Consider the following 72,089-nt stretch of genomic DNA (forward strand, 5'->3'; position numbering starts at 1 on the left):
AACATCTGTTTACACCCATCACTTCTCTAACCATTAAAGTATCTTATTCACTAATCATCATCTATGGTTATATATTAATGAGAAATAATCAATGTCATTACAAAATGTTGTACATTTATGTAAGATGTATGTGGTGCATGTACAAATTCGTGCTAGCATATTTAGGCCAGATTGAATTTTGATTTTTTAAGAGTTTCCTATCTGTGCACATCTGTGTCATATCAAGAGGCTTTATAGGTGTGATCGAGTGTGAATGCTTTTTCATTTTACTGATTTTAAGAAACAGCATTTGATCGTTTCATTTGAGGTTTTCTGCTTTGAGGATTACATATTTGTATTGCTAATTGATCATCTAAATATCTGTATCTCCTTTTCCCTGCCCTACCTATTATTGGTACTTATTTGATTGCAGTTAATAAATACAACTGGAATTGAGTTAAGGCTATTTCCTATTTATAGAAGTGCTAGTTCGATGTAAAGATAGAATGTCTTCATACCTATTGTTCCAAATTGGTTATTGTATTGACATAATATATTTAATAGAGATGGAACGAACTCTAGTGACATGTTTAGCTTCCCACATGCAGGGAATGCAGCTGTGTTTGGATGCTTGTGCAAAGCTTGCGAAGATTATGAGGTCATGTTTAAAAGAAGTTGCTTCGGATTCCCAGGAGTAGAATGACAGTTCTAAATTAACACAGATCGCCTTATGTGCTGTTGTGTTGGAGGAAGGTAGGGAAAGGTGCCTTGAATGCCCTGAAAATTTTGTGCTCATGATCTTGTCAAAGACAAAGTAAATTACTCTGAATTTCGAAATTGACAACCACCAACTTGAGTAAGGTGAATTGGGTTGACCCTCCTATTATTTTTCTGAAAAAAATCCAAAAGATAGTAAAACCCCAAAAAAAAATACAAATGCATGAATTTTTTGCTGGTTAAGTTGGTTTTTTTTTTTACCTTCTAGATCGGATCATTTTGGAAGTCAACAATCCTGATGGAATTTTACATTTCGGACCCCAAAAATGGGGTAAGGAAACAACAGTCATGCTAGTTTTATATCAGGAAAACACGAATTTGGTATTACTGTGTTTAACCAAACTTTGAAATGTTAAATGAATTGTTTAGTTATTAAATTTATTAAGTTGGACCATATAATAAATCCCAAACCGTGTACTAGACCTTAATCTAACCCTATGGTCACTCAAAATGGATCCCCTCATGTCTCTCCAGCAAAGAAAATAAAATTAGAAGCACACAAAAAATAGAGAAAAATAAATGATTTTTTTTTGGATGAACTTAGATATTTTTTTATTATCAAAAGTCAAGAATTAATCCCTTGAAAGAGATTTATTAAAGGAATTGATATCTCTTAACTGAAGTTTTTTCATACACAAATCAAGAATTAAATTCTTAATCACGTTTAAAGGATAAAGTTATTTATCAATTATGTGATATACCATGTCAGTAAAAAATAAATTATATGTTGGAAAAATGAAGAGAAAGTAGAGATAGAGGCAGATCGTGATCATTAAACAGTATAGTGTGAACTTGCTAACGTATGGGTCACAAACTCGTGCGTCCAGATTCTAAATAAAGTTTAAACTTATCCATTAAAAAAAAAGCACTTAACTCATTATGTATTATGAATCCTTGGGTGCCTCTATATCATAGACAGTCTGTACAAGTTGATTTGATATCATCCGGGAGGTACAATCAATCATAGTTCTTCATTTAAAGCTAACACAAGGGTTGTCAAGGCTTTATTTTATATATGCATATATAATTTGCTTTTTTTTTTAATGCCTTGTATATATGCATATAGAATTTAATTGTCTTTTCCTACTCCATCATTTCACACAACAGCGAATTCCAAATCTGCCAAAAAATACACATAATGTAAATTTCCGTCAAACTTTCACAACTATTTGACACAAGAGAACGTGAAAAGAATTGCCGTCTAAGTATAATAATATTATGCAGACACATGTTGAATTTGTTTCTAATTGTCATTTCTAATTATGCGTGAAGAAATACTGTTTATGATAATTAGTTGTTATTCCACCTGACTCAGGCAGATTGACTTAGGAAATAAACTATAAAAAAAAATATAGATTTAATATTAAGAGAAAAATCAAAATGATATTTTATCTAAATTCAAATAGTAATATGTGCAAAATTTGAGTTAAGAAGAAGTTAAACCACTCAATTAAACAACTATCAATTAAACCACATTAGACTTAGATTAAGTCTAAAAATACTCCTAGTCCTATCAATTAAAATGATCATGCTCAAGTCCTAGATTTGAGAAACAAATTAAACCAAATTAACTAACAACCCAATTCTATATTAGGAATAAACATCTTTTATATTAGCTATTAGAAAAGAACTGCCTGATACACGTTGATAATAATCTTTTATGTAATTGGCATGAAGCAAATACGACAATAGATCTTGCTGGCTTGTTGTCGTTTAGCACTTAAGGAAACCCAACATTCCGTAACTAAACCATATTAATTAAAAACATCACAGCAGGCACACCTAATTAATACTCTACTAATAGTATGTGTTTAAGTAGTAAATCTCCTTTATTTACACGAAAATGTTGCACAGTCAAACACATACCACGCTGTTCTTAATTACTTGTGAGTTGTGACTTCTGCAGCCACCAATTTGCTTTATATTTCTGATATATCATAGATAACTGCTTGTGGAGAAAGAAAAAAAAAGTGATATTTTAAACAACATACATGCCTCTGTCCCTTCCAATGGGGCATTTTGTTTGCGGTTGATGCTACTTGCTTGTCATATCAATACCAATATAATGGAATAGGAACTTAACATCTTAACTTCATTGAGTGTCCATGAATAAGAGAAAAAAATTATTAAATAAAATGTAAAACTCATTGAATTTTTTTATTTTCAATAAATTTTAACTAATAAAAAAATATATTCAAAAGAATGTAACCCTAGTGATTAAAATTCGCAGAACTTTATGAGATTTCAAAAATGAAAGCAACCTTCCAGCAGTGCTTCATGGTGCATACTTATATGCAAACTAATAAATTGGTGGATTCCTTTGCCAAATCTGTTTTATCTTTATATTCAGATGTCTGTTTTTATAACAGTATTCTTCATTTTGCTATAAACTTCGGATGATGATGTAGTTAACTCCAATTTGAATATTAATTAATTTTGTCTAAGGCCTCTTCTAGCCTAGACAATTCATCAAAAAATAATAATAATAAGCTTATAGTTTTTTTAGGAAAATTAACTTTTAGTTATCATTCAATCATAACTTAGTATAATAAATTTATTAATTTTTATAATATTTATCCTAAAAATTATTCAAACGATGATTTTTAATTGGTTAAAGTGTAAATGTTTTTACAATACATAGAAATTAACCTCATAACGTAGTAATTTATTTCATTAATTTTTTAGCATTTTATTTTGAGAAAATAAAATACTGTGAAAGGTTTTCCTCATTTCGGAGCATTAAATGTAAAATAAATATATAAAAACATTAAACTTAGTGCGTAGTCAAGTCATACAACATAATTAACTTAAGGCATGAAACAAATTGAGCTTATTAATTATTGGTCTTATCTGATATGAATATTTTTTTTTATAAAGTATTATACGTAAATTTTTACTCAATCAAGTGAAGAAGTATGAGTGGAGAGAAAAAATTGTTTATGTATATATATATATATATACATATATGTTTTTTAAAAGTAAATGTTTTGTGTACCTTCATACAATTTTTATTAATTATACTTATCCTAAAATAATAGAATAAATTCATATTTATAATTTCGCTATTGATTATAAGTACTTATAGAGGAACAATATAAAAAAATGAGAAAAATATATTAAAATATAATGGTTGATTTTAATATCTACTAGAATAAATGTATGGTTGAAAAAAAATGTATTGTATTTTTTTTATTGTTACTATGACATTGACCTAAAGTATCAATTAACATCATTTTTACTATAAATAATCTCTATTAAAAAAAATCTAACAAAATGAAATCTCTCTTTTTAATTATATTTTTTTATTCACAAATTTAATTAAAGATTTGAGGTTAGTATCATTCACACCAAAACATTGGTTAACATGTTTAAAAAAAATCAAAATTTAAAATAAAAATAATTATCATGCATTAAATTTCATAACTGATTATGAAATTATGTCAATGATTAACAAATCAATCAATTATCATATTCCAAATCAAGTTGTATCATCATCATTTTATAATAACAAATTGTTGTAATACTATTGTAATAAATACTAAATTGATAGTATTTTTTAAGGATTAAATTGATAATATTACTTTATATATTATTTGATTTGATTGATTTGATTATCTTTAATAAAACAATAAATTAATAATGATAATTTAATTACTAAATTATATTATATATTATTATCTTTAAAAATCCACCGTAATTAATTAATTGTCAACAATTTTAATCTATCACATCATATATAATCTATAATACATTTATTTTCCTCTTTTTTCACCCGTCATACAGTATATCACTCTATTGAGTGTGCATAAATTATTTTCCTTTGAAGAAATCATATATAATCTATAACACATTTTGGATTACTCAATTCATAACTAGACTACATGAATTCCGAATCATCTATTCCAGAATTATGTTGGTATAGTTTTAGATTGAGTAATTCATAATGCATCTTATGTTCTGGATTAATCAATCCGAAACTTTAATTACTAATATAATTGAGTAATCCGGAATGGATATTGTGTTCTGAATTACACAATCCAGAATTCCTTGGTATAGCACTTTTCCGTTATGATGAGTTGAGGGGCATTTGTGTCAATTTGCGGTGTTTCAACCTTCTTATTATAGGGTGAAGCAAAACGGGAGGTTTAAGAAGCAATAGCCATCAACTACATTGCCCAATGCCTCGATCCAAATTAAAATCTCTCTCATGCCATTACATTTAAGGCCCACTTGAGCGTAGACACTATACTAAAGAGGAAAAAGGTAGCGTAGAGTGAAAGGGATTTGAAATTATCTTTAAACTAATAAAAGTAATGAATAAATATATGATTTTCTGTGTAGACTTCATCCCTCCAAATATCTTGGATTTAATATCTTTTATTCTAAAATTATTCTCATCCTACAAGGACATCTTCCAAGGTGAGAGGTGCATGGTTGGAGGCAAGGCAACCACAGATCTAAACAAGGGTATCATTTTTACAACGGTGGTATTGATCATTGATGTAAAAAATTCTTATTTTATATCAGTTGTATTGCAACCAATGTAAAACTATCTATCTATAAAACTTTCAATCAAACTAATGGATCAAGTTGATGAAAATGGTATAATTATAGTATTTTTAATAATTAGAGAAGTTGAATAAACTTTTTAATAATTAAGAGACTCAATTAAACTTTTACAAATGATGAAAGGGCCAATTATATAATTAAGCTTATTATAAAGACTGTTGAACTCTTGTTATGTGTCGGGCGAAGAGTTCTTCAAGTTTGTTAATTTATTTATTTATCTCCATCTTTCTTACTCTTTCCTTGATTATAAAAATCATTCAACGACATTTTGTTCATTCACGTGTTGGTATTTAGTTGTATGCAGACCCAATATTTTTTTCACCCTTTCTCTTTATTCTCTCTCTTTGTTGTTTCCTAATTTTTAAACACATATTCGGTCTTCAAAAGAAAAAGAAAAAGCATTTGGTGTGAATCCAAAGTCCACATATGTTGTGCATTAATTGATTTTAAAGTTATATGATTCATGTTTAGATGATTTTATTATAAAATAAATTAAAAATAAAATTCAGTATAAATTTTTTTATCCAATACAAAAATTACCTAAAATTATTTCAATTTATAATTAATTTTGGACTATAATTAATTTTAGACTCTTCTTTAACGTGAAAATTTTATCTAAAATCAATTTTTGCATTCAAAATCAATTCTCCAACATAAAATCATATACACACATCTATATGCATCCATACTTATAAATTTAAAATATTTTAGAGTTATGGATATTAAAAAAAATAAAAATAAAGGGGTATTTACAAAATAAAAAAATTATTGATATTACACTTAATGTTATTAAATAAAACTGAGGATGAATTAAAATAAGTAAAGAACCCACTTCTTTTTACCAGATCACTAAACAAAAATATTAATTTAATATAAAACATCACAAAATAAGTGTCACATAATAAAAGGACAGATAAGTATAGAGAAATAAGAGCAGGTAACGACTGTTTCATTTTTATTAATAAGAAGTAGAAACTCAAGTTTATAATATAAAAATCACTATTATAATTAAAATTGAAATTTGTTAAGAAACTTAAAAAAAAAATGGCTAACTTTAAAAGTCATAATCTTTGACCGACTGCCTTTTGTTTGGATGTCTATCGAGCTTAACTAAAGCATCTTCCTTACTTGTGACTGCTTTATATGATTCCCTTCGGATTTTTAAGTTTCCTAGAAAATAGGAACGAACTATATTTCAAAGTGGCAATCATTCATTTTTCTTTGGGATATTCTGTTTGTTGTTTTCTCTCTTTTTCTATTTTGTTGTTTGTGTAGTCTCTTTACGAACTGAAAAACGAATTCATGATGGTGTAAGCCACCTATGATACCTGACTCTGCATACTGCATACATTAGGTCGAATCATGAACATAAATGTGTCCACCAAAAAAGCCATTTGCATATCCCACAATAATATGTTTTGTGCCACGTGAAAATTTGTATTTGTATGAAATTATTATGTGTGAATTCGAATTAATTATTGATTATCAGGCATAAAAAGAAGCTCAGAGAAAGATTGCAAACAAGTTGGAAAAGTTAGCCGCCAGGGCACTATTACTACTACAAATTAAACCCTGATTAATTTGCGGCACTCTACTGTTCTAGGCGCTCTCACAAACCTACTTTATGTGTTATTATAGATTTGAAAAATAAAAAAAGGAGCACATAATAATTCGTTGACCGACTTTTTTGGTTGAATTTTAACCACATGCATATTTCTCATAGTAACATTGCTTGAATTTAATATACTATCTTTATGTTTGAATTTTAACCACATTTCTCATAGGTAGTTTTGATTTTGAAACATCGTATTGTCTACTTATGATTTCAATCAATTTCTATGTAATTGTTAGTAAAGTACTAGAAAATCCTACAGGAAAAATTCACCACAAACCTGTATGATGCGAATCTTTGATGCAAATTCAATTTAAAAATAAGAGACAAGAAAATAATAAATAGGAGATAAGATAAAGATTTAGAAGAAAAGATAAATATAAAAAATCGAAGATATAAAATATTAAAATATATGAATTAAAAGATGATAAAGATAAAAGAATATAGAAGATAAAGAAAGATAAGATAGAGAAAGTAAAAGATAAAATGAATTAATGTGATAATGTTTAGACCTAGCTTGTTTTATTTGCCTAAGATATATTATTTTAAATTTTTCTCTATCAATTTATGGTGAATTTTTCCTACCCACATGTGTTATTATGCTCAATTCAGATCATTCACGATGAAGATGTTATTATCTTTCCTAAATCTCTTTTCAGGGATGGAATCATAAACAACATTATTAAGGATAAAGATATATACAGAGGTAACACAAAGTAACCTTATCCATAGAAAATGCAAGGTTGAGATATCATTTCTCATTTTTGTTAAGGATTATCGTCTCTCGATCGACTAACCCCTTAAAGATGATGCAAGAATGAATGATACATGAAATTAAAATAAGAAAAAAAAATAGGAAAGGAAACACCTGATTGCATTGATAGATATGAAATATTATAATACATCTGTTGACATTTTAGGCCTGTTAGACCCTAACTAAGGGGTTTTTAACTTCTCATTGTCATGAGAAATTTTTACACTTTAGGGGATCGAGGTGGATGGAAGAAGATGATGGATGAATAAAGAGAGAGGATTTTTCCTAAGGGATAGACCTAATGTGTGAATTTTGAGACTCTATCTCTTTCTTCTTTGGCTTGACTCCCTTTTTATGTAGCTACTGCAATGAACTTTGGGCTTGCACAAAAAAATCTTTCTTATTTATATTTTTGATATTTTTTGGATTTTTTTTATCTTAATCCTTCCTTTTCATATACGCAAGCCATAAATAACAAAAATATCAATTCATATCATTTAAGCCAAAAATAACTATTAAATAAATATTTTTGAAACGGTTAACAGTAACACATATTTAAAATGAGTTGTGTAAAACTTTTATTTAAAATGTGTAAAACAAGTAGATAATTATTTCTCAAAACTTTTGTTAAGTGGTGTAATAATTGTGTTCATTACTTTCCAATCATAGTAAATGAAATAAACGAGGTACACAGAATTTCTAAAGAACAAAAATACATCAAGCATTATTTTGGATTACCTACAAAAAAAACTTGTATACAAATATTAATTATATAATATAAAAACTTGAATTATTTCTCATAAACTCCAATGGTTTTTGTTGAACAATATTGTTTTATCTTGAAACAACTCTTGTAAACAATAACATTGATGATGACCTAATTCAAAACATATATTTAATTATACAATATAAAAGCTTGAATTATCTTTAATAATATACTTCTAACTCTATACAGGACTTCTTTTTATGAAGTGACAGGAAATAGGGGTAAGGATTGAGTCTGCCTCTTGCATTCGTTTCTAGCTTCAAATATTTAATTTAATGTACGTAATTATATATTCAAATAATTTTATTTGAAATAATTTAAATCATTAGTAAGGATAAAATTATTATTTTTTTAAATCTTTAACGTAATTATATATTTTTATAATTCAAACTCAAGACTATAATTTGAGTTAAAAGTCAAAAGATCATGTACTAATGCATCTACGTGGTCATCAGTGGTGTATGAAAAGCAAATGTGGGTGAAAAACAACAAGAAAACATGAAATTTTCCCCTAAGGAAAAGGTGGTAGACTTGTCGATGGTTGAAATATGAAGTGGACATCGAAAAGAGGGACAAAAGCTAGGAAAGGAAAACAGATTTGGACCCCTTGGTTCTAGCTAGTCAAGTGATTCCCTTAGCCCTTTCACGGGCCACATGTAAAGTCAAGCTCTAATTAACTTCCTAAGCAATATTAATGTGATTAACTATGGACCCACTTTGACAATTGGCCTGGCTCTAACTCGTTTCATATGAAATTGTGTAGTTTTACTTTTAACTTTTATTCAACCTTTTATGAATGACCTCCAAAAAATAAAATCAACTTTCCAATAGAACTTTTACATTTTCATGTTATCCGCATTAAGCCACTGATTAATATTCATGATCACAATCACATGGGAGGCTATCTGGTAAAGTGAAAAACACTGTAAAAAATTTGTTTTTAGCCTAAATTAATGGCTGATAAAAGTCATCTTGAACACTTATAAAAATAAATTCCATCTTAGTTTACAGTTTTTTCCAACAAATGAGCATTAATATGTAAAAAGTTAATTTATAATAAGAAAAATCTTATAAAAGGAATTTTTAATGCTAACAAAATGTGTTTTTACTAGCGTTTTTTTTTTCTTTCTTTTATCTATATAGAAATTAACGATAAGTGCTAAAAAAAATTATAATAACTTATGCATTATATTCAACAAACTAAATTAGACCCCTCAATGCAAAATGTGTTTTTACTAGTGTTTGTTATAAATTTAAAATTGGCATAATATTTTTATTAACCTGATGACCATTATTTAATTTTTGATAAATATTTTAGTCATAATTTATATTTTTATATATAAAAAAGATACTAATTACCACAAAAATATCATTTAGTACATAATATAGTTTAATTGGTAACCCAAAGTTCAGGAACTTGAGTTCAATTTCACAAAATTAATTTTAAGAAGAGATAAAAAGATTTAAATGTAACTAAACTCTAGAGCAAATATTAGTCTCATAGTTGATCAAAGTTTATAGTGATACTTATAAATCCCACCAAAAAAACAAATGCCCCAATTAATTATTTTAAAAAAATTGAAACAAATGCATGGGAAATTAGAAGAAAAAAAATATTATTTTTGAAAAAAAAAACTAGTTATTTAAAACAAAAAGTTGTAAAGAAGTGCTCTTAAATGAATATGTTTATAAATTATTTAATCAAATAAGTTATAAATATGTTGAAATAACTTGTTAATTACATCCTTGATCATCAAAAAAGGTAAAATTGATAAATAAATCCCCTTTGCAAAACTATAAAATCACTGAATATTATTAAAAGCCGCGTTTACTATCACCTTTCCATCATTTTCAATTTGGGGCATATATAATCTAGTCGGTCAAAAACACGTTCTTCAAGCTTTGACACATAAAATGCAATAATAATGCCATGACTCATGAGGAATTCAGTTGACAAAAAGGATATAGTTTCATAATTAGCAGTTATGGGTGCAATGTTAATGTCGCTGGAATGGAATGGAACACCATGATTGGACCCAGCAACCAACTTAACAAATAGGCTTATTATTGTTACTTTCTATATATCTCATAACTCTTGTCATTTTCATTGGTACCCCATTACTATTAAGCACTTCTTTGTCCAATACACGGGTCATATATATATGAAGTATGAGTTTAATTTAGATCATACTACGCAAAATTAGCAGTATTTAATGACCTGAAAAGAACACATAAATTGAAGGTATAGGCAAATATCAAACTACTCCATCAAATAACGACCCCTTGAGGATGAACAAGCCCCCACACATGTGAGGAGTACATCAAAGTCCAATGCCGGTTATATGTATGCATCTCGGGGACGGTGGTGCTTATTGGTTTGTCACATTTCATCATAGACTTTGTGAGTACTATACACTCATTTCTATATGTTTTAAAGAGAGGATAGATTTAGCGTGTATATAGCCAATTGGTTCTTCGGGGGGGGGGGGGGGGGGGGGAGAAAAATTAAACCTAATAGTGGATGCATTAGTTTACTAGTCAATAACATCATGCAAGGTTATGATTAGTCTAAGGGTTTTGAATGAAATCAATAATTAGTAGTACAATCAAAAGGGTTTAATACACTTTTGAATTGCCATTTTTCAAATTAAGTAAAAGGAAGTTTGACATATATGTTTCATGGCAAAAGGACCTTAGAAATTTATGATTTTCACAAGTACAAAGAGAACGTATATCTTCTACAAGAATATATACTCGAGTTGAATGGGAGGTAAAAAAATTTGTCTTTAATATTATGGATTAATTATTGAAATAACTTTATGTCGATTTATTCATGCATGCGATGGTCTTTAACTTTTTTTATTCTATGAAGTCTTGAGCCTTTTTAGAAGCAACTATCACTACCTACAAGTTTAGCACAACTAATTAATAGATAAGTTATATGTATTAAGCATATTGTCCCTTTAAAAAATACATTTTGTCAAGAGTTTATTTTTAACTATGCACGAGGGAAACTTTGTTGAGAAAAATAATACTTATTTTAATAATCTTTACACTTCGCAAGAAATTTTTTAACTGTCAGTTAAACTGCCACTTTGTTCACAATAGATTTTCATAATTTTGTCTTTCTTTTATGAGTTTGTCGGAACACAAAGCATGATCTCGTCGGCCTAAGAATGATGTACTCAAATGTCATCTTTATAATCTTAAGCACTTTATTACATAATATGAGAATTATACTTTATTTTTTTTAGACAAATATTAATTTTTTAGTTTCTTAATTTTTATTAGTGAGAATATTTAAATCCATGACTATTATACTCCCTTCCTTCTACATTTTTCCATGTTAAAATTTACTTTTTATTCTAAATAAAGAAACCTCAGTGCCCGTCACTTCATCCAATAATGATGACAAACTTTCAAACTTGAATAAGAATATAAACAATTTATCAAGGAATTTATTATAACACTTTCAGAGTTTTAGTAAATTATATAACCTCATTTGTTGGTTTTTAAGTCTCAAAATCAAATTTAATAAATGAAAAGGAGTTAAGATAATTTTATTTTCATAAATAAATTCTCATTATTTGATTTGGTTTAGTTAAAATTTAAAATAATAAGTGTTTTAATAGATAAAATTATAAAATTAAATAAAACTTACAATAATGAACTTAATGGTTTAGTTAATCATTTTGTCTCCATATCCGTGTAAACTTTTTGTTTTGCTCCATATACTTAAAAGGACTACATACATTTTATTGCCTGTAGTTTTTCATGTTTTAATCCTTACGCCTCTATTTTGTTACAGTTTTATACCACTAAAAAACTAATAACTAAAACTAAAATATAAAAAAGTTGCTTGTATATAGACTAAAACGTAGAACTTTTAAATATAGAAACTATAACATATTGTCTATTTTTTTTCTTCATCATGTTATTGATAAAAAAAAAATATCTACTGATTTCATGGATTAGAAAATATGACTCCACCTTTAATGAAATTCTTCTTTTTTTAATTATGGTTTTTCATTTATAAATCCAAACTCCAAAATTTATTTAAAATAATCGAGTTCAATATTTAGGTACTTAGTATTCTCTAACTTGTTGGTACTTAATACTCTCTGTCTAACTATTTGCAGTTGTACTCGATTTTAATTTTGATAACCAATTAGTATTATATATTTTTGTTGCATTTATTTTAATATCTTGATATAGGTCTTTTTATATTATGAAGATTTATGATTTTTTTTTCACTATAGGGTAGGTCCCATTTATTGTTGTATCATTTTGAATTTAATATAATTTACATTTTTCTCAAAAAAAAAATATTTTATCAATCTTGGTCGACAAATAATTTAATGATTATTACAATTATTAAGTGGAAAAGAATCCGTTTGCTTGGTGTTCCCTGGAGAAACAATGGCCGGAATTGAGGAGGAATATATGTTTAAATTTGGACGAAATATGCAGAGACAATTATAAAGCAAAAGGAACTTTTAGGACCCAACAAGAAAATGAAACGCCCCGAATTACGTATTCAACTTGACTTCTCCCACCTCATTCTTTATTTTGATGTTGAAATTGAAGAAAGTGACTAGCCAAGAAAATTTTATGTGACGCACTTTCCTCAAAGGATAAATTAATGGGAACTCGGTGGTTCGAGATGGTATGAACTATAACTTGCTTAAATTGCCAAGAACTTGATAACCACCACCATTTCCTCGTAAGATGGTGGCATTCCTATTTCTGTGCCATATTTGATCCATTATTTACAAATATTTTTACGTTAATTGAATTGTAATTTATGAAAACAAACATCTAACCTTGGCCTGGTTTTTATTTTCTAGATGCTGAGCTTATTAATTTTCTCAAAAGAAAATCATCCACCATATATTCATAGGCTTGCTTATTGTTTAAAATGAAAAGTGATTATCACATTAGATTTCCCTTCTGTTGTGGAGGTTACGGTTCTTCACCATTAAACCCGTGATTTTCCATCACTAGAAAAATATTGTTGTTTCATATAAATCAATGGGTCTCGCATTTCTACACTACATATTTTAATTCAAATATTTAATTATTATCCAACACATTTTATTCCCGCTCAACCAAAATGACCATTAAAGATTACTAGATATAAGAATTTCAAAGCATGGTCAACCTATCACCCAAAGTCAATATCTTTGAATAGCTCGGATACATTAAATTAGAGTGGATAATATATAACACGAGCTTAGGAAAAATATAATATAATTATAATATTCAACATATATTACATATAATATAAGGGGAGAAAGAAAGAGTACTTATCGTATCCTATTGTTTTCTAACTCAAATTTTTCTTCTTGAATAAAAAAATACACTAAACTAAGCATAATATAAGAGATAATAACATTATGTTATTATTCCCCTAATAAAACATTATCTTATTATATTAGCACAACAAACAATGAATTGCAATAAAATTGGATAATTATCATATCTTATCTTGATCACCTAAAAAGGAAAAGGTTTTAATTAAAAGTCATACACGATCACATTTTAAATTTATAAAAAAAAAACATTTTTATGCATTTTAATTCAAAACGATCATTTTACTTTCTTATCTAGTGTGGTTAACATTTGCCCCCCAAAAAAACCAAATAGCCTTTTAAAAACATTCATAAACTTGTTCAAACTTTAAATATAAAAAAGAATGTGTCAAATAATATGTTAAACTTTGACTTTAGGTTTAGAAAGTAGATTGGACTTATTTAAGATCAAACATTTATTTACAGCATTTAAGATCAAACTTAATCTCACTCATTTCTACCTTAAATCGCGTAGCAGCAAACTTAATCTTTAAGTGAGATTATCAAGAATTTTGAGTTATTCCCAAACTGTTGAAGGGTTTCTCACCCTATATATGTTAATTGTTTCTGGCTTCAATAGACTTGAACCTATTGAGTGGAGCTAGACTTGAGTTGGGTCAGGTCCGGAAGGTATCTTGGTTCCGAAGACTTAGAAGAATTGGTCCCTAAGAAAACGTATTTTGGTTCCAAGGAATTATCTATCCATCTAGCATATGTCTTGCGTTTCTGTTTAGTGGTACGAATCCTGCGTTTTACTTATTTTGCACTAATAGAAAGCGATGGTGTGGTGCATACACCCACACGTCTAACAAAATGTAAACACAGATTAGGGTATATTTTATAAACATTAAGGCTTAATTGCACATTACCCATACATAAAGGGGGTAATGTGCTTTTTCTCTTCTGATTATATATTTATATGCTAACCTAGTTTTGAATATTATACTAAAAATATTTTATTTTAATGGTCTTCTTTCTCACTCATTAATATTAAATGATAAAATAAATTAAAAATAATCATTTTTTTAAACACACACATGATTATTATTTTTTCTGTCAAAAAAATTAGGGTTTTCTTACATTTGATAACTTATTCATAATACCATGAGTTATATGGAGGGGTGTGATTTTTAAAATTAAAAGTTGCACGCTTTAATAAATGAATGGGAATGAAAAGTGACCACACTAGAACCCTCTCAAAAGGATATTTGAAAACTTATTGGATGCTAGGTGGGTAAAAGAAAGCTATGAAATTCCAACACACTTTTCTGATGAGGGTGGAAATTAAAAGAAAAGGGGAAGCTTATTTTATTATATAGAAAAAAATATAAGAAAGCCCAGGCCAAAGCTGACTCATAACAGTCAACATGGAACAACTGGAAGGTAGGTAGGAGTATATCACCATATTAATTCGATCCATTTCTTAGTTTCACACCATATTGTTAACTGTTTGCTCATTATCAGCTAATTCTATCGTTTATAAATTTCCACCCATATGATTTTGTACTAAAGGATTTCTTAAAAATTGACTAGTCGTGTTTGATTAACAACAAAATGAGACCCCATTTTTCTAACAACATGCTCCACACTGGATTCCATCGTGCATGGATTGGTCTAATGCTTATAAGTTCACAATTTGATGAAAGAGATGCCTGCCTTATCCGAAAAGGCAACCTTTGGACGAGCATTTTATTCTTATGAATAAAGACAGAATGAGAACTTCACTTTAATTTAGTTCCCTGGCAAACATATTTACCAGCCTTTAGTCAATAAATAGTAGTTAAGATTTACATATATTTTTAATCTCTTTAAAAAATTTCAAATTCAATGTTAGTCTTTTAAAAAAATATCATCTATTTTCATGTTTATAATTTAAAAATACTTCACTTTTATTCCACAAAGTGTTTTTTGAGGCGGTTAAATGTTAATTATAGGGACTTATTAGATTTTTAGTGCCCCTAAAATTTCATATTTTAAGTTTTAATCCTGATAATTTTTTTATCCATTTTTAATTCCTTTTTTTTAATAATTAGTCCCGGGAGGGAATAAAAATGGCAACAAAAGTGCAAAATTTTAATCCCACGGAGCTAATTATAAGTAATAAAAAATAAACGAGACTAAAAATATGAAAAAAAATATATAGGGATTAAAATCCAAAATCTAAAATTGTACAAACCAAAAACTTTTTAACCCAAGTTAAAATCACTTTGAAGATAAAAGTGAAGTATTTTCAAATTAGAAAAATGAAAAAAGGACAAAAAAAAATCGAGGACTAAAATCGAATTTTAAAAAGAAATATATATTTTACTCATATATTAACCACTTTTGTGCTGGTGGAGGAAAAAAATGAAGATGAATACTTACTATTTTGTGGCACAAATTAAACCCATGTAAGAAGAAAGTGACATCTAGAGTTAATTGGAAATTGGAACACTAATTTTTTTAAAATAAAATATGTTTGTGCAAATCTAAATGATAACAAGAAAATTACATACATAAATCAAGAGAATGAAAAGGAGATATGCAGGCTCTCATCAAGCTGTGAGTGGATGATTATCTGAGTAGGAATCCCACCATTAGTTGTGCAACTCAATTATGAATTTATAATTGCAAACACGTCTATGCAACTCAAACAAACAGGCCAAAGTGTTAACACTCCTCCCCTCCACCAAAGAAAATTTATGAGATGCAATATATTTATTCAACCAAAGATTTGACCAATGATTTCTCTACCAACAATCTTGAGTACTACTAGCTTTATTCACATATTTTAATTTGACGGAAGATATATTTAACATAATTATTTAATAAACAACTGGTTGCAATGCTTTCCCCCAACAAAGGATAAAGATATGGATTGATGGCAATTGTTTACCCAACATAATGCCAAACATCTTATCTGAGGAGTGATGGGAATAAGCACAATCCTCATAACTCGTTGCTAATTGATTAACACGGTCAAAGGATTTGACTGGTTGTCATAAAATGAGAGAGGCGGAAAAGGGGTAATTTCATTTCATACCCCAACCTCTAATTTTTGTGAAACCAATATGCCAATTTGGTCATAGGGGTTATACACATGCGTCAAGTTTTTATTTGCACTAAAGAATATTGGAAATATATAGATGATTCTCCAAAGATACAAGATTAGTCCAGAGGGGAGAAGAAAAAGAAAAAGATAATGAGTTTTAATTTTTTGCATTAATAAAAACTACCATTATTAATAATTAACATTATTGATAAAAAAAATATATATAGACAGATGGTCCTGCCTAAGGCTAAGAGGACTCTGTGACCACAACCCATAATTTTCTCCCCAAAGAATGGCTCGGAGAGGACACCACGTGTTTGTTCCTATCTATATCGTCTCAATAGAGCAAAACAACATTGGTGTCAGTGAAGTACACATTCACTATTATTTGCTTTCTTTATTCATCAAGCTCTCAATTCATCAACATCTATTATTGCACGGATGAATTGACGAAACTGAAACCATCCAAACTTCCTTTTTTTATTTTCAATTAATCCATCGCTAAAAGCTAGTGGATTGACCAAAAACGATTAAACTTTTGAGTATTAGGGAGAAATAAACTAAAGGGCTTCTAAGAAAGAAAGAAAAATGTACGTACATGTTCTTCCACTGTAATTTCCAAACCCTGTTAGATGTGATGTTTCCTTTTGGAAAACATTATTAGTATTCTTACCAATTGGGTCTTCAATTCACGGTAACAAACAAAAAATAACATTTTAAAATTGCTGATTAATTGTTTTGGCATCAATTCATAATATAATGTAAATAGTTAAATACCCATATATATTGTATGTTAGCAATTAATTGCAAGCAGAGGAAGCATTAGAAAAACAAAACGGAAGTCTAGAAGAATAGGGACAGGAAGGCTTTGTCTACTTACAATTAACAACAGGAACGAGGGGTAACTTAAAAGTTATTGATAAATACTAATATTGTTATTAAAAAATTTATTAAAGAACTTAAAAAAGTTATTGAGATGTGCAAAATTGTATTATTTATGTTTTTTTTTTATAATTTTCATAATAAATATTTTTTCTTAATTTCTTAATTGATGAATACTGGTAGCAACGTCCCAATTTATTTTATGTGCAATCTAAATCTGAGTGATAAAAAAGAATGGATGTTTTCCAGGCATGCATCAAGTTTGTCTCTTGAGAGGAGGTGGTTGAGGGCACACACAAGACAAAGTGGACAATGGCTAACATGTGATTGGGAACTTAATATGTAAGTCTTGTCTCCGTGTAACGGTATAGGAATACACTTATTTTATATAGCCTACTACATGTTATAATCTACGGCATCACATGATGTACGCAAGTATTGGCATTTGCCAAATAGCTAGCACCACATACACACACATGTTCTTTGAGTGTGTTATGTGTGTTTAAGAGTTAGATGTCTTATCTCTAGGGCTTTTACAGAGAGTCAAGGGAGATAGATAATGGGAGTTGGTGAGTGGACACGTTAGTTGGATACCAAAATGAATTGAGAATGTGATAAAGTAGTTGATTAAAAGTCAACCCCGGATGAAGATACCTATGGTTTAGCTAAAACACTAGATCGAATTGCCCGTGTCACAAAGCAAGAACTGTGGAGAGGGGGAAAGGGTATCACGGGCCAGTCATAAACAGCGTATGCCATACTCATACTGTGCTTCCAATGCCATGTGGGTAGATATACAACTAATTAAGGATTTAGAGTTAACTCTCATCTTTTTCATGAATTAGTTCCATTTCTCATAAGTTACGAAAATGTAGATAGATATACAATAGCATGTTTGGATTTGAGTTTATGATACCCACTTCCAAGTTTTTCACGTCCATAATTTTCAATCGATACAAAAGCAAATATTTTTTGCTTCAGCTGGATTCATGTTAACAATAAGAAACGCCAAACCAAATAGGCTACAAGTGATTAAGGATTCAGAGTTAACTCTTATCTTTTTCATGTATTTGTTTGATTTCTCATATAGTTACTAAAAATGTTATTCGTAGACAACCAACCCTTTTCAAAAAGATTTTTTGATACTCAGATACTTAGATGAGTTGCTATAATAGGATAAAATTACATGCAATTTAGGTTTTTCAAGTGAATCTTTACTTATAATCTCAATATGTTATTAATGTCTGTCAAAGGTATCTTCCCTACCTATCACTTTCATGAAAAAAGAAAAGATCTTCAACCGAGTGGAGCTAGCTGAGGTTGAATATAACATTGTGTTTAATTCTCTAAAGCAAAATTCTCAGGATCATTCCCTTCTTGCTCTGACAAACCGCACTAGAGAACAGACCATTATGCTTAGAAAAACGGAGTCTATAAAGTTCACTCAACTCATCAAAAACAGATATCTCCTGCAAGCTGATAAATGCTCCAAATTTTTTCATGCTTTAATCAAGCGCAACAGACACAGTCGGTTTATTGTTGCCATAAGGTTAGAAGATGGGCATAACACTTCCTCCCAAGATGAAATTGCCCTTGCTTTTGTGAATCACTTTAGGAATTTGTTTAGTGCTCATGAGCTGACCCAAACTCCTTCCATTTCGATCTGCAACAGGGATCCTAAGGTTCCCACCGATTGCTTTGTGGCCTTACTTTGTCCTACTTCTAAGCAAGAGGTTTGGAACGTTATTTCTATGATGGATAACAATAAAGCTCCAGGGCCAAATGGTTTCAATGCTTTATTCTTCAAGAAGGCTTGGAATATCATTGGTGATGATATCTTTGAGGTGGTTAATGAATTCTTTACAACTGAAATTTTTTTTAAAGTAGATCAACCATGTTATTATTGCGCTTATTCCTAAGCATGATCAGGCCTCCCAGGTTAACCATTTTAGACCCATATCTTGCTGTAATTTGTTATACAAGATTGTGTCTAAAATTCTGGCCAACCGCATAGCCCCAGTGCTTGAGACTATTGTTGAGGAAACTCAAACTGCTTTCATTAAGAACAGAAAGATGATGGACAACATCTTCCTAGTTCAAGAGATTTTGCGCAAATATGCACGGAAAATATCCTTTCCGAGATGCCTCCTGAAAATTGACTTGCATAAAGCTTATGATTCCATTTCCTGGGAATTCTTGGATTGGATGCTTAAGTTCATTGGCTTCTTAGCCCAGTTCTGTACTTGGATCATGGAATGTGTTTCTTCCACTTCCTTTAGTGTGGCAGTCAATGGATCCATTTATGGCCACTTCAAAGGGCAGCGAAGTCTTAGACAAGGGGATCCTCTCTCTCCTTATCTGTTTGTGCTTTGTTTAGAGTACTTTTTCAGAGATATGAGCAGCCTCAAGGATGATGCCAATTTTAAATTTCATCCCAACTGTGCAGGTATTCAGCTATCTCATTTGGCTTTTGTAGATGATATTATGCTTCTATCTAGAGGAGATATCCCTTCTATGTCAACTATGTTTGCCAAGCTTCAGCACTTCTGTAGGGTTTCAGGGCTTTCCATTAGCTCTGATAAATCTGTCATATACACAGCCAGTATTAGGCCTTATGAGCTTTCTCATATTCAGCAGCTTACTGGATTTAGCTTGGGTGGCTTCCCTTTTAAATACTTGGGTATTCCCCTTTTATCATCTAGATTAAATGTATGCCACTATGCTCCCTTGCTTTTCAAGATTACTGGTCTGATTCAGGGATAGAGCATGAAGTCTTTATCTTATACAAGTAAGCTAGAGTTGATTAGAGCAGTTATTCAAGGAATTATGAATTTCTGGATGAGGATTTTTCCTTTGCCTCAATCTGTTCTGGAATGGATCAACGCTTCGTGCCATAATTTTCTGTGGGGCAAAGCGGATATTGGCAAAAACAAGCCCTTGGTTGCTTGGTCAGTAGTTTGTTCTCCGAAAAAAGAAGAGGGTTTAGGCCTTTTTAATCTCAAGGACTGGAACCTTGCGCTTCTTTCCCGTATCCTGTGGGACTTTCATTATAAGAAAGATTCTCTATGGGTTTGGTGGGTTCACCATTACTATTTCAGAGGGAGCGATGTGTGGAATTACAATACTTCTTCATCAGATTCAGTTTTGATAAAGAAAATCATTCAAATAAGGGACTTTATTATCTCCAAAGAGTTAAGTACGGAAGAGGCCAAAAAGAGGATTAAATCTTGGAGCACCAATGAACAATTGCTTGTTGGCAAAGACTATGAATACATTAGAGGTGTCAAGCCTACTGTTAGTTGGTGTTCTGTTATATGGAACTCAGCAATCCCCCCTAAGATGTCTTTCATTCTATGACTTGCTAAAAGGAACCGGCTGCTTACTCTTGACAAAGCTGTTTTTTTGAACAAGGGTTTCCTATGCCCTTTATGTTCAAATGAGGCTGAGTCAAATGCTCATTTGTTCTTTTCTTGCAGGAAATCTTTCCAAGTTTGGGCTCACATTCGTGATTTGGCTCCTTTCCGCAGACGTTTCACTTTTTTGCAGCGCATTACTGACTCTTTAATTAGGGACAGATCCACATCAGGTGTTCAAGGAAAATTTCATTGTCTGGCTATAGCAAGTACAAATCTGGCTGTCTAGGAACAAACTGATTTTTGAAGATTATCAATTTTTTGTAATAGAGGTTATTAGCGAGATTAAATTTCTTATGTATAGACAAGCGCACCTGTTGCATTTGTTTTAACATCTTGATATAGGTCTTCTTGTATTAGGGAGACATTTGATTTTCTCTAGCTGTGGGGTATGCCCCATTTATTGTTGTATCATTTTGGGTTTAATATAATTTACATTTTTCAAAAAAAAAAAATTGATATTGTGCTTTAAGAATTGGAAACACCCCATGATATCCATCCACAAAATTGGAGATTACTCAATGCAATGCCGGGCCAACTTCTCTGTCTTAACTAATATCTAGCCACTACCCTGGATGCAAATCAAATAGAAGATATTTATGGGTTTCCATGAAATGAAATTGATATCAGAAAATTTTGTGCTACCTCCAAAATACTTTTTTTAAAAGCTCAATTAACTTATGCCTTTACTTATTAATACTGAGAAATATATAAATGTTAGCAATTTAAAATTACGTAAAGAAACATGCATTAATATTTTAGTAGCCATGGTCTTGGTCAACATACAATAAAAGAAATGGTTTCACCTAAACAAAAATGGAATCGTTATATATAATTCTGGTTTATAAAACACTCTTATGGTATTGATGTATATAACTATATATTTATCATACATTTGGTCACTGTTCACATTTTTATCACTTCTGTCTCATCTTTTTTTTTCATGCCTTTCTAGATGTCTTCACCCCAAATTATCTCTACCAAGTACCAAACATTTTCCATTGCTATAAAAAGGTCCCATATGTACCATTGTACTAAACTTTGCCATTAGCTCTGACTTCCCACGTGGATATTAAGAATAGAAACAACCAAGATACTACTACTTCCGCGTATTTCATTTTTTTTCACTTATAGTTTTGATATATATATATATATATATATATATATATATATATATGATCTTTTTAATCTTGCTAACTCTTAATAAAAAAATACGAGTAACATAACATAACAACATAACAATACTCAACAAGCATCAAAACCAACCCTTTCAAACTGTATTTTTAGAACATCATAAAAAACAGAGAGTTCAGCCTCACCTTCCAGTATTGTGTTGTTCCCATTCCAATACTCAATCTGGTGAAACAAGAAACGCACAATGATCTTGACATAGGACCACGGATTGTGTTTCTTTTTTTCTTTTTTTTTTCCTTCTTTTTTTTTGCTGGTACAGGGGACCATAGTAAAATAGAAAACAAACATACACGTTTGTGGATCAAGTTTTCCCCTACGTACAACTTGGGAGGAGTCATCATCATCGTTCATGATGTGATAATGGTTCCGCAATAGAAATGCACCCTCGCGTGTGCTTCTTCCTCTCTACCCTTATATAAAGCCACGCACCCACAACACTTTCATCTATTAACCAACCGTTCATTCTTTTCATCCAAAATTCTATCAAACTCAAGCTAGAGTGTGAGAAGAAGGAAAAAATGGAAGGTGAAGAAACTGAGATGAAACAACAATCCAGGTTCAAGAGGATTTGTGTGTTCTGTGGAAGCAGCCCCGGAAACAAGAGTAGCTATAAGGATGCTGCTATTGAGCTTGGGAAAGAGTTGGTAATCTCTCTCTCTCTCTCTCTTATGTTTGTTCTGTTACGACATGTTTCTGCTAATTTGAAGTTCAAGGAAATTGAACTTTGTCATGTGTTGTTTTTAGTGTGTTTTGTTTCATCCTTTTGTTTTTGGTGTTTTTGTTTTGGTTTAAATGGTCAATTAAACATTTGTTTGGTGTTTCTTCATCTGTTTCATGATGTCCCACATCGTTTCCTTCATCCACATTTCAACTACGTAAGCTCCTCAAACTCAAGGAAAGTGAGGGAAAAAAAAAATCTATTTTTCAGTTCAGTTTCTATCAATGTTTTTTCATGCATATTTTGTAGTATGGTCTATAGAAAGCATCTATCTTTCATAGTTTCATAGAGTTGTGGCAGGAGAGTATAAAAGAGTACCATTGTTCAACTATGGACTTAAATTCACTTCTTTGGGTACTTTTTGGAATCTTGAAAAGGTGTCAAGAAATATTGATCTGGTTTATGGAGGAGGCAGCATCGGTTTGATGGGGTTGGTTTCCCAGGCTGTTTATGAAGGAGGTCGCCATGTAATTGGGTGAGCATAATCTTAGTATTACTACTTCCTTGTGATTTACTATTTGTGTTGTTGGATTATAAGATATGATGTTAATTTTTTCAATTATTTTCTTGTCGTGATTTTGTCTGCAGAGTTATTCCCAAGACACTGATGCCAAGAGAGGTAATGTTAAGATGTTTTTTTGAGGCACTTCATCAATAATGATTGCAAATAAATAAAAGAAAATGACCAAACACCTATACCCAGAGAGAGGGAGGGACACAGAGAACGAGACACAGAGAGAATTATCTACATACTACTGCTTTACCTTTCAACCACAATATGTTTTTCTTGTTCCAATGCTCCCTATCCTCCTTAGACAAAAGAGCTAATGTTGTTTATGTTTATATAATAATTTCTTATAAGAGCTTTTATAACATTATTTTTAAATAATTAGTATGTTTCTGATTGACTAATAATATAAAAATCTTATACCTTATCAGTGTATTGAAATTAAACTTTTTTTTAAAAAAAATCTATTACACTACTCATTTTAGTACAAAGTTTTCAATTTTTCTCCTTTTTATACAACATGTTACACAAAATCAATGTACAAGTAACAACATCTCTCTTTAGTGAATTTCCCACCTTACTTTTGTTATCACAGTGTATGGATTTTGCACTTTGTCTTTTTTGGGTGATTCTTATGGGGTTTCAAGTGGGACTTATGCTTGCTTTTCACGTTGTTTTTGGTTTTTGGTTTCACATTAGAGTCTCTTTTTTCTTTTTTATAAACTTATCCATCAATACACCTGGCAACCTGGGGTCATTCCTTCTGAGCAATTTTGTCCCTCTCTCTCCAAGTTCCATGTAACCTCCTTAGATTCTATGGCAATTAAGCCCTCCTTGGTTTCATCTACATTTTTCTTACCATTATTCATCAGTAACTTTTTTTTTTATCTTTCTTCGGTTGGTCTACTGTAGACCTGGATTGTCTGCCGTCAGGCTTCACGCATTCAATTATGCAGTCAAAATCTAATAGCTAAAGTTTTTTCTTTTTTTATTTTATTAGTTATATAGAAATTGAGAAGAAAAAAAAAAACTAAGATTGTCACTGTATGAATGAGTGAATGCAGAGAATTTAAATCCGTTTATTGTTTGGTTTATCATTTCTCCCTAGGGAAAATGTCAAGCTATACTATTTCCCACTTGAGCCCACTTTCTGAAGTACTCATCATTACCCCTCTTCCATTCCTATCCATGCATTAAATTTAAGACTCATTCTCACTCACGCACACACAAAAAACCAACCTCTTTATGGTTTCAGTGATAATTTGGATCCATTTGGGTGTTTGTGGCTTTTTGCAGATTACTGGAGAGACAGTGGGGGAAGTGATGGCAGTAGCAGACATGCATCAAAGAAAAGCAGAGATGGCTAGGCACTCTGATGCCTTTATTGCCTTACCTGGTTCGTACAACATGGTTCCACCAATATTCCCTTCCTAAAAGTCACATTATCATTAGACATCAATTCAAGATTATGCACTATCTAATTTTACATAAAACTGGCATATAAAACAAAAAACTACCTCATTTAAATGATTATTGAATTCTTATCTTAGTAAAATACAAAAAACACCCACCATGCATTAGTAAGTTGTTTGATTTTAATTTCATTTTGTTCCTCCAAGGACAATGTGGTGCTACTTATCTTTTTGTCTGGTACAATTTAATTTTGAAAATAATTATTTGTATTAGTTTATTAAAAAAATTGATTGTTTCTTTAAACTTAAGGACCAGTTTGATTAAAGTAATTTTTTAAAATAAATATTTCTTAAAATCAAATAAATAATTTTATGATTTTATGATTTGTTTGTCTAAATTATTTTTACTTAATATAAACAATTTTATTCTTTTTTAAAGAAATAAATTACGTTTGCTCCTTAAAAAATGTTTTTATTAAAACAATATTTTTTTTATTTTTTTAAGTTTAAACAAATTGGTCTTAAATGATATAAAATATAAAACTATATTGCATTTATTTATAATTAATTATAATTTCAAAAAGGAAAAAGTAAGTGATACACAATGCAAATTCTGTTATTATTATGAATGAAAGTTTTTTTTTTTAAAAAAAAAAGTATTGCATGATGTTACTTGTCAATAAATTTACACATGACATGTCAACTGCAAATCATTATGTGATAGAATGTGAGGACATTAAAACTCATCCATAGGTGGTGTATAAGACATGTTTGAGACAAAATTCACATGATGCATGAGAGATTTTTCAACCTATGTGATGCAGATGCACTACTTTATTTGTGAATTACACCAATAAAATTGTAGATGGGATCTAAGTTTAAAAACATGCAATGGATTGTCCGTGTTCATTAAATCAGTGCAAACCACTCCACAGCCTGTTTTATTTGTTTAAATTATATGTTTTCATACAGAGTTATGATATTTGCAAGTGAAGTTTATATATTTTTTTTATCATCATAATATTGATGCGGGATATTTATCAATTTTATTAATTATTAATTTCTATCGAAGAATTTAACTAGTCACTTTTAATGAGATTTTTCATTCTAATTATATTTTTTTCATCCACAATACTTAAATTTAAAATCTTACCTAAGAGGATCAAATTTAAGATCACTCAAACCAACAACTTATTTGTAATAAAGTTTATATATTACTTACCCATTTATATAGCGAAGAGAATTTATATTTAACTTATATAAGATCTATTAGGATTCTAATTGGACATACCTAAATTTTTTTATTGTTTAAAAAATATCTCCTTTTAAGTTTAGGAAAAGGACCGTACTGTTTTGAAGATACAATTGGTAAAATTATTGTGCAAAACTGAATTGAATATAGATTTTTTTATCAAGCTTTTTAGGCAGTAAATAGAAATTGAGCTCAGGTTAAAGTTTTCACTAAGTTGCGAGGAGAACCGTATAGACTCATAGAGCATTTTACGATTATTTTTTCAAAGCACCTGTCCACCTAATACGAACATCACCCTTATCTTTGTTCAGAGAAAATTTAAAGTATTAAAAAATTTGAAATTATTTTATTGTACATAAAGTAAAGTGGAAAAAAAATATTATCTTTCCATGTTATTGGTGTCAAGTGAAAAATTTTACGGTTTTTCTATTGGAAGAATTCTATCAGCACAACACTCTATTATTATTAAGTAAAATTTAAGATTCGTTAAAAACAATAAAAAAGACTTATTGAGAAGGGAGTGAGATTTATATAAATTTTATCTAATAAAAAGTATTATACACATCCAAATCAAAAAAATGTGTCAAAGATATTTTTTTTTTTGGTGAAATGCATTATATTAATAAACTTTTTTCTTGAAATTATGATGTATTATGCATGCCTTAAGTTGAAAGATTAAAAATCTAAATTAGAAGGGAAACAGATGCCAGATTTATTCTAAAGATTACGATTACTCACAGGCCCAAGAAAAAGAAAATCAGGGGCCCCAGATCGCTTCTTTCCCTTTTTTGATTCATAAACTGTAAAAGGGCCCCATTCAGTTTATGGTTATTGGCTCCAATTTTTGTATCCATAAGCAAATACAATTAAGAAAAGGACAACAGTGGCCAAGAAAACTATATAAAATAAAAAAATATATTTCAGAAGGAAAATTCTTAAAATTTTAAAACAGAAAAAATTAAAGAAAATATGGAATTCCTTCAACGGCACGTACGTAGTTGATGTAGGTCTACCCACACAGGCCAGACGAAGCCGTTGTTAAAAAATATTATCATCTCGTAATTTTGAAACTTAATTTTATGTTTATATAAAAAGATTTTGTGAGCTTAAACAAATATCTTTTTAAGCCATTAAGGATGTGGAACTTTGGTAAATATATATTACATAGAAATAGAACTTCAATTAATGATTATGTATGTCCTCTTTGTGTGTGAAGGTGGCTATGGGACACTTGAGGAGCTTCTAGAGGTGATAACTTGGGCTCAGCTTGGCATCCATGATAAACCGGTGAGAACCCTTCTTAATCTTCAAAGATTTAGAAAGAGCTAAACTTCTATTAAGTTCTAGAATTATACTTAAGAAAATTGTTTTCCCCTTATTTTAATTAATGAAGAAAAATAATTTCTAAATCAAGTATTATGGTTTTGGAAGGTTGGGTTGCTGAATGTAGATGGATACTACAATTCCTTGTTGTCTTTCATTGACAAAGCTGTGGAAGAAGGCTTCATTAGCCCCAAAGCTCGCCACATAATTGTATCTGCCCCATCAACAAAAGAGCTTGTAAAAGAGATGGAGGTAATTGCCAATTTGCCATCTCTCTTTTTTTTATCTATTTAAGTAGGCTTAAATATGTTTAAATTATTTGATAAATGATCAAATTTTGTTTGGGATCCCTAATAAAAAAATTTAGTTATTTTAAAACTCTAATATATTAAAAATTTTGTCTTGAATCTCTGATGTCAGTTAAATAATGATATGACACAATCACAATCATGTAATTATAACTCTCCAATATGCATGTTTTCATTCATTTATTACAACTTATATGGTTTCTGTTTCATTGTTATATAGGAATATTTCCCACAACATGAAAGAGTTGCCTCTAAGCTAAGCTGGGAAACTGAGCAGATAGATTACTCCTCAAATTGTGACATGTCTAGGTGATTAGAGATGATTATGGAAGAAATCGTGTAGAGACAGTTGTTAGTTTAATGGTTTAAGAGACTACTACTATGATTATGGCCACAATTTCCTCAAGCCAGAATTCTTTTATTAAGTTATTGCAATTACCTGTTAGTGTAAACTACAGAACTGACTTCAATCTAGCTGTGAAGCCTAACTACTCTTCTGCTCAATGTGAATTCTGGTTTTTTTTTCTTTTCAAAACATAGGAATTGTAAGATTTTTGTTCTCTTTCTTTTTCCCTTTTTACCTTTCCATTGTGCACCAAGGACTTTGTTGCATTAAAGCTGAACCAAAAACTTTTTTCGTTCCTTATCGGGACCTATTTGAGCAGTTACTATTACTTTTTCACATATGGAGACCCTTAGCTACACACAACTCAAAAAAAAAAAAAAACCCTAGCTACACCCGTATTTTTATCTTTTAGGATTAGTGGGAAATAATTTGGACACGTTTGATATGAAAGGTGTTGTACTTGGATGGAAAACATTCACTCCAAAGTTGGCTTATACATCTTTAGCCCATCCAAGTTTTATATACCACTCTTTGTACATGTGTTTGATGCATATTAAAAGACTATGATATGTTTGGATAAGCAGTGATTAGCCCTAAATCATGTTAAAAAAACATAGAAATCCCACCACAACAATGAATTACTTCACTCTCAACATGAAAAGTTAATTGATTTTACTCTATTGTGTCGTTCTTCCAAACACATCACCAGTAAAAGAAGGAACTATCTAGAAGTAGATAAGTCAATGGTCACATTAGAAGTTTTTGGTCTCTACCTATGTTAATGCATAGCACAAACCATTCTAGTTGAGGATCACGAAAGAAAAAGATAAAAACATTATGTATATTCATCTCTCTCTTATCAAGAGATTAACAGAATTTTAAACCAATTAATTAAACATAGTTGACCGTTATGATTACTCGCAACTATTGATAGTCACGATGCAATCAAGTTATTTGTTATTTTTTTATAACTTCCATTTTTTTATCAAGATTTTATAACTACATTGTACTCCCTTTAGATGATTCTATTGTATATTTTTTTCTGTCCCAAACAACACAGTGAAATCATATTTCCATTTGGTATTTTTACAAATACACAATGACAACATGATTTTGTTGTGTTGTTTGGGGACCAAAAATACACAACGAAATTATGATTTTATTGTATTATTTTGGATGGAAAAATATACAACAAAATTATGATTTCGTTGTGTTAGGATAAAAAAAATTGCACAACAGAATCATGATTTTCGTTGCCTACATTGGAATGAAAAGAATTACACAACATAAATGTGATTCTATGATACACTTGTATAATAAAATCATATTTTCATTGTGTTTTGCTTTTTTTCACCCCATATAGGCAACTCAATCATGATCCTGTTGTGTTTTTGTCAAAAGAGTATTTTTGGGATATTGTTAAAAGACACCTATGTGATTAGTGTCAATAGCAACTTTCGAACATAATGTGAACCAATCCAACCTTAATCTGGTTAATTATGTAGTAGGATCAACTTGTTAAAGTAATAATATATTCTATAAATTCAAAAAGAAAGATATTTTTTTAAGAAAAAATGAAGCACTAGATGAAGGACAATTTAATACTTTGAGTCTTAGACAATTCGATAAAAATTATTTAAGAATAACAAAAAATTGATACTTCGAGTCTTGGATAACAAAATCAAGCATTCAAATATGCAAAAACTAACTAAATAATAATCATGCACAATCAAGTCTTGGCAACAATATATCAATACTTCAAGTTTTGGACAATTAAATAAAAATTGTCTCCGATTGTATGAATTAGGGTTACACACAATATAATAATAAAATTAGAATATTTATAATTAAATTATTGATTTAATGAGATTTACACCTCATTAAATCAACAACCCAATTATAATTAGGTCAACCAAAATGAAATCAAATCAACTCGATAACTTAATCCAACTCACTTAAATATAGTTGGAATGACCTAGGTTGATATATAGAGTTTACAAGTAGATCCCAATCCACTTGCATTTATATTAATAATAACCAACCAACATGGCAAGTTGAATATATAATTAAAATACTAGTGCAATGCAGGGGAAAATTGCTATTTATAAATAATGAAGATTTTATTTTATTATAGAGCAATAAATTAAATAGATATTATTTTTTAAATTGGAGAGAAAATTATGAAAATAAATTATTTAAATCAAGTTATAATCTCTATGTTTATTAATCTCATAAGGTGTGTTAAAATTTAAAAATTAAATTTAAAGTATGATGAACTAAATTTAAGTTATTAACTAAATGAATTAAACTTCAATTGGAATTTAAATTAATGGAGTACTAAACAATAATATTTGAGAGAAATTGCAGTGAGAAAAATATTTGATAGAAACAAAATAAGATTCAATCCTTAAATGAAAAAAAAAATCACATAACTTAATATAAAAAAAGGCAATAACTCTTTAAAAATTCTTACATTTAAGAATGATGGCTTATATCTATAATAATACAGCGACATAAAATGCAGCTAGGGAAATAACCACCAAGATATTAAATAATTTCATGATGAAGAAAGAAAGAAACAGATTTCGTAAGGAGTCTGTGAAGCAATATGGTTAAATGGTTTGAAGTGTTTTTCTTCTTCTTTGGTTTAAATGGTTTGAATATTTTGTTTTGGTACAAGTACACTTTTTCATAGTAAAAATGTTATGAAATTGTAGTTCATTTAAGACCAGAGATTATTCCCTTGAGGTTGACTAAATTAACTAATTAATATAAACATCGACCTAACCCACACACTGGTATATATATAGTATATACTCATTTGAATATATTTCTACTACTATATACGGTTATGTCCTACGTCCTAACATTTTCAGAAAGGACAACTATGGCCTATTTGGTTTCCACTACAGTAGCTCATGCCTATCCAAAACCCTACCAAACGCCATTTTTCATACCCAACTCAAACGTAGGAATATTAGTGAGGAAATTATATACATCAATGTTGACTTTTCTTGGAGAGTTTCAATAGATCCTCGCGAGCATACTTTGAATGAAATGAAAACATTATAAAATTATACATGTTGACTTTCGGGAAGAATTTAATAAGTCCTCCTCACGTGCATACTTTGAAATGCAAAATCGTTGTATTTTTTTTAACAATATTGTAATTCAAGCAATGTTATGTATACATATATAAAATGTAGAACAATTTTATTTTTCTTTGATTTTATAGTTTAATTTTACAAAATTTAAATGATAAGGGAAATGCGAGAATAAAAGTAGAAAATAGTTTAGATTTTTTTTTTACTATAACAGTTGAGATATAAAGAAAATATCTAGTGATTAGGCATTGTCAATGACAAAACTTTTATTTTGTCATAAATTATAATTTTAAATAATTATTATAAAAAATAATAATTTTTTATATATAATGATTTATAATTAGATGAGATAATATAAAATCATTTTACACTATTAGTATATAACTTATTTTTTCTTTATTTTAATTGTATAATTATTATTTAATTTTCACCTAATCTAATACAACTTTCTACATATGTGCCTGAATCGTGGTATTCTTAAATCTTCATGTAGATTAAGGTGTATTTTTGAAAAATGAATTTCTTTTAGGCCTTTTTTTACCATAGTTTTGCACAAAATTAGTGTTTGTATTTGTGCAACGCATAATGTAATTTTTTAATTTAATATTTATATTTGTAAGCTACTTTTATATATGTGATATAAAAGTTATGTTCAGAAAAACATTTTAACTGAATTTTAATTTTTTTTATTAGCTGAAGAATTCATTATTCCGTAACTAAGTATTTTTTAATAGTTTCTCGGTAATTTCTAACATTTTTTAAACGTAACTTGAACTAATGTTTTTTAAAACGTTAGTTTTTATCTTTTTATATTTTGTTTCATTTTTATTCTTGATATATTTATTCATTTTCTTTATTACTTTTTTAAAATAAATTATGATATTATTATTTTTTTGTCATTTTATATTTTTCAACTACTTCAACAATTATTTTTATTAAATATTTCTAATTTAATAAACTAATTTTTTAGCTTTTAGTTATCAATTAGCTTTTTAGTTAATTTTATCAAACATAGAAAAAACATTTGCATAAGTCGTCACATGAACTTTTTCTATTTTTTTTAATTTGTTTCAATTTATTACCTCATTTAGCTTTGTATTAACTTTGAATTTATTTCCTGCATATATGCTCTCTTAAGTTTCTTTTTTGTATTTTTAGTCTTTAAATTTTGAATATTTGTATTAATTTACTAATTTATAAATTTTTATAACAAAAAAATAAAGAAAAAAATGAATATTATGTGACGGATAAAAAAAAGCAAAAGGACTTACCAATAAGTAGAAATTAATAATAATAGTAATAATTAATAAATATTAGGTGAATATATGTTCTTTGTGTTTCTCAATTTGAGATTAATATATAATAAATAATTTTTTCTAATTGATTAAAATTAATGTACTTTCAATATATATTTATTAAAGATTTAGAAAATAAATAGGTTCCCTATTTTGAATGACTAAAAACTTGAAAAGTTAAGAAACACATACATAAAAAAACAAAACTTTAATTAAAAAATTAATATATATATATATATATATATATATATATATATATATATATATATATTATAGAAAGATTAAGATTTTACCCTTAACATTCTAATTCTTGTTACAATTGACTCAAGAATGAAGTGTCCACTGTCACTCAGTCCCTTCTTTGCCTCTATTGTTCTTTATTTTTTTTGTAGAGTGTGTTACTCTTCATTTAAATCACTACTAGAAAATAATCTTTTTATATTGATTATTAAGAACTTTTAACATCAATTATTAACCGATGTTAAAACTACCGACGTTAAAGTATCAACGCTAACATCAGTTGTTTAAAAATTGATGTTGTTTTAACAAAAAAATAACATCAGTTTTTATAAAAATCGATGTTATTTTCTTCTCACCAACATCGATGTTGTTATTTACTAACAACATCGGTTTTTTCTTAAAATCAATGTTTTTTTTAATATTCTATTTATTTTTTTAAATATCAACATGTAATTAATTCATATCACAACTTATCATTCAAAGTTGTAAAAAAACATAAAATTATAGTCATGCACCAAAAGTTATAAACAAAATATATCAATATATCATGCACTGAGAGTAGTTATAAACATTTATAAACAAAATATATCATAAATGTGTTCAACATATTCCAATATTTCTCACAAAATATATCATGAAGACTTATAAATAAAAATTTACAAATTGATAATAGTAGAGTAGTAATATACTTTAATTACAAAGAAAGTCAAAATCAAACTGAGTTGAAGTTGCATATGGGAACTCAAATATAATTTGAGTTCGAGTAAGTAAATTCTGTGATTGTGCAAAATTTCTCCATCAATTCCCAATTTTTGCAGTTAATGATTATAAACTATCTTACACTCCATCCCTTTCAAGTTTAGATGGGTGAATTTTGTAGTTTTCATAAATGAGTACATGGTACTCGACACATCCCGAAATTAACATGAAATTCATATTAGTTATGCATATGATTTTAAAATCTGACATATAGAGGAGTGCTTAATTACTCATCAAACTGTTGCAAGTCACTTCGTACTCAGTCAGCATGACTTTAAAAGTGATTGAGTTAGAAATTTGTGGTACAATGAGTGCCAATTAGGGTAAGCTTTTGGTTCGAAGGTGCTTTTGAAGATGATGAGGAGGAAAACACTCTGTGCATAGTGGGTCAAGGTCACTTGATGATTTCTAGTGAGTCCATAGAACTCTCTGAGTTTTGTTCATCCAGCAAGTAGAACTGGACTCACCAAATCTTAGTTATATGTGACAGAGTGCATGGTGCCACTAGAGTATAGCAAATGCGAAGTAGACTCTAGTTCATCCTTCCATCTTATAGCAAATGACCTACTGACTTCACTATAAGGTAATATTTAACAAGCAAAGTAATATAAGCAAATGTGTTATATAAAGTCATGTTTATTTTAGAATAGTCTTGAAATTTCTAACCTAATCAATAACATGAACAATGTTGAACATTTCCTCAGTTTTTTTGTTAATCTTCATCATTGTATTAGCCATTTTCTTACAGTTTTGTTGATGTTCATCCATCGTTTTTAAAGTCTATTTATAATATAAACATGACATTAATATGCATGATACATTTGACTTAACAATATGATACCAATAAATATGCAAAACCAAGAATTCTCACACTAGCACAAACTTTGTGGCAGAATGATATTCATATTTTATCGCTTACCAAGAACGAGCCCTAGCTTCTCACTTACCATCACTATCAAAACCAAACACAGAAACAAGCATTTATAGAAGATTAACCTATCGTGAGTGAGTGAGAGCGCGAGAGTCATTGCAAGAACGCACATACACACAAAACAAGCATTACCATCACTATGAAAACCAAGAATGAGCTCTAGCTTCTCGCTTACTATCACCATCAAAATCAAACACAGAAACAAGTATTTATAGAAGACTAACCTTTCGTGAGTGAGTGAGAGCGTGAGAGTGAGAGAACAAGAACGGCAACGCAAAAGTGATTGCGAGAACGTGACCGCGATAGCAAGAACTAGAACGGTGTGGCTACGCCGCCGCAGAGAGTGCATGAGAGTAAGAGTGAAAAGGATAGTGTGAGAGGTGAGTGAGCAAGCCAGAAGGAAAACGCCAAAGATGAGTGAGAGTGAGAGATAATTCAGAATGAGTGCAAGAAGAGGAAGAGACAGATTTAATTTAACTAATACAACATTGATTTTTCAAAATAAACAATGTTAACATGAGTTCGTTAACATCGATTTTTGAAAAAATCGATGTTAACATGAGTTTATTAACATTGATTTTTGGAAAATCAACGTTAACGAACTCACGTTATTTACGAATATGCCATCGCGTTTTTATTAACATCGATTTTTAAAAAAATTAATGTTAATATAACAATGTTATATCCATTCTTTCTACTAGTGAATATTGATATAAAACATAATTAAACTTTTTGTCAAAAAAAAACATAATCAAACTGGTCTAAACTCTAAAGATGAGTTGTAGCAAACAAAACTCGTCATTGTCAATAAGTATGTCATTCGATCATGATAAATGGACCCTTTTATTGGAGACCTAGTTAAAGTCTGCCTCCAAAAGGCCATGTACTATATAGGTTTTACGTGATTATGAAGAAGGGTATCCCTCAATGCCTATACTAATTATTTGGACCTAATTGACTAATAAGTAATTATTAATAACTAATGTCCATTTACCTAGATGTAACAGTTGACTTCATCTAGCTTAATCCACATACCGTAAATATGTAACTTCTTTTCTACGTTCAAAACGTATAACACCTACCCCGATTAATTTGTCACATTCAACTAATGTTATTAACACCATGTGTTGATCCTTCTTCTCTCTCTCTCTCCACTCTTCATATTCAACTTCAATGGCAACTCACCAGAAAAGGAGGAAAAAATAAAAACGAATTGAAAAAATGAAAAATGACTAACTAATTTAAAAGGAAAAAATGTTGTGTTCCCATTTTTCAACAAATACCTTTTTTTATAGCCTAAGCGACCAAGATACATTTGAATTCTCTGTTCTAGTGTTCTACAAGCGAACCAAGCCATGAGTTTCTTGCGTAGAACCCGCCTAAGTTCGGCGATCAACCATTTAACAAAAAGTTTTGCTGCTAATTTCATTTACGTATCTTCTTTTAAAAGGTCAAGCACATCATATACCATATATCATGCATGTAACATTTAATGAGTTCTAACTAATTTATTTAGGCCTCACTCTTTGACAGCAAATCACCCATTTCTTTTATCGTGAACCATATATATGTGTCAAGCCTTAGGTCTCTTACTTGTTTTGCTCAAGAAGCGATCGATTTGAAGGCTTTGTTAATTTTCTGACTTACCCTCTTCACATTTGTGTGCAATGTACGTATCACTTCCACCCCATGTTCTTTCTCGTGTTTGTTTGTGCCTTTAACGTTATATAATATGTGTTTTTCCTGCCATGTAACGTATCCTACGTAGAGGTTATTTTCGGTTTTGACTAAAAGCCCTTAAATCATGCTTTGTTTTCTTATTTTTTATTTTTTAAACTAATCTCTAAAGCCCGAATATCAAAAGGCAAATGAATGTGGTTTTATTTTCTTCTCTAGGACTTGAAATTTTTTTTAAAAAAATGTTGGTTTAGGAGAGGAAAAATGAGTTATAGGAGGCCATGCAGTGCCAAAAACACGGGTGACCCTTTTCCACGGCATCAAATTTGGCTTTCATTGGTTTCTTAAAGACAAAAGTACACATGAAGTAGTGTGTAGTGAATGAAGGTAACGCGTCTGCTAATTAACATTTCTTGCTCATAAGCGTTTAGCCCATGTGACCAGTGATGCAATTTTCGTGGGAACTTTCTAAACTATATATCTTTCACCTTTTCTACTGATATATAACATAAACCACAGAAGCCATTGCCCTTCAAATTTCAGTACCATCTCCACACCAATATTGGTTTTCTCTTCTGTTCCAATTCCAATCACAAAAAGTGATATCTTGAAAGACTAGTAGTGTGTGTTTGGATTATAGTTCCATTCAACTCAAATCGCATTCGATTCCACCCATCGTTTCACGTCATTCTAACAGATTTTCAAAACACATCCTAATTGGTTAGACTCAGTTGGAGCTTCTCTTGCAAAATTGTGATTGCAACATGGCCATGTTGAGGGACTAACTTTTTTTCTGTTATTTTGCAGGTTAGAGGACATTGAATCATCTACTACTCGGCTTTGTAAAATGGGATTCGGTCGAAATTCGACCTCAAGAAGCGGAGATTACTTGGAAGGAATGCTTAACGACTATGTTGGAGGAAGGAACAAACTGAAGGCTCAGAAGAGCGCCGCCACAACAACGAAGTTTGTGGCAGTGCTCACGTGCCTTCAGTTTTTCTTTGCAGTCTATGCAACATTCCTATTGTATTACATGGGCCCTTCCATTGATTTAAGAACCAAGCCAGAGTTCACATGGGCAACAAAAATTGCCCAACAATGGAAGCAACTCATCATCACGCCCCATGTTGTTGGCCACTACCAAGAAGCTGCTTCCTCTCTCATCAAGGAGGATCTTCTTCCCACAACTCCTTCCCAAGTGTGTGAGAATGAGAAGATAGACTTCATGCAAAAGAAGTCCAATGATGTCCAAATGATCAAGATAAAGAGAGAGCTCTATGATGAGGTGCTGAGCTTCCAAAGCAAAACCTTTGGCACCGAGACTCTCCAAGAGCTAATTTCAATGAAATCCAAATGGGACTTGAAAGGTCCAAACAGGCCAAAGATCACGGTTTTGCTAAACCACTTCAAGAGAAAGACACTTTGTGCTCAGCTCGATTCTTTGCTCCAACAAACCCTCCCTTTTCATCATGTTTGGGTGCTTTCATTTGGGAGCCCCAATGAGGCCTCATTGAAGAGAATTGTTGACACCTATAACGACTCAAGAATCAGCTTCATAAGCTCAAGCTACGATTTCAAGTACTATGGAAGGTTTCAAATGGCTCTTCAGACTGAATCTGATCTTGTGTACGTTGTTGATGATGACATGATTCCGGGAAGGAAGATGTTGCAGATTTTGGCACATGTTGCTGGGACAGACAAGTACAAGAATTCTGTCTTGGGGAGTATTGGAAGGATATTGCCCTTTAGACAGAAAGATTTCACCTTTCCAAGTTACAGAAAATTTCGGTCTAAGGAGGCAGGGTTGTATTTGCCTGATCCTGCTTATGATATCACTGTTGATAAAATTGTGCAGGTGGATTTTCTATCAAGTTCATGGTTCCTCTCTGCTGATCTTGTCAAGACACTCTTCACTGAGACACCTTTTACCTTCTCAACTGGTGAAGATCTTCACCTTAGGTTTGTCAATTTCTACACTTTTGCATCATGTTTACATTTTTTTTTTTACCATTTTATGAAGTTATTTTTTTTATATTATTTTATTTGGTAAAAAGCGATCTGCCTGGCTGTGAAATTTTTTTGAACGTTGACCATACAAGTCAAACAATCATGATTTGACTAAGCCAAAAGAGGATCTGGTAGTGCTCAACTAGAGTTAGTGACATTAGGTTCAGTAACACTAATAAGTAGTACAAGTTGCAATAACATATAAAAAAAAGTTCAAGTTGCAATAAACTTCAGAATTGGAAATATACTGGTTTTCGTGTGTTAAACAAAGTAAATATGCCTCTTATTACAATATGTGCATACCAAATACCAGTTTTACTGTTCATATGTGTAAAAACTAAATGTTTCGTTTTTTACAGCCAAACAATTCTTTTGACTTTGAGACAACTTTTTACGACCTTGGTAAAGGATGTTTTCTTGTATTGCAATCCTATCTCATAGGAAACCGTTAAGGTAGAAAATTATTGTTGTAAATTAAAATTAGGTTGAAATCCTAAAGAGGTAACAAGCACGCAAAGAACCAAAGTGGTATAAAATCTGCTTTTAAGGATGTATTCAGTTTTATTTTCATATGAAGGTCAAATTATCTTTTTATCTCATTTGTCCTACCAAAGATAAGAAAATCATTTGTCACTTGTTTTTCTTTAATTCAAAGTTTTGATCCCGTGAATTAATCAACAAGCCACCCCAGTTCAGTGGCTAGCATTTTCCCTGGCACCACTTTTATGTTACTGTATTATTATACTTGCTGAAAATTCTTTGTTTATTTTTTTATTGCAGCTATCAGCTTCAGAAATACAAAAATGCTGGTTCATTTGTTCTTCCAGTGGATCCTAAGGACAAGGAAACATGGGGTGATAGTGAGCACAGGCTTGCATATGTGTCTGAAACCACAGTGATTTTCAAGGATGTAGTTCAAGTCAGAGATGATCAATGGTGGAAAGCACTTTCCACAGGCTATGTGACTCAATGGGCTGCAATGTACCCTCAAAAAATTGATGCACTCTTTTATGCTCACTCAGTTGATGAAGTAAAAATGCTTGCACCACTTCTTGAAAAGTTCAGGTCCACAGTTGGCAAGAAGGCCTACATTGTTGTCTCTGGAGGCAATTACTGCCCTTGTGAAGATGCTGCAAGAGCTCTCAAATGGCCTGCATTGGTCTGCAAAGAACGCCGGTTTAAGATTTTTGACTTGGCCATTGAAGCACTTTCTGGGGTGTCAGATTCTGAGGCACCAGTGATACATGCAGTGTACACCAGCTTGAAGGGTTTGATCAAAATTCACAATCCCAGTGTAGTGATCAGTCTGGCTGACATTGACCCTCATGTGAGAAAAGCTCTCAAGATGGCCTCAGAAACCAACTCAAATGACACCACATTGGTTCTTTTACCAAGGTCTTCAGTTTCTCAAGTTCTTTGGATGGCTGATCTGCGTTCAACAGCATTGCCAAGTAAGAATATAGAACTCTTCAGCTCTTGTCAATGTTTATATTATTGATTCTGTTTTATTAATAATGGAATGATGTGAATGAATGTTGTCATCTTCAATAAAAAAATATTAAAACAAAGCTAGTAGCCTAGTACATAGTCATGCATGTGGAATAAGTTTTATGCATGATAATAATAAGTTAGCTAATACACTTTCACACTCACACTATCATCCAATTACAGACCGTTTGTATGATAAATTTATTGACTTTTATAAGATTATTACTAATTGATTGATGATGTAAAAACTTTTACACTGACAATACATGTATGTTAAACTCATCAAATTTTGTCTTGCAGACTGGAATCGGATGAGGGTTTCTGTGAACATCATCACCCAAAATAGAGCCAATTCACTAGCAAGGCTTCTCAAATCTCTCAGCAATGCCTACTATCTCGGAGATGAAATTCCCATTACCTTCAACATGGATAGCAAGGTAGATGAGGCAACTATAAGACTAGTAGGTTCATTTGAGTGGCCTCATGGACCCAAAACCCTGAGAAGGAGAATCGTCCAAGGAGGTCTAATCCGCGCTGTGAGTGAGAGTTGGTATCCATCTTCTGATGATGACTTTGGACTCCTACTAGAAGATGACATTGAAGTTTCACCTTACTACTACCTATGGATCAAATATGCACTCATGGCTTACCACTATGACCCTCAAGTCTCTCTACCTGAGCTCTCATCCATTTCACTCTACACTCCAAAACTTGTTGAAGTTGTCAAAGAGAGGCCAAAATGGAATGCCACAGAATTCTTCAAACACATCCACCCCAACACACCTTACCTTCACCAACTACCTTGCAGCTGGGGAGCAGTGTTCTTCCCAAAGCATTGGAGAGAGTTCTATGTGTACATGAACATGAGGTTCACTGAGGATGCCAAGTCCAACCCAGTTCAAATTCCAAAGTCTAGAACAAATGGATGGCAAGCTTCATGGAAGAAGTTCCTCATAGACATGATGTACCTTAGAGGGTATGTTAGTCTCTACCCAAATTTCCCACAACAAGCAAGCTTTTCAACCAACCATATGGAACCAGGGGCACATATTAGTGCTAAAGACAATTTGGTTAAGCATAACAAACAGGACTTTGAGGTGCCACTAATGAAAGAAGACTTTAGAAACTTTTTGCCAGCAATGAAAATGCCTTCAGCATCAAGGCTTCCATCTCTTAACCTCTTCAATCAACCAGTTTCTCTAAAGGGTCTCAAAGCTGCTGGAGCTAAGTTGGGACAGGATGTGCTTAGATGTGACAATGCCACTGAGGTTGTTGCTGTTGACAAAGATACTGGTCTACCTTACACTTGCTCCAAATTCTGAAGAACTTCATTATTCTGATTAATTAATTATTCTTTGTTGTTTTGTTTTCTTTTTTCTTTTTAAATCCCTGATGCTTAAGGTAAGAATTATTTCTGCTTTGCTCTTTAAATTACGTGGGAAATTGGGTCAGCGATTTTTCTGTCATGGGAATAAGAATGAGGTAACTCATGTTTCCCTAAAAGACAATATGTGATCTTTCCCAGAGATTCAATTGTAATTAATGTTGATATTCATTAATTATTATCTTTAAAATTTTCGGCATAAATTTACATAAAACTACATGCGTACTGAACTTTTTAAATAGAGTGATCATACTTATCCGCCTTATTTTGGGGTGAATTAGGATGTGAGAAATGGAGAGAAAAAAAAAGTAGATAGAGAAAATAATAAAAATGATATGTGATGAAAAAAAGTTGAAAGAAATAGAGAAAAAAAAATGAGATTGAAATGAGTGGTAAGAAAACGAGACGCATGAATATCATTATTCCCTTAAATAAGAGTACATCCTCATGAGTCTCCAAAATTGTGGGATTGTACATTTTGGTGGTGAGACAAAGTCTTTTTTTATTCCTATTTGTTTATAAGAGTCTTTTTAAAATTACATTAAATTCCACCTTTCTACTTCACTCAAACCAAATAACTTTATAATTTTATTTTTAGTATATCTCTCACCTATTTCTTTGAAATCAAACAACCAACATTGTACTACTTTAGTGGTCAAAAAAATATTATACTTTATTTCTATTCTGTTTGATGATAAGTCACTTCAAAACTAACTCTTAAGGAATTATTTCTATTTAATTATTTATCATTCTCACCATTTATTTTTTTAAAATTTAATAATTCCAACAAGTAATTAATCTTAAGCGTGTTAGGTTCTAAAAAATGAATGATAAAAATAAAAAGTAATTTAATTTCTCATCTTTTTAAATTATTTGTCTTCTATTTTTGTCCTTACAATCAAAAGGAAAATAAGGGTAGTGAGAGTAATTTTAAAAGATGTATAAAAAAAATAATACTAAACTACACTCCCGTCTAGATTTGGAAAGTCCACATTTAAAAAAATAATTATATCAGTAAAAAATACTTATATAAAATTATAAATAAATTAAATATTGAGTTATTAATTTTAAAAATATATAAAAAGTAATAAACAGCATCAATCATAAAAAGTATAAAAGTTAATAACTAAACTGTGTTTTTAAGTGTAATTCCAGTTAATTATAATTATTATTATTATTCAATATCATAATTTAGTTATTATAATGATTAATTTATTAATTCATATTTATACTATTAACAAATAAATAAGGAATAGAGTCTAAAAATATATTTGGGGAGGGTGCGGGGCAGGACTTCATCTTCCCGAACCCAGCCCGCTTCTGCATAATGGGTAAAGTCGAACCCAACCTCAATTAAAGCAATTTATCCCCAAAAAATTAGGTTAAAATCCACCTAATATCAACATGTTCAAATTTTATTCTCAGAGATAATGATGTTAAAAGTGAACTATATTAATTTAAATTATATTCTTAGTTTTCATATTTTAATATATGGCTAATTTTATTTTTCTATTTTTAATTATTCGCATTAGTTTTTATAATTTCACAATTTTTTATAATGTAGATTATGTTTGACAAGATATTTTAATTTATTTTTTTACTTTTTATTAACTGAATTTTTTTTACCATTCACCACATGACTTTTTTAATAGTTTAAAATGCTAGTTTCTAACTTTTAATTTTTTATATTTATTCCATTTTTTTCTTTGATCATTTATTAGATTTTTTAAAATATTTTCTATTTAAGGTAAAATTTTATTATTTTCATTCTATATCTAATTTTATATTTTTAACTACTTCAACAGATAATTTTATAAAATATTTATGATTAAATAAGGTAGGTTTCGTTTTCCGCTACTAGCTAGTCTTTTAGTTGGTTTTGCTAAACACAATCTTAGCTTATGTTCAACAAAACTAGTTGATAATGAAAAACTTTTAATTTATTTTATTAAATCATAAGTATTTGGTAAATCTAATTGTTGAAGTAGAGTAGCTGAATGTAAAATGATATATTTAAAAAGGATAATAAAAAAATTGAATAAATATTTTAAAGATAAAAAGAGAATAAAATATAAAAAAAAATTAAACGTTTGAAGTACTTTAAAAAAATATTACTTCCAATCACATTTGAAAAAAACACTAGAAATTACTTTAACAAAAATTTATTTACCCAATAATCAAACAAGTTTTTTAACTAATAAATAATTAAAAACCAACTGAAATGAGTTATCCAATCTTAACCCCTCTCACATTTCATCAATTGATCCTTTAATTGATGGAATAAAACGGAAGTATAATGCGATATTAATTTATATAGATTAATAAAGAAAAAAGAATGAAATGTTTTAAATACAATTAAAAACCTTGCATTGTTGCATACAAATTACTTTATTTTTATTTATATATTTATATATTTTTATTTTACCAAATCAATATCCCAAAACTTGATAACTGAAAAATTATAAAGGAATAGTCAAAATGAAAGGAATTACAATCACATGTAATTAAAATACAAGACATAAAAATAATATTATGGCATTGACATTTTCCTTGGGCGCAAATAGAGATGGTGTTACTGTTGAATGGTTGGACGATACAGAATAACTGGGAAATTGAAGTCTAAGATTCTAAGCTATCATAAATGTGAACATGGATATATGTAATTTAATTAGCTCAAGACAATTGGTATTGCAAAGGAGGAATACATGTGAGAAACAAAAAAGTCTAAGAACCCATTACATGCAACTATCATTTTTCAATTTAGATAAGTCACAACAAGTGTGGTGACATTTGTGGTTTGAGTGAAGCCTCCACTATCATGCTGAAAAGTTAAATCAATAAACAGAAAAATGGTTCACAGTGTCCATAACCCAATGTGGAAGCCATATGTGTCGCAATTTCTAAAGTTTATTCCCTTTTGTTTTTTATTTCTTTCGAACATAGTACTTCTTAATTTTTAATCTTTTCAATTTTTTTAATTATTTGATTTAACAATTAGTCCCAAAAAATTTCTTTCTCGACCATTTCAAGCCATTTTCCTTTTATCTTTATCATATACTTGATTTTCTTAAACTCATCTCTTTTAATTTACCTTTTTATCTGTATTTTTTAAATTAAATTTCAATATTTTAAAAAAAATCAATAGTTAAAATAATATTTTCTAATTTTTTATTTTCTGATGTAAACTCCATTTCTTTATCTTCTTAGTTGGGCTTTGCCCTTTGTCCAGCAAAATAAAAAATCTTGTATCGTAATATAATTTTTTTTATAAATTTAAAGTATATTGTTTAAGTTTAAAATATTTATTAATTATAATATTTAATTGTATAAAAATATAAATTTATCATGTGCATTACACATGCTAAAATACTAGTTTACATAAGTTTTAGAAAGATTATTTATGTAAGTTTAATAATGCTAGAACTTTCTAATGAAAAAGAATTCTATAAAGAAAAAGGTTAAAAGTATTTAATAAAATAAAAACGTGTACTATATTAAAAGAATAACTATTGAATATTTCATAAAAACAATAAATGACATTTGACAATATATATATATATATATATATATATATATATATATATATAGAGAGAGAGAGAGAGAGAGAGAGAGAGATTATTTTTTTTTTAATATAAACGTGTTAGTAAGTTATATTATTAGTTTATTTGAACATATTATCTAGTTATATTTGTTATTCCCTTATTTTTTTTAGGATAAATAAGTTAAGAAATTATATTATTGAAAATGGTATCAAGAAATTTCCTATACTCACTTACCTAATATATGAATCATATAAGAAAACAAAAAGTAGAATTAATTTTTAGTATTTTTTAATGTAAGCGTTAATACCCCTTTCCCCTTCCCCTCCAAACCAAAAAAGTGTCGAAATTTTATCTTAAGACTTTATTTAACTTTTTATCAGCAATGGCATGATTTATTTCCATCAGTAAACTAAATTCTAATATCATATACTAAATATAAAATGTTGGTTTAAATTACAAGCTAAAATCAAGAATTTTCATACTTAAAAAAGTTATAACGCGAATTTTATGTAATAATCCTATAAAACATTTTCCCGTCTGATTCAGTTTTCCATTTTTGCAACATAGCAAAAATCAGCAAAACTATTGCTGCCATTTCTCATAGTTCGCTTTTACCATTTAATTTTTAATTTTTTTTACCGTTTTTACCACATTGTGCGCGAGAAAAAGGTTCCTGGCTTCATTCTTCGCCGTTTCAATCACAGAATCACTAAAAATTAGACTTGAGTCTTACGTTTCAATTTAAACGCCGCTGACTCGCCTCCAGTTTCTTTCCCATTTATTTTCCCGGGAAAGTTTCTGTTTGGCTGCCCAGAAAATCTGTGCTCCACTCAGAAACATTCACAAAACGGGTTTTCGAGGCGAGCGAGTGGGTCCGCATCGGAGTCCCAAAACACACACACTTCTGCCAATTTATGAGCACGAGATCCCGTAATTCGATACAGGTAGGTCCATTACCTACCATTGTTTTGTTCCTTCTCTCTCTCTCTCTCTTCTCTCGTTAGGGTTTTCACTTTTCCTTCTTCTTTCTCTCAGGAGTAGGGGTTTCGTGTATGTATGTATGTATGTATGGATCCTGCTCTCAAGCTCTGCGTCTTGTTACTCATTCTTCTCGGATTAGGTGGGTATCAATCATTCATATATTTTTATTTTTATTTTTTATTGATTGATCCTCCGATTCTCTGTTTGGGGATTAAATGTTGTTTGGTTTTGATTTTTTTGTTTTTTGGTGTCAGTGAATGGTTCTTTTGCGGAAAATGATTATGGACGCTGCGAAAGCGTTGTTAAGAGTTGGGCGCGTTCTTCGCTCGATGAGGAAATGACAAAAGATGATAAGCACACATTAAGAGATTTGCTGTTTTTTCTGCATGTTCCTAGAACGGGAGGGAGAACCTATTTTCACTGGTAATTTAATTCCTCATACGAGATTTAGCCTTGAGTGATTTGACTGATTTTTCTTTAATTGAATTCATTAACCTGTTTTTGTTGGTTGTGTTGTTTCTGCAGTTTTTTGAAGAAATTGTATCCCAGCTATCTGGAGTGTCCTCGCTCGTATGATAAGTTGCGCTTTGATCCAAGGTGCTGCTGCTGCCTGAGTGAATTCATTATTTTATTAATTGTTCTTCTTCAATTATTATTATGCCCGCATGTGGTTTTTGTTGCTGCATTTTTTAAAATGCTTAAATGAGTGATTTGGGTGTTGGTGGAGTAAATTTTGTGGCACTTGTAGTTCTAGTGAGTAGTATTAGTAGCCCCATGTGGCAGAGTTGTGGGCTTGTGGCTTTTAAAGGTCTCTAAAGCTTTTTAGGAGTGCCTTAGATAACATTTTTTAAGCTGCTGTGGATGTTGAGTAGTCTATAACATTATTATAATACCTAAAATGGCCTTTAACATTTATTAGGTTCTTTGACATTTTCTCTTGCCAGGTTTAGGACCTTGTAGCTTATAGTAATTATAACCCACGTCTTTGTAAACTAGGTGTTTTCAGCTGCTTTGACATTTTTTTTACAGCAGTCTTTATGATATTTTTATTCAACAAAATTATGACAGATCTTCACAGCTGTTTTTTCTTCACATCTAAAGCATAGCAGCTTCTATAAGGTCTCAACATTCTCACGAATAGTCTTAGTCCATTGTTGAAAACCCACATTTTAGATTAAAATAAAATTACACTGTGAAATCCAACATAAATTTATTATTTTTGTGTTCCATTGTTTTTGTGAATTTGCAGTAAACCAAAATGCAGGCTGTTAGTTACACATGATGACTATAGTATAACGTCCAAACTTCCAAGGGAGAGAACTTCTGTTGTTACCATACTTAGGGATCCAGTTGACCGTGTTTTTAGTACTTATGAATTCTCAATAGAGGTTGCAGCTAGATTTTTGGTGCATCCAAACTTGACGTCCGCAACAAAGATGGCTTTACGCCTAAGCTCTAAGACTAAAGGAGTAAGCACACTGGATATCTGGCCTTGGAAGTATCTGGTTCCATGGATGAGGGAAGACCTATTTGCTAGGGTATGCTTATTTTATTTATTGTTTTACATTGAGCTTTTATGCAAATTTTATTTCCATTCCATGCTTCTAAATTCATGCAAGGTTGTAAGAGTCTATTTGCTGATACACTATAATAACTTGTATTAAAGAGCTTGAAGCCTGATTCTTGTTTGAAATGTAATCTTGAACATGATTATGGATGTAAATGTGTTTAAATATGCAAGTGTAGCCATTCATTTATTGTTGAAGATGGAAATATTTGTCATTGAAGTTGCCAAAAAAGAAAGTGAATTATTTGCTTCATGATGTCTTTCTGTTGGCTAATGTATGTTTTCAAGTGCTAGGTTATACTAATGGTCCATTACTTTTACATGTTCTTCTGTACTTCCAATGTATGATTGACATAGACCTTAATTGACAGAGAGAAGCTAGGTACAGTAGGGGACTGAATATCATTGAAAGCAATGATTCTTATGACATGGAAGATTTTGCAATGCCATTACAAGAATACATCAATGATCCTGTGGCTGTGGATGTTGTACATAATGGAGCCACATTCCAGGTACTTCAGCAGCTGTTTCTTTAGCAGTGTTGAGATTCTAATGCTTCATTATCTGGAAATACTATGAATATCTTACTGTTTTAGTATCATGATTCAACTAGAGTATGTTTCCCTGGAGTCTGTGTTTCTGCTCTGATGCCACTAATAATTTATGCAAAAAAAAAAAGAATGCATGTAATTTTTAAGCTACAAGACTGCTTACCCATTTTATTGTTGTATGACCCACTCTCACCTTATGCCTTAGCAAACACCAATACCATAGCTTTGATTTAAATAGAACTTGGTTAACAAGATGGGATGTGCAGTGCTTAATTTTAGTTGCATATCCTGCAAATTTAAACCCCCAAATGCAATTAAAAAGCTCAAATCATGTATGCACTTGATACTTGATAATGATTTCTGTATTATATGTAATAAAGTTTGGTGTACTGCTCAATTATCAGGTTGCAGGTTTGACAAACAATTCTTATATAGCAGAAGCACATGAAGTGCGCCATTGTGTACAGAAATATAAGACTCTTGGTAAATATGTGCTACAAGTTGCAAAGGTATTAAATAGGCTTTTGAAGTTGTGATAGTTGCATCATATACTTGTTTGCTTCCCATACCGTTCCTTTCTTCAATACTGTTATAGCATGTGCTTCAGTGCTTGTACATCTTGCAGAAGAGACTGGATGAGATGTTATATGTTGGTCTTACTGAGGAGCACAGAAAATCTGCCACAATGTTTGCAAATGTGGTTGGTGCTCAAGTGATATCACAACTTAATGCACCAAACACTAGCCTGGAAACTACTGATAAGACAGGTTAGTGTGGTTAAACAATTCTTTGTGTCCGTCAAACTTTTTCTTAAGTTACAAAAGCAATGGTGTCTAAAATGGTGCAGAATTTGGAGAATGGTGTGGATTCATTCTTTTTTTTGGTTTAAGAGGGTCATATTCTTGCTTGCACCTAAACATGTAATATTTTCAGATCAGTGTGTTAAGTATCATGTTATATATGACCATTGGTTAAAATCTTGGTGTTGACATTTAGAGTCTTGGACATAGATTGTGATGCATTTTCATTGATATATGGCATTGATCGTGTCCTTGTACTACAGAAAGGAGTTCATTTACGGATAATGATCCCGATAGCAGTGAACATCAGGTAAGAAGCATCTCTTTGATGGTGGAACTTTGTTATTGATGTTTGAATATGGAATGCATTCTTACAACATTTCTCACTGCAAAACAGAATAGTACCTTGGACAGAGGAGAAAGTGCGGTTACTTCAAGTGAAGGGGGAGAAGCAACAGAATTTAATGTAAGCTTGTTTTCTTAGCAAATGTGGTGGCTTTATGGGCTTACCAGATATTATCTGTTTCTCATATTTAACAGCTTGTTGATCTGTTGTTTATTTTAGATGACTGTTGGAGAACTAATGGATGCTTATGAAGTCTGCATTTCCAATTTACGTAAGGCCCAGTCACGCCGACGCATCTCTTCTTTGAAGAGGATTTCTCCAGTGAACTTTACAAAGGAGGTAAGCTTAGCTGTTTTAATGCTCACATAATATCATTCTATCATGTGTGTGTGAATAGCTATTCCCCCTCCACTCACTCGCCAGGTGTAGACAAATACTACTGTCCAGCATATGTATTTCTTGCATGGGTAGGTGGTGCCTGTATTTCAAGCTATTTAGACTTTGGTTTCAAATTTGTGTGCAGTCTGGGACTGGGATACTTGTGTTGTACACTCTTTCATTGTGCAAATATTTGTATCTCTAAAATCATTTCACAGACTTTCAAATCAGTAAGGATGCTTTAACATTGACATTTGCATGCATTATAGCTGGAAATCTCATGATTATGTGACCAGAGTTTCTTGACATGGGTAGTCCATATCCATATCACTGCTAAAGAAGATAATTAATCTTGAGTTCATACTCTGGTTATATTTTTAGAAGTTTATGACATGCTAATACATTTTATGTGAAATGCATGTATCACACATTTTTTTTATTGGTATCTGTGGTACAGAATATCATGTATGCAAATGAAATTGCTATGTACATATATTAGAAAATTTAGAATATATGACATGAATATGGAACTTTTTTATGCATTGACAAATCGTTTCAAGGTCTGTTACATTTTTTTTAGAATTTTTAGTTACCAATGCCTGAGTCTGTAGTGTCTGATTAATGTTGACATCTGACTTTAGGTGTTTGATTGGAGAGTTCTACAGCCTGCTGTAGCTTTTACTATTGTGTTATCCCTTTCTATTTTCTAATGATTTGTGTGATTTTACAGGCACGTCTTCAGGTTCCTGAAGAGATTCTCCACAAGATACGGTCTCTTAATGACCTTGACTTACAGCTCTATGAATATGCAAAAGCCATTTTCAATAAACAACATAAAACCTCATTGCTGATTACTGAGGTATGACTGCTGGTTTTATGTATTTTCTCTCTTCAGATAATCATATCCATTGGAGTTAATGGCTGGAGAAGTTTGGGAGTCTTAATTTTGGATAACTTGAAATTAAAAAAAAAAAAAAATCATGGTCACAACAGTAGCTTCAAGATCTGATATCCAGAGTCACTTATCTATTTTATGCATATTATTTATTTGAATTTTATCTTAGGACAACTTTACAACAAAATGGTGTAAATGGCTCATCTGTATTAGATTTTAATTTTATTTTTTAAAAATATCTATGAATTTTGAAACCTATCTTTCATTATAAAGCTTATGTGTGAAGAATTTGTGTGTATATATCCATGAAATGAAGACTATGTATATGTATAAGATGCATAAAATGAGTAAGAAATGCGATATATGTGGATAATTCTTAGATCTCTCTGCTGGTGGAAGGCAGCAACTGCTGGAAGACATTTGGTGACTTGCACCAAAATGGTGCCTTGAATTTTGATTGATTTTACGATGTTAAATTGCAGGAGAGTTGGGACAACATATCAGGCAGTGCATATGGCCTCTGGAGGGTCGTTACGCTAGCAATTACTTGTGTCTTCTTCATTTTCTTATTCTTACTAATTGTAAATGTGAGAAGAAGAACGTCCAAAGTTAAGAAGTGAAAGTAATTAAATCATAATATGTGGGATCACAGAGTCTAAAAGATTTTAGAGAACAGATATTTTAGACAAAGCCATGGTTTGAATTGAACCATCGATATTCTCATCCCCGGTCGTATAGCTTATACAGTTAAACTGGATTTTGTTCTAAGTTTTGTCCATTGATGAGAATCCCAGTTCTTGATTTCTGTTAGGCGTTTCCTTTTTACTTTTATTTTCATTTTTGTCCACTATTCTTTTTCATTTGACGACATTCAGCTGGTTATGGGGGTTAACTCTGCAACTATGAACTGTGGTTATCATGTAATTAATTTTATTTTATTTTTTCTTTAAAAAAAAAAAGAAGCATTCCATTGTTTTTTTTGCGCCAACCAACCTGTATGCTGTACCCAACAACATAATGCGATAAGGGAGTTTCATAGCTAAAGGTTGTGAGTACTTGTAACCTTTGTTCCCTACGTACTAATCTTAATACAGTTAAAAAGAAGATTAAATTACTGATGGTTCTAACTAGGGATTGGCTCAGTAATTTTTAAACATTTTACAAGGTACTTATATTTGTAATACTGAAACGTATTCAAAATTTTATTTTCTTACTATTTTTAATTGTGATTTTTATAGTTTTTTTACCATTCACAAAAAAGTTATCCGAACTTGACATCTTGGCACTTGTCGGTGACTAAGTTACGAGTTACGCCAAAGTTAGTAGTATTCTTTACATCTTTGAACGTGGATCTTAACATCTATTCCGAGCTTGTAAGCATTAGTAGCGTCGAATTTATTGATCAACTAGCCTGCGTGGTCCCACGTCTACTATGGATGCCAGCAATTATGAATTACGAAGAAAAGAAGAAATCCCAATGTAATGATTCTCATTAGGCCCTGATTTTACTCGTCGGTGTGATTTGCCTATATTCATGTAAATTCTATCACAACAACATAAAATTATTTAAGATAAGGCAATAATTTAGAAAGAAAAATAAAAATATTGGTTGGGATAAAAAAGAGAGGAAGAAACATGTCACATGGGAATAGAAAAAAGTTGGATCGAGGGTAGGACTGGGAGAGTACAGATAAGGGGTTCCGCACGGTAGCGCCACCACCGCCGTAAAAAAACAAGAAAAATAATAACAAAGGAATCTTCTCTTTCTCTCTCTCTCTCTCTTTGAGTTGAGTTTCGAGTTGCGCCATTTTCACCTGTCCTCTCTCTCTCTCTCTCTCTCTGTCACCGTGAGTCTCTTCTTCTCACTTCTAATGTCAAATGCTTTCTTTCACTTTTTTTTTCTTTTTTTTTTCCGACACTCTCTGCATTTCCTGCTTCCTTTTTTATTTCATTATGCGCATACATTCCTCCGCTCTTGTTTTTGCAGTAATACTATTAACAGCGTACAATGTTATGCTTCCGCGTCTTCATTAGTTTTTTATAAGGCAGCGTGAGCTTTCCTTAACTGTTGGTTTATCATTTTTTTTTTCTTGGTGTAGGTTTAACAAGTCTAGCTCCATTTTTATTTTTTTTTGCTTAGTGTAATAATAATAATAATCTCATTAGGAGATATAAGGTACGTTGGATTGTTAAGGGAGAAGGGAAGGGAGAAAAGTTGTGGGTTCAATATTTAACAAAAACTAACATTCTAATAACTAACATTTCCCGATGAAAAAATTAATAATAACAATAATCTCATTATGACAATGAGCCTTTGTTAGACTTAAATTTCTATGTTTTTTTCGTTTTTTTAAAAACAATTCTCAACCAGTAATCGATGGTTGGTTTTGTTGTGTTTAAGGTGTTGCAAGTATGAAGGACTGTTGGTTTTTTGACAACAATTTCAATGGTCTGTCGGATGAGAGTCTTGATGATGTGATGGACATGGAGCTTTTGGATTTGCCCCTTGACTTTGAGGATGTGGAAACTGATGCTGTGGAAGAACAAGATTGGGATGCTCAGCTCAAACTCCTTGAAGACCCACCACCACCACTTGGAGTTTTCCCACTACAACAATCCTCTGCATTCTGTGGACAAACTCGGAATGAGAATGCGAAACTCGACAGCAAGAGTTTCTCTGCTTCTGTGAGTTTTCTGCCCTCATTTCATGCCTCTATGAATGGATGCCTTTTGTGTGGTTGACTATTTTGTTCCACCGTGTTGTCCCGTTGCCTAATGTAGAGGGGAAACTCGGAATTTTACTTCAATTCAGTTCAACTGTATCTGATAAATTTATTGTGTGTGTAGTTTAATTATGTGAAACTGAAACAACATGAACATATCAACATTAAAAAACTTCGTACCCCATTGCCCGGAGGCTCTTCGCTATGCGAAGGTATGGGGGAGGGATGTTGTACGCAGCCTTACCCTTGCATATGCAAAGAGGCTGTTTCCAGATTCGAACCCATGACCAACAAGTCACCAAGGCACAACTTTACCGCTGCACCAGGGTTCGCCCTCTGAACATTGAAGCGTACATTTTGTTGATTTGATTGCTTTTCTCCAAATTCGATTACTCAAATGGCTATTTCATTTGTTTTCAATGAATGTAACCTTCACTGTAGACCTACTTAGATAGCTGACATTGTAGCAGGGATGTGAATTTCTACAATAATGTTGTTCAGGAAATTTGTCAGGTTGAAAAAAAAAAGTAAGAAACATTGGTAATTCAAGCCTAAAAAATCAGCAAGTAATACTGAGTGAGTGAGAGGGGAGATTATCTTAATGCTTTAACATCCTTTGACTCAACTCTGTGTGTTTCTCTTGCCCTGTTAGATATAGATACCTTGCCAAACTTCTCTGTGCATAAGAGCAGATTCATTGGATGACGTTAGTCTAGTTTAGATTTTAGAAGATAAACTTGTAAAAATAATACGCTAAAGATTCAGTTTTCATGCATTTACTTGATAAGGAGTCTATGAAGCCCAATACTCTAAAAATGGCAGTTTCAGTGTCATAGCCATATTCAACACTGGTATGTGTACCACACCTTGATGTTTATCCAAGGAGTATCCTCCATTCTTTATTTTTTAAATTTATTTGACTGATACAATTGAGATATGGCTTTGATACTTTGAAAAGGACTAAAATTACATAAGGCTATATCTTTCCTTTGTATCTTTATAGCTATAGTAGTGGGCAGTTATATGGAGCTAAGACTTTTTGTGACATTTTGACATGGGGGTTGGCGGGAAGTATGTAACTTTGTAACATGTTCATTGGGGAAATTGTATATTTTGATCTGGGCAATGGAAAGATTTGTAAGAACAGTTTTTTCTTATGATCACATGTATTTTGTAAACTTTGATCATCATGCACTAATATAGTTATGTATTTATAAGAAATGCCAATGTCTCCTCACATTACGAACACTGAAATTGTGCATTTATTCAAAAGTTTTTTTAATTCATGTTAATATATCTAAGCTGTATTGTATCGCCAATTTTTAATATTTTCTCATATCCCCACATTTTTTTCATACTGTACTTATGTTGTATCAAGTATCCACGATTGATGGTAAGCAGGTTTATTCAGCTACTGCCATTGCATAGTCTGCTAGTAAGTTAATTTTTGACATTCTGTCCTCATTAGATGTTTCCTCTGGCAAAGTGACAGGAGGAGTAAAGCTAACTTTCCAGTGGTTCTCCGAATTCCCTTGAATCCTCTTGCTTATGCTTTTTTTTTTCTTCTCTATGTACATTTTGGTTTCAAACTCAAATCATGGAAGAGGGAACTTTTATTGAGTTAAAGGTATACTTAAAATGTTTATTTGTTTCTTGCTGTTCAAAAGTTGTCTACTAACAACTTTTCTTATATGCTTATTGCTTAATTTGCTGCTATTAGTTTTTAAATATAATAGTTGACACCATGAAAATCTTTGTCTCAATTTTCTTGGTACACATGCCTGCCTTAACTTTGTGTGGTATTGCCCTCAAGAAGTGACAAAAATTCTATGCAATGCTTGTACGTTGGAAGTGTTTTGGTTATTCTGAATGATGACATTGATGAGTATATGTGTATTCATATATCAAAACATGTAAAATTTGCTTTCTTGGATCCTTTAGAATTAGATGGATAGATGTGTCATGTGTGCTTGAACTTGGTATATGACACATTAGTGAATATCCCTCCTCCTGGCCAAAGCCTTTCCTGTCTATATAGGTTTAAATAAAGGAAACATCATGCTCTGGCAAGGTTGCTGACAGCCTATGAAGCACGGACACTCTTGCCAAATGGTGTGTCAGCGTGTTCGGCACTTGTCAAACACGCCTTTGACATGTGTCAGACACCCTTACGCCAGGTCTTAATTAATTCTCTCTCCACACACATACATATATAAGGAGGGATCAAGTTATTCTAAGAGCAACTCTAAAGAGTTACTCCTCATCCTCACCATTCATTTTTCTTGGAATCTAATGGTTAAGATTTTAGAGTTACTCTAGGAGTAACTTAACCCCCCCCCCCCCCCTCCCTCAAGTGTCCTATATTTTGGGCATTAATTGTGCTGTGGTGTCCGTTTTGCATCTGGTATCCATGTAGGAGTTGGTGCTTCATAGCTGACAGCTAAGCTAAGACTGCTCAGTGATCTCAGATTAAATAGAAATTGTCTTGCGGCAAGGATTAAGTAGATTGAGTTGTATCATACAGCTTGTTTAGCCACAAACAATCGGCAAGTCTATGCAAATCATGAACTGAAGCTGCAAATGACATAAGTAGTTTTACCAACAAGTTTCTTTGGTTCGTGATACTATTGACTTTATGGCATCTGATAATTGAGAACTGTACATGTTTTTTAATTGTAGCATTCAATTCATGTGAATGGCTCTGTGGCATACACATAAAATGTTAGAAGAAATTACCTAGTATCTCTCTTTCTTGTTGCTTAAGACATTATGTACTGTTGAAAATTTCCCTCTTTATTTATCTAGATACATACACATATTCATCTTATGTGGATCTGATTGTTTTATCTTTTTTTGTTGCTTTGATGTGTGTTTTCCCAAAAAAACAGCTAGCGAAGACTGTCAGACCTGCATATGGCAAAACTATTCCTGTCCAGAAAGTCTCTTTAAAAGGAAAAGATTTGCTCCAATTCCAAACCAACAGCCCAGTTTCTGTTTTTGAAAGCAGTAGTAGTTCTCCCTCGGTTGAGAACTCCAACTTTGAGTTACCTGTCATCCCAACAAAGCGTCCCCGTACCAAACGCCGGCGTCTCTCAAACATCAGCCTGCTTTACTCTATTCCTTTTATCCTTACTTCACCGGCTTTTCAAAAATTTCAGAGGATGGATTTCTCCAAATCAGATATACAAACACAGCCTTCTGGGGAATTATTATGCAAGTTCAAAAAGAAGCAGAGGAAAAAGGATATTCCCCTGCCGGCTAACAAAATTGAGATGAAGAGATCCTCATCACAGGAGTCAGTTGCACCCAGAAAATGCTTGCATTGTGAGGTGACAAAGACGCCGCAATGGAGAGAAGGACCAATGGGTCCTAAGACCCTATGCAATGCCTGTGGGGTTCGATACCGGTCTGGCCGGCTCTTTGCTGAATACCGGCCTGCATCTAGCCCCACTTTTGTAGCATCACTGCACTCAAACTCTCACAAGAAGGTCTTAGAAATTAGGAACAGAGCCACCCAGGTGACTGTTAGATAAACCTTCGTTGAAATTCTCTAGATTAGTATTGTTTTAGATTTTATTGAGTGCTTGTGCTAAACAGGATTGTCCTTGATTATTGTTCTCCTTTTTTATGGACTAATCTTAATCTTATATTGCTTAGCTAGTTAGCATCATCTGTTTTATGTAAATTGATTGGCCGAATAAGTAGTAAGATTATACCAGTGGTTCACTGCATGCTAGGCATTCAAGGAAACAAGGTATATTCAGAGAGGAAGATGATCAAATAAAAAGCAAAACTTAGGTGCAGATCGTCATGTGTTTTTGGTGTTATTATCCGATTAGAATTGAAGTTTCACTTGGATAATCTATGTAATAAAGGTTCACATTAAAGATTCACTCAAGTTACTTAGGTGAAATTCTAATTATGATAAGAGAATAGCAACTAAAGTACCTAAGAAAATGTATTTAAATTTTGTTGATGTTGAAGCAAAGACATCATATGGGATAAATCATAAATTCAGCTAGAATCCTTGAAATTGTCTGCTGGATTTGTTACAAGGGCAAGGATCAAAGACAATATCGCATGCCTTGTAACACAAAGGGGTAAGACGACACAACATTTATAGAGAAAGAACATGCATAGTTAGACGAAATTTATGTTGTTATCTATGTCAGCTAAGGATCTTGGAACTGATTAAAAAGTTAAAACAAGAAAGGAATGGAGTCGGTGGTAACATAATCCAGTTATCCAGGTGTTAATGGCCCTTTTCTTTATCATGTGATTAACTCAATTATGCTTCGCTCTGCTTTCCAAAGTATTATGTTGAGTTTTTACATTTCCTTCATTTTATTATCTTTTTATTTTTGTGAATTTCATTTTATTATCTTTCATTTATGTTTTCCTTGCTAACATGATAACTTAATTAACCTTTCTTTTTTTCTTTTCGTTAGTGATAATTTAATTCATCTGAATGAAGAATTGTGCATAATCTCATTTAAAAACTTGTTCTCCCAAATCACAAAGCATGCCTTAATTCTCTCCGATCTATTTTTGGTGTATCCAAAGCTATGGACATTAGTGGCAGCCCATTGTCAACATGTTATTTTCTTAAAGGGCTTGACTTCAAAATATAGAAAATTCAAGATACATTTATCCAAAGGGCCAACGTGACAACACAGATTATCAAACAGGGATTTGCAACATTTTTTTCATTACGCATTTGATTGCATTTTTTCCCCCTAAATGTGTACCCATTAGAAAAATAGAAATTACTAAAAGTATAAGCACTATTAAGAGAGAGAACAAATTAATTAAAGCGATGACACTTTGCATTATTGAAGAAATAAATTCATAACAATCAACAATGACCAAAGTTATATTGCTTATATTTTTAATGGTTTTTTTAGGGATATATTTTTTTTATGGTTGAAAAAAAGAGTTTAATTTTATTACGAAGGTTCTTGCCGACAGGCTTTTGCTCAATGCTCATGGACAAGCATTAAACGAAAGATTAAACAATTGGAATTTATTTAATTTTTTTATTATCTTTGTTGCTTTCTTTACATGCCCTGCTGCTGCTGCTTAATTTATACATGTCATTTTAAGGAAATGGCTCTGAATTGCAATGTTCCTATGTACTCTTAATTAAGGAGCTGCTTGTGTTGGCTTTCGCACCCCCTAATGCAAGTTGCCAAAATGTCCATGTACCTAGCTCTCTACCTCTAAAGTCTAAAAACATTGCATGTACATACCCTAACCTATCATCAGAGCATTGGCATGATATGCAAGCACATGCATTACTAATCATAAAGTACGTTAATAGGCTTTCATTTTCCATGGTCCATACCACAACTTTCTATTTTGAGGCAGCAACATTCTCCCAATTCTTTGTCCATAATACATACTAGTATGCCTCTGTAGCCTAATCCATTTATGGTAGAAAAGTGAATTAGATATTTTGTTTACAAGATTATTTTGGTAGCAAATTCAATTCAAACAATAAACTCTTTTTATGTATTGTTGTATCTGTAGTTTGTTAGTTCAATGCATCGTGATCATAGAAACCATTAATGTCGCTTTCGAGTTGGCTGTGGTCTAAAAGAGATTACTCATTACTCCATTCCTTTTTGGGGGATGGTGAACAAGTAATGGCAAAACTAGAAGGAATGAATGGATGGTGTGTTGCTACCATTTTCATTTTGTATTAAAAAATAGTGGACCCGAATCCTCTCCCATAGAGATACCAACTAGAGGTCCAATTAAAAATTTTCCAACCGTCGGATTATACAAGTGATTCTGATTTTGGCACGTATCTCATGTTATTTTGGCTTCTTTCTCCATAATACTATTTTTTTGCTTTCTCTCATCTCCATTGTAAGTCCCCAGAAAAAATGACAAGATGTCACTAAACAATAGCGTAAACCTGGTTCTTGACCGCCACCAACCAAGATCACCACTGTTGCTGGCCACCTTTGTCCAGGGAACTCAACACATGTTCTGCCCATCACATTTTCCTTTTGCTGTTGCAAATCTGAATTCCCAACTGTTGGAAGGAACCTCCACAACACATTTTTTTAAACTTTTAGTTACATTATAATTTGGTTTGTGTTCTTCTAGGGATAGCAGCAAAACGAGGAAAATGGAAACCCCACCATAACAGAATTGTGATTGTGCATTTTGATTCCAAAGTTCCAATTGCACACATTAAATATTGTGATTGTGTGATTTTATTTCATATGTTAATCTACAATTAAATATTAAGTAGATTTTGTTTACACAAGAGTAGCTAATGACATATTAATGATATGATAACTGACGTATTGTATTGCTTAACACATAAATTTGATGTGACTTAATTATACTTTTTATATCTTGATCGCTCTTGATTATAATTGTGAGAAACCAAAGATATAAATTAAGCCACAGTCAGTCAATATATATGTCAAATAATACTGTTATTGTTGTGTCATGTTAGTAGTAAGATGTTATACTTTTAATAAAACCTTAATGTTTAACAATTATAACTTAAAAAACTCGATTTTCACAACTGAAATCTAAGATATCAAAAAGTCACACAACAGGCATATGTTCGAGTAACTGTTTGCAAGCCTCAAAACTATATATGTTTACAAATAGATCTAGAGCATGTTGAAAAATTAACTTCAATGTAAAAATAATTTTATCAAATCAAAATTTTTGTTTTTATATTCATTTTACTTTTATTGCTTAAATTTACATTAAAACGCATACCACAATATTTTGAAGTGCAAACTAAACATGATTCTAGACAGATTGTTACTCTTGCATTAGTTTTAAAAGAATTAAGTGGCGTGACATGTTGGATGGCAACTCAAACATGGTCTATAATGTATATTTTTACAATAACATGTGAGCGTGAGTGTAAAAAAGGGTAATGGAGGAGGCTGACATTAGTCTGAGTCTAACCCGTGACAAAGAGAACACAACGACAGAGATTCCTTGCATGCACCTAAGAGAGAGACAAAAGGGTGTCACTATCCTAATCCTCAATTCCTCATCCACGTCCAATCCAACAACATGCAGTGGGGCCCGCACGTTACGTATGCCATCAATGGGAACGAGGAAGATATGATATTATGTTTGTTTATATACTTCGTTAATCACTAATATAGTAATATTTGTTAAAAAATCTAACTTGGTTAAATCCTAAAAATTTAAAAATAAAAGAGATTAATTGACATAGATGAGCCTAATGGTTTCTTATAACATCTATGATGAATTGTTGTTGTCAGAGTGAATGGGACGTAGCAGAGGAAAGCGACGGTGGTATTTGGTTGGGTTTCCTTTTCTTTTCGGTTATCAATTTTTCCGTGGTGGCCAAAGAAGCACATTTATTGCCAATTTGCAATGAGTTTCTCAACTTTTCGGATGCATCTCACTCAATTATTTTTTATTTATTTATCGTGGAGCACGCTACCTTATCTATTCTTCTTTTTTAATTTGTCTATAGTCTTTATTTCCGACAAATATGATTGTAACTAAAATTTTAAGAGAGTAATATGGGGATGGGGAATCTAATCTCCCGTCCCTATCTTTTTAATGGGATGTTTGTGTTCCATATTGTATTTGGTTGAATACATTAAAAAATAGCAGGGAAAAACCAAGATTGTGAGGTATGGTTGGAAAATAATTATATCTCTCAAAGTTTATGCTCGATCATAAATTTTATCTTCAGATTTATGTCTATGAAAGAACATTTATCGAAGGAAGTTAATCCTAAATAAATCTTCATGCATTAAGAGAGTGTTTGACTCTCTATTTGAGATAGTAAAATGGATCATCCCAATTCATTTTGGTTTGTCTTGTCATTAGTTTGTCAAAAATGGGTTAAAGATGGGTTGACCTACTTTTGAACCCTTAAACGGACTAGTCCCTTAAACCAAATCTGTTTTGCCACTCGTACTCACAATGGAAACTATCTTGAGCAAAAAGAAATTGAAGAAGAAACCTATGTAAATAATGTAATAGTACAATCCAAGTATAAAATATCATTTTTATCCAAGTATACTTTGCTCTAATTTATTTAGTTTATAAGTTTCTTAGTTTAAAAGTAGGAATCTATTCTGCATTAGCTTGAAGGGACCATAATATATAAATATAAAAGGAGCAAAATTGCAAAACTAAAGACAACCCAGCCAGCAATTCCCAACCGATTGAGAAAGGAAAGTAATAGTGATCATGAAATTTTGATACAGTGTGCTACAGTCTACAAAATGGGACATTTGTTAAGTTCATGCCCTTTGAGTTAAAGAAAAGAATGAGACTGGTTGGTTCAACCCATATAATTAAATTATTTTGTTGTCTTTTTCTCTACATTGATTCTTCCCCTACATCTCTCCCATCATTTCATCTTTGGCTCCTAATTGTCTCGATGTTGTGTATCGGTAGCAATGTTGGTTCTCTTATTTCCGAACCACATCTTTTAGGTTGATTTATCCACTATTTTCTTTTTCCTCTTTCATTCATTGATTTGATATTGATATTATGGTAGCATTCTTTCTTTACTAATACACACACAAACATGCATTAAACTCTTTTTGAAAGACATTTATTCATAATAAACGAATCCTAATTGATATAGTAACGACGTTGTCGCTTCACCTAAACCCCATTGATGTAGCAAGGGCTTTTGCTACGGCAGGATCGGGACTTATAAAGTTGTTTCTTTCAACTTGTGTGTATATTTATATCCATTTTTTTATTAGCTTTCCATTGAAGCATTACATATTTGTTGTGCCATCAAAATCAAATATAACAAACACTATTAAATTAAAAAAATGATTTAAAGAAAAGTAATCTATATTAAATTATAGAATAAATAGTTATTTTTCGTCCTGAATATGTAGTGCACCGATAAATTTGTCCCCAAAAAATAAAAATTCAAATTTTAGTTTCCAAAACTGAAAAAAAAATGCGACAAATTTATCCATTTGATAATGTTCGTCCATTACCGTTAATGAAAAAACTTACATGACACAGAGGGACAAAAATGTCACAAAAATAATTACCAACACTGATGAATAGATTAGACCAAAATGTCAATAAGTTTTCATTAAACCAAAATGTTAGTAAGTTTTCATTGGACTAATTTGTTAGACCACAAATTTTGTTTCATTTAAGGGTAAAATATAATTTAATCTTTATCTTTTCTTCCCTTTTTATCATTATAAGCATAACATTACAATGAACACTTAAAAATATAGGGGAAAAAACATAAGTTTGAACAAACATAATAATAAACATAATATTGATTAATAAGCATAATATGTTTGTTGCTCTGAAATTTCTAATGTGATAATATTAGATTATGACAAAATCAAGTTAGGTCTCATTTTTTTTGTAAGGATTAACTTAATGATCGTTGTCACAATAGAAATTTCATAACAACAAATAAATTATACTTATTAATCAATATTATGTTTATTATTATATTTATTCTAACTTATGTTTGATTTCCTATTTTTTTAAGTGTTTATTGTAATGTTATGTTTGCAACCATAAAAAAGGGAGAAAAGATAAAGATTAAATTATATTTTATCCTTAAATGAAACAAAGTTTGGAGTCTGACAAATTAATCCAATGAAAACTTACTGATATTTTGGTCAAATCTATTCAACAGCCATGTTGGCAATCATTTTTGTGTCATTTTCGTCCCTTTATGCCATATAGATTCTTTCGTTAACGATAACATATGAAAGTTAACAAATTGATGGATTTAATGCACTTTTTTCACTTTCAGGAATTAAAATTTAAATTTTCATCTTTTGGGGACGAACTTGTCAGCGCTTTAGATATTCAGTGACAAAAATGACTATTTACCCATTAAATTATATTTTATCCTTAAATGAAACGAAATTTGGGATTTAACAATTTTTTCTAATGAAAACTTATTGATATTTTGGTCTAATGAAAACTTACTGATATTTTAGTCCAATCTATTCAATAGCTATGTTGGCAATCATTTTTGTGATATTTTTGTCCTTTTGTGTCACGTAGGTTCTTTCATTAATGGGAATAGACGAAAGTTAATAGATTGATGGATTTGTCGTACTTTTTTTACTTTCGGAGATTAAAATTTGAATTTTCATCTTTCGGGTACGAATTTGTCAACGCTTTACACATTTAGGGACAAAAATGACTATTTACCCTAAATTATATTTTTATTTAAAAATTGATCGTACCAGAACTTTTTTCAAAATTAATACAATGCAAAATTATAGTAGTGCAACGCATAGTTTTAAAACCTTAACTAACTCGGCCAACCCGACTGCAAACTGGATGCTTGACCAAGCATGTAGTTGACTTGGTCAGGATTGGTGTGACCCGATTTGATCTGCCCATTTCTATGATTAAATTAGTGATCCAATCTAGTTGAACCAGTTTGGTTGAATTGATTAAAACAAAATTATTTTTTTTAAAGAAATTTAATGAAAATAAAAAAAAATGTTACACTAAAAGTTAAACCAAGGACCCAAAATGTATTTAGTGGATTTAGTTACAACCAAACTATTACGATTAATTATTAAACTTATCATACAATTAATATATATACTTATATTTTATGTTATTTGTATTGATTTATGTGATTCAATCCACTAATTCAATCAATAATCCATCAACTCAATGTCTTGATTGAATCAATGGTGGATCCAACTTTTATGGAAAAATAAAATATAATAGAAGTATTAATATTGTACCATTATTTTGGGCTTAGTAAACTTACTATCAATCACATTGAAAGCGGTTAACAAAATGTTAGATAAAAAATTAGAAAACAAAAAACAGTAAACATAAACAGTAATAATGTGTTTCACATAAAATCAAAACACTTTATTTGAAATTGAAAAAAAAATCTTTTAATTTTATGTGAAATTAATTATTACTATTTATATGAAAAACACTTATAACAATCATCGGAAATAATAAATATAATAACATGGAAACGTGCAATAACATTGAAAAGGGTTAACAAAGTAACTTCCCATACATATCCAAACTCTAGGTATCTTTACTAGTACATGGTTTGTTTTATTGAATAAATTCTCCAAAGGTCAAATTTACTGCATTATTTTTTTATCAGTATTTACTGCATCATTTTTAGGCACTAAATTAAATAGTTTGTTTGATACGAAAAATAATATAGAAAGAAATTAAGTAAAATATAACAAAAATAAAGAATTTTTAAATTGTCTGGTAAGACAAAAATATAAAAGAAAGTAAGAAAAAAAATGAATTTTTACAGTAGACAAAAATATAAAAGAAAGTAATAAAGGATTTAGGCTATTTCCAAAAAGGATAATATTATTATAATATAGTCTTAATATCTCTCCATTATTTTAGTTTATTTTTTCTAGTAAATTTTATAAAATAATGAAACATTATTTTAAAACTATAAATATAATATTAATTGATAAAATAAAATAAATATTTAAAATTTAATTTATTTATTATAATTTTTGTCAACAAGTGATTGATCTAATAAAAAGAAAACCACACGTAAAAATAGACTACTAGTTAGCGGCAAATTAACTTCAGGGGGTTAGTTTTACAAACTAATTTCCTATCTAGATCTCTTTCCAAACAATTTATGCATGGAGTCTATTCCTACACACACATACATGCACGTATATCGCCATGCATGTTGGCGATATACATCTTAGTACTGACATGTGGTAGTGCATGTTGGTTTTGCCAAAGCTGTTGGCGAAATAGCTGCCATTGGGTTTCACCCGTTTGACTGGCGATACAGTAGCAGGCATGCCATGTTGCTAGGATGGCTGGTGAAATAGGTGCTACAGCTAACGTGGAGCATGTTTCGCCATTAGCACTGGCGAAACATGTGAAGTAGGCGTTTCGCCATTGGCGTTGGCGAGATAGAGGCTAACTTGGCGTGCATTGCAGGGGTCGCAAGCAATAGAACGTAGAGTGTAGCATGCAGGGGTAGCAAGCAACTTTTCAGAAGGTGTCGCCATTAACAGTGGCGAAATACCTTTTCAGAAGGGTATCGCCATTAGGAGTGGCGAAATAAGCTTCATGATTATGGTTTCCCTTATATAGAACGGTCTCCTGAACGAATGAATGAACACATTCATCTTTTGGTGTTGTTACGCTTGTGGTGGTGGCGAAAAGCTTGTGTTGTGTGGTAGCTTCAGTTGTGCTGTTCTTCAGTCCATATTTGGTTGTCTCAAACTTGGTACCTTAGTTAATATTTTTGGTGTTCTACTTATTCTGTTGTTGATAATTAAATTATTTGTTTTAGGTATTATAAAATTTGTATGCTATATTTGTTTTAGGTATTCTAAGTTTGTATGTTATTATTTGTGTTACATATATATGGTACCTTAGTTTGTATGTTAATATTATTTGTTTTAGGTATTCTAAATTATTATTCAAATATATGGTACGTTAGTTTGTATTAATTTTGTATATATATTGTTTAAATTTTTCTTTGCATATTAATTTATGTTATTCAAATATATATTGTTTTATTTATTTAAATTTGTCTTTGCATGCATTTTAATTTATTTGTATGATATATTTAATTTAATTTAATTTTTGTTATTTGAATAATATATTTTGTTATTCAAATATATATATTTTGGTATTTATTTAAATTTGTCTTTGCATGTATTTTAAATTATTTGTAGAATATATTTAAAAAAATTTATTTGTATAATATATTTTGTTATTCAAATATATATATATATATATATATATATATATATATATTCTGTTATTTATTTAAATTTGTGTTTGCATGTATTTTAATTTATTTGTAGAATATATTTAAATTTTGTTATTTGTATAATATATTTTGTTATTCAAATATATAAATTATGTTATTTATTTAAAGTTGTGTTTGCATGTATTTTAATTTATTTGTAGAATATATGTAAATTTTGTTATTTGTATAATATATTCTTTGCATGGTCCAACAACAAGAGAGAATCACTTAGCCTGTTGTGTCACATGGTCCCGAAGAAAAAAATAACCATTTCATGCGAAGAACAAGAGAGAATCATTGAGTCTGTGTCACATGGTCCAGCAACAAAGCATCAATTTGCAACACAGGAGTTTCATATTCTCCCGTCAAGTGTTGAAACTCAAGGCATAGGCAGACGAAGGGAGGTTGTTGAAGCGGAACCATATTTCTACCCACAGATGGAAGAGCGTGGTCGTGGAATGTATTACACACCACCAACATTTTCTCAGTATCCGACATAGATGTATCAGTATTCGAAGGTCATCAAAGTGATACTTTTGCAAGCTCTTCAACATTGGGTGGTATTGCAGAAACATATCCCAATTTTTCATGGTCTACTATGACCCCTTCACAGCAACATGATGCTCCAATTCCAACACCTAATGCCCCATTAGGTACTCAATGGAATGTAACAGAAGCAATACCTAATATGGATGGCTTATTAGGTGTTGATTTACGTCACCGATTTTCTGCTGAGGCTGACCAAGTTGAAGCGAGGAGACATTGGGGTAGAAGAAATCCCGATAGACAAGCACGAAGATGGGAATGACCATACGGCACATCCTCACATCATCACAGACATCACAATGAGTGATTTTCATGTCTTTGTTTAAATATGTTGTTGTATGTTTCTCATTTCAATTCGAGACTTCATTTATCTATTTTATGAAGGTTTACCAATGGATGCAGTTTATGTCGCGCACAAAAATAACATAATAAATAATTTTAAAAACAAACTGATCATGGATAGCTACGATTTCATTAAAGAACGCAAACTAAATACATAAATCAATTAATTTAACAACTTCCACGTTCAGATTGCATTGGAGATCGACGCCTGTTGTGTCCTTATGTTCCACATCTACTACATTTTTGTCGGTGCTCAGATGGTTCGAGTCAATCCATCTTATTCCTTATCCTTGTTGATTTTGGCCAACCTTTCGCACGAATTGTAGTTGGATCAGAGATAAGTGTCCATGAGTCATCAGAAGGAAGAATTATCGCTTCATTCCCAAGAGGCCACCATTATGCAGAGTAAGCTTTTAAGATGTACTCATTTATGTAAACAATATCTACATATTGGAAGTAGCTCAAGCTCACGTAACCACAAGTAGCAATAATGTGTGAACATGGATAGTGAAGTGCAGAATACTTTTCGCATTGACAATAATGGTCATTCAAGTTAACTGCTCACTTTTGTCTGTCACGTTGTGTTATTGGATTGAAAGCCTCCTCTACTTCAAACCTTGTCGAGTGGATATCATATACACGGATGATGTGCGAACAAGCTTGTTCTTGATTTTTTCAAAGTTCTTTAACAACCTTAGAACAATATATTTGTCCTTCATTTAATTGTCTTTGGGTTTGCCGATCACGATCAACAAAGTACTTTCGACACCTACTATATGTTGATTTCACCAACATTATCGGTATGTTGTGACAATCCTTCAACACCTTATTCACACATTCTGAGAGGTTGGTTGTCATGTGACCATATCTACATCCTTCTTTATCATAAGTCATACTCCATTTTTCCTTTGAAATGCGATCAATCCATGTTGTTATGGCTGGACTCAATTGACGAAATTTTTCTAAATTTTGATCAAATGTACGCTTGTAAGGAGTGTAGGCTGCATAAAATTAGTTAGCAATAACAATTTTAAGTATATATGAAACTTAAATTAACTTCATATTATAAATTAAATCTTACCCAATTTCTTCAACATTTCTTTTTGTTTGGCATTGTTGAATTTGCGATTGAAATTGTTTGCTATGTGTCGGATGCAGTAAACATGATAACCGTGGGGAGGTTGTCAAACAAGTGCTTCGTTAGCAACAACAGACTTTATACTCGTGTGACGATCAGATATGAGACAAATATCATTTTTATTTGTCACGTGTTCACGCAAGTGTGTCAAAAACCATGACCACGCTGTTAACATTTCTCCTTCGACTACGACGAATGCTAGAGGAAGAACACCACCATTTACATCTTGTGATGTGGCCATTAACAGGGTCCCATGGTATTTCCCGTATAAATGTGTGTCGTCAACTTGTATGATTGGATTACAATACTTAAAAACCTATTTACATTGACCGAAAGTCCAAAATACTCTATGCAACTGACGGTGTTCGCAACTCACCCTATTCCCAACAATAAAATCGTCATACAGTATTTGAAAATAGGATCCAGGAGAAGAATTTTGCATGTGTTTTAGCCACGATGAAAGTTTCGCATATGACTCTTCCCAATCGCCATATTCAATTGCAATCGCTTTTTGTTTCGCCATCCATGTTTTTTTTGTACGAAACCTTATAGGCAAATTCACTGTTTATCCTTTCTTGAATCAAAGAAACTTTTATTGATGGATCTTCTCTGATCATGTCTGTTAATAAAATAAAAAAGTTTAAATAACAAATAATGTGAAAGTAGGATAATATGAACATAAAAAACATACCTACTACACAAGTGGCAATTAAATCTGAATCAAGTTTCTCATGATTTTGTGTCATACTCATATTTAGACATGTGTGTGGTCCACTCCCATTGTGTCACTTTTCATGAATCAGTTTTTTTAGATAAAATTGCCCTCATATAAAAAGGGCAAGGACGCTCTGCATTTTTATTCGGGCAACAAACGATATATTTGTGCGATTTGGCTTCAACAACCTTAAAACTTTGATGCACCTTCATAATATATTGTTTCAGTGCATTTTCTACCGCATCTTTACTATCAAAATCCATGCCAACATATAATTCTTGCCCAACATTAAAACTCGATGGCATTTCCAAACCGCAAATGTCCTCCTCGTCAGGATGACTCTAATTGATATTGTTATAATGCAAAGCATCATTCAAAAATGGATTTTGAATTCCTTCTACACCTAATAGTTAAAAAAAAATTCAGGTCAATATCACAATCGTATTTATTTACCATTAAATACAATTGTCATAAAATGATAAATGTATTCACCTATTTTTTATTTAATAAAATATACCTTCTGTTGGGTGAACAATTGTAACTGGTTGAATCATGTTGGTGACTTCATCGTCTGTATGAGTTAGACACAAGATAATCATCATCATCATCATGTAAATTACTTACATTTCTTGGCGGTTCCGATTCATTATTAGATAAATTATTTCCACATGATGTAACAAAATTTGCAGAATGAAACATAGAACCACCAGCAACATCCTTTTCTATGTACAATTCTAGAACCGACATTTGTTCTTGTTGTTGAAAACTTTTGATCATAGTTTCAACATCTTCGTCATCACAAATTTGCAACGCAACATATTTTCCTAAAACTAAAAATCTACAACTTATAGCAGAAATAATTTCATTATTTTCTAACTTTACCTTATCTCTAATTTTTTTTCAAAGCATTGAAACTAATTCCACATTTAATCTGAATCGCTTTTTTAGTGCCTTCAAATATTACATCATCATTCTCTTCATATATCCTTCCATTGAAATATAAAACTGTTATAACCGAATTCATCATATACCTACAAAAACAATATTATAAATAATTAATCATAACAACAATAACTTCAAAATAAAAAAAAATCTAATTACAAAAAATACTACACTTAAACTTCAGATTAAAACTTCATTCTAAAAAAAATTATTACTTCAAATAAATAATTTGTGAATGATCTTAAAAGAATTATTGAAAAACTTGAACGCTTTCAACGTACAAAAAGTTCAAAGTAGAATTTTTAAGTCAGAACAAAGCATCAAAATAATCGAATTCATCATATACCTACAAAAACAATATTATAAATAATTAATGATAACAACAATAACTTCAAAATAAAAAAATCTAATTACAAAAAATACTACACTTAAACTTCAAATTAAAACTTTATTCTAAAAAAATTATTACTTTAAATAAATAATTTGTGAATGATCTCAGAAGAATTATTGAGAAACTTGAAAAACTTGAACACTTTCAACGTACAAAAAGTTCAAAGTAGAAATTTTAAGGTAGAAATTTTAAGGCAGAACAAAGCATCAAGGGGCTTCCTATTTAAAGGGGTAACCTATTTTGCCACTCAAATAAATAATTTGTGAATGATCTCAAAAGACAAACTTTAAAAACTTGAAGGCTTTCAAAGTACAAAAAAATTCAAAGTAGAAATTTGAAGGCAGAAAAAACAAAGCATAAGGGGTTTGCATTTAAAGAGTTTGGATGCACCTGTTTTGCCACTCAAAATGGCAGAAACTGCACCTGTTTTGCCCATGGTAATGGCGAAATGTGCATGCAACACTGCGCCCTCCCTGCTATGCCTGCTGCACCTAGGAGCCTACCTGTACTACCTGAGGTGTTTCGCCAATGACAATGGCGAAACCCTCTCCACGTGACTGCCTGTATCGCCAGTTTGACGGGCGGAATACTCATGCCATTTTGCAAGTGGCACCGTCACGTGTCGCATCCTCTGCATGTTTCGTCAGCATGCATGGCGAGTTACGTTTAAAAAGAGACCCCTCTAAAATTTGTTTCAAAACAAACCCATTTTAAAAATTAGTTTGTAAAACTAACCTTTGGGATCAATTTGCCACTAGTTAGCACAGGTAAACAACAAAAACAACAGCAGCAGCAAAAAATCATTAGTGCCCTAAAATTTAACCAAGTGAACAAAAAGAAAATGAAAACAAGAGGCAATTGGCAATGCGTGACAATAAATATATCATCAGTGTAAGGAAGTAAGGGATCAACGCAAATTTAAAATTAAAAAATTAATATTCCTCACTTTCTTGGTTTGAATACCGACTAAAATATCTGTGAGACTTTTTTATTTGTTCTTTAATTTTTTAATTAAAATAATGTTTTGTTTGGTTATCGAAAAAAAAAATATTTTCTTTGAAATGCAACAATATGAATGAAAAGGACGGAGGATGGACGGAAAAGTGGAACTGCTGAATTGCGACCAATGTTGACTTATTTGAGAAAGTGAGAAAGTGAGTTTAGAAGAATAAAATATGGGACTCGTACATTTTTCTAATTTGTCTGATTTTGAGTGAAAGTGTGATTTGTGTTTAAGAAGTACCAAATAATGTTTACTTTATACGTTTCACTTTTTTTCCTTAAAATTATACATATTTTATTATTTTCTATATTTTTTATGCTTATATTATTATTTTGTGTCTCTTTATATATTTTAAATAAAAAAAATGAAAAATCAAAATAAAAGGTACCAACATTAAAGTAGTGGATAATTATTAGGAAAGTAATAAAAATTTAAAAATTAATAAAGAATAAAATTGTCTAAAATTTATGGATATCAAAATTAAATATTCTTTTTATTAATGATATAAATTATTATTATTTTCTACATAATCAAATAAATAAATAAATAAGTCAACTTTATTTTTAACCAAAAAATTTACAAAATTGTCTTACTTTTTTCTTTTTCTTTCTTTTCAATTTTTTTCCTCTAAATCTAATATGCCCTTAAATTAGGTGGCCAACAATCTTTAAGATAATAATAATAAAAAAAAAACAAAAGCTTTTCTTCTCCCTTCCTTCATCATCACCAAATAGGGTCAATCGAAAGCCCAAACTTTGCATGAGGATGCCGTTTTATTAGCACACTCACCAACTATACAAAAAGCTAACTTGAGCTTGTGGACATCCACATCTTGCTTGTTCCTATCTATGTCCTTTATAAGTGACATGTTGTTTACCATTTGATAACCAAAAAGAAAGGGGAAAGAAAGGGGAAAAAAGGAGAAAAGAAAAAAGCAACAAACAATATTGGAATGTATTTGGATTATTTTAATTTCAATCTAAGTTTTGAATTTTGATGAACTACGTGTCTATTAATCATTTTAAATTTTAACAATTTAGATCAAATTGATTTTAAAGAAAAAAAATCATTGAACATGATTACAATATGTATTTAGATTAATTTTAATTGAAAGTTTTATATAAAATGTGTGACGGAGTAAAAACCAATTTTGACACTAACATAAAAGAAAAAAGAATGTGGATTGGGATTGTAAAGTATTTTTTACATTGTCATACAAAGTATTATGTACAATAATTTTTAATTAATTAATAATATAATTTTTTATACTAATAATATATATCTGTTAAATTCTTAACTGGATTCTAGGTTTTAAGATAAAATTTGATTAATATAAGTTAATGGTGTAATATTTTTTTATATCGTTATTTAATTACACATCACTTATAT

The 72,089-nt window shown here is 30.9% G+C and overlaps 5 protein-coding genes across 6 annotated transcripts in view; all 5 read left to right on the plus strand.

Moving 5' to 3' along the window:
* The window catches only part of LOC114373989 (exosome complex component RRP41-like), a 5,274-nt gene extending 4,335 nt beyond the window's left edge, over nucleotides 1-939 (plus strand). The window contains exon 7 of the mRNA XM_028331568.1: nucleotides 588-939. Within this exon, the coding sequence (XP_028187369.1) occupies nucleotides 588-677 (90 nt within the window). The 3' untranslated portion in view covers nucleotides 678-939. The remainder of the gene's footprint in view (nucleotides 1-587) is intronic.
* A 21,450-nt stretch (nucleotides 940-22,389) lies between these two features.
* LOC114374272 (cytokinin riboside 5'-monophosphate phosphoribohydrolase LOG1) lies at nucleotides 22,390-28,386 on the plus strand. Its single transcript, XM_028331895.1, has 7 exons — nucleotides 22,390-22,972; nucleotides 23,424-23,521; nucleotides 23,635-23,665; nucleotides 24,851-24,950; nucleotides 27,435-27,505; nucleotides 27,650-27,793; nucleotides 28,070-28,386. Exons 1-7 carry the CDS (start codon nucleotides 22,847-22,849, stop codon nucleotides 28,160-28,162), a joined length of 663 nt encoding a protein of 220 aa, XP_028187696.1. The 5' UTR covers nucleotides 22,390-22,846; the 3' UTR covers nucleotides 28,163-28,386.
* Nucleotides 28,387-36,073: 7,687 nt separating this feature from the next.
* On the plus strand, nucleotides 36,074-41,294 carry LOC114374559. Of its 2 annotated transcripts, none has more exons than XM_028332220.1 (4): nucleotides 36,074-36,193; nucleotides 37,009-38,160; nucleotides 38,989-39,659; nucleotides 39,997-41,294. In XM_028332220.1, coding segments are annotated over exons 1-4 (2,847 nt in total). In that variant the 5' UTR covers nucleotides 36,074-36,191; the 3' UTR covers nucleotides 41,019-41,294. The 2 variants fall into 2 exon arrangements, with proteins under 2 accessions (XP_028188021.1, XP_028188022.1); XM_028332221.1 differs by lacking the exon at nucleotides 36,074-36,193 and adding an exon at nucleotides 36,485-36,921.
* Nucleotides 41,295-45,288: 3,994 nt separating this feature from the next.
* On the plus strand, nucleotides 45,289-51,040 carry LOC114377605 (protein-tyrosine sulfotransferase). Its single transcript, XM_028336200.1, has 13 exons — nucleotides 45,289-45,566; nucleotides 45,658-45,742; nucleotides 45,858-46,026; nucleotides 46,129-46,200; nucleotides 46,853-47,141; nucleotides 47,542-47,682; nucleotides 48,126-48,230; nucleotides 48,347-48,488; nucleotides 48,785-48,831; nucleotides 48,919-48,987; nucleotides 49,087-49,206; nucleotides 49,976-50,104; nucleotides 50,623-51,040. The coding sequence occupies exons 2-13, from the start codon at nucleotides 45,679-45,681 to the stop codon at nucleotides 50,758-50,760; spliced, it is 1,485 nt and encodes a 494-aa protein (XP_028192001.1). The 5' UTR covers nucleotides 45,289-45,566; nucleotides 45,658-45,678; the 3' UTR covers nucleotides 50,761-51,040.
* Nucleotides 51,041-51,770: 730 nt separating this feature from the next.
* On the plus strand, nucleotides 51,771-56,666 carry LOC114377158 (GATA transcription factor 11-like). Its single transcript, XM_028335564.1, has 3 exons — nucleotides 51,771-51,987; nucleotides 52,542-52,825; nucleotides 55,752-56,666. Exons 2-3 carry the CDS (start codon nucleotides 52,553-52,555, stop codon nucleotides 56,394-56,396), a joined length of 918 nt encoding a protein of 305 aa, XP_028191365.1. The 5' UTR covers nucleotides 51,771-51,987; nucleotides 52,542-52,552; the 3' UTR covers nucleotides 56,397-56,666.
* The last annotated feature ends 15,423 nt before the right edge of the window (nucleotides 56,667-72,089 follow it).

This window comes from Glycine soja, chromosome 11 (assembly GCF_004193775.1).
Source record: "Glycine soja cultivar W05 chromosome 11, ASM419377v2, whole genome shotgun sequence".
NCBI lineage: Eukaryota > Viridiplantae > Streptophyta > Magnoliopsida > Fabales > Fabaceae > Glycine > Glycine soja.

Coding starts and splice junctions, on each gene's coding strand:
- LOC114374272 (XM_028331895.1), top strand. CDS start 22,847: ATGGAAGGTGAAGAAACTGAGATGAAACAACAATCCAGGTTCAAGAGG. Junction 23,522..23,634: donor GGAGGTCGCCATGTAATTGG/GTGAGCATAATC, acceptor TTTTGTCTGCAG/AGTTATTCCCAAGACACTGA. Junction 24,951..27,434: donor TGCCTTTATTGCCTTACCTG/GTTCGTACAACA, acceptor TTGTGTGTGAAG/GTGGCTATGGGACACTTGAG.
- LOC114374559 (XM_028332220.1), top strand. Junction 38,161..38,988: donor GGTGAAGATCTTCACCTTAG/GTTTGTCAATTT, acceptor TTTTTATTGCAG/CTATCAGCTTCAGAAATACA. Junction 39,660..39,996: donor GCGTTCAACAGCATTGCCAA/GTAAGAATATAG, acceptor TTTGTCTTGCAG/ACTGGAATCGGATGAGGGTT.
- LOC114377605 (XM_028336200.1), top strand. CDS start 45,679: ATGTATGTATGTATGGATCCTGCTCTCAAGCTCTGCGTCTTGTTACTC. Junction 45,743..45,857: donor ACTCATTCTTCTCGGATTAG/GTGGGTATCAAT, acceptor TTTTGGTGTCAG/TGAATGGTTCTTTTGCGGAA. Junction 46,201..46,852: donor AAGTTGCGCTTTGATCCAAG/GTGCTGCTGCTG, acceptor GTGAATTTGCAG/TAAACCAAAATGCAGGCTGT.
- LOC114377158 (XM_028335564.1), top strand. CDS start 52,553: ATGAAGGACTGTTGGTTTTTTGACAACAATTTCAATGGTCTGTCGGAT. Junction 52,826..55,751: donor GCAAGAGTTTCTCTGCTTCT/GTGAGTTTTCTG, acceptor CCAAAAAAACAG/CTAGCGAAGACTGTCAGACC.